Consider the following 72,089-nt stretch of genomic DNA (forward strand, 5'->3'; position numbering starts at 1 on the left):
TACTATTTAGTTGTGTTGCAGTTGTATAACATACTTAAATATAAGCAAATTTCATTAATTTCACTCAATTTAATTTCTTTTCAGATAAACGAACGTTGCTTGGACATGCAGAAAAACAAAAGCACTTGTTAGTTTTGTCACATGTACTAATAAAGTTTTTTTTTACGAAAATAGTTGTATTAAAATTCAGTTAAAATAGAAATATATTCAAAAACAGTGCTTTACCTTAATTTTTTTAACAAAACTTAAACAATTTAAATAAAAAAATAAAAAGCTTGGACATGGGTTTGCAATGAACAATAGTTTATAATTAAAAAAATGAACTCCTAACGCAAACAAAACAGCCAAAACCACCAACCCTGCTAAGAAGAGGAAATTGTCCACTGCGGGTTGCCCGTACATGAAAAATGCGGGCGGTAAGGCGAAACTGGTCGGTGATATTTTGTCGAAAGCCACCGATATCGAGGAGCTCGCTAAAATTGGCGGCGAGCAACAAGCATGCCCTTACTATGCTGCCAGGTTATTTTATACAATGTCTCGTGTAAAATAAGATTTTGACAAAAATTTCGTAAACTTAAGATGTTTTTTTTTTTAGAATTAGTTTAACTTGATTTTTTAAACTAAGTCAGGTAAAATATTGATTGTTTTAGTTGTATATAAACTGTTGCTACAAGTAGATTCGTTTTATTTATACTGCCCAAAAATATCTATCAAGAATATTTATTGAGTTCGAATTGGCTCAATAAGTGTTTGTATGTTTTGCAGAATAAAGTTTTATATCTTTTGTAATCTGTATGCTCATTTAGTTTGTGATTGTTTTTGAAACTAACCTTTTTTGTTTTTGTAAAATACTGTAAAAAGTTTACAAAGAAGTTTATTTTGCAACTCTTATTCACTGAAAAAGGCATTATCACGCAATAAGCTCTTCAATAAATTTCAATAGAATTACTTTGATATTCTATAGAGATACAACTTTAATATTACTTAGAGGTATAATTAAAATGATAAAAAACGAGATAGCAATTACTAAACCATTACACTAAATATATACAAAAACAACTTATGTTAAAAATTTCGTTTCGAAGAGTTTAGATTGGCAACTTTGTTTACCTTTCGAACAGGCTGAATTTTTTTTTTGAAATTTTCAAACCTTGAATCGACATCAATAAAGTTTGACTTTGATCTCAATATTCGCACAGAAAAGCGGCGGGCTACTCCCAGGTGGTGCTGCTCCCCTACCAAGCCATATTGCACGCGGATACCAGGCAGGCGTCCAATGTGAAGTTGAAGGACTCGGTGGTGATCATCGACGAAGCGCACAACTTGATAGAAGCCATCAACTCCATGCACTCGTGCCAGGTTTGCTTGACATTTGATTGAATGTTATAAAATGAAATAATCAGATTAAAGCGCAGAAGATTAAAAAAACTTGTTAAAGCTACTGACACTGCTTCAGTTGTATACTACTTAAAAATCAGTTTAAAGTAGTATTTAGATTTTTTTTTGAAATAACTTACAGTAACTGAAAAAAAACATTATTAAATGAAGTTGATAAGAAATAAAGAGAATTAATGAATAAATTAACATATGATTAACATTATTTCAATGTACTAACAAACAGTAAAACTAAATAGTGGACCAATAGTTTATCCGTACAACTTTATGCTTGAACACTTGATGTCAAAATATTAGAATAATCTTATTTGTAGAAAGTATCGTATAGGTACTTGAAACTTGTATTATAAGCCCAACCAGCCAAAAGTGCTTCGTATCATACATCACTTGTTTATAAAAAACTTTGCTATGTATGAATTTAAAATAAAGTAGTTCTTCTTAATTTAACTTCAACTAGCTAACAGTTTAATGTTTTTTTTTAACTTACAGAGTTTTATTATATTAAGTAAAGAATTTAAATACTTAAAAGTAGAATGGTTTTGTTTATATGTTTATACTTAGAAATATCTTTACAATTTTTTTAACTTACTTATTTTTTTAGTTTAGCTTTACTATTTAACTATTTCAAAGTATTAAAAAAAATTGTTGTTATTGTTTGATCTTATGTAATTGGTAATATGCTTCAATTGTTAAACCTTACTAAATTTAATTGTTAATTTAATTTATACAACTATAAAAAAAGAGTTGTTAAAGAAAGATTACAGATATCGTACAATTAAATGAAAATTTACAAAACAAATAAACAAAATAAATTTGTTGTTAGAGATTTCATTACAACTTTTTTAACTTATTTAGTTCTAGCTATTTATATAAAGTATTTAAATAAATTTTTGATATTACGAGACACATAGATTATTGTTAAATTTACAGATATCGTACAACCAAGTTAAAGTTGTGTTGGGTCAACTGGGAAGGTATTTGGAAAAATACAGGAAAATGTTGGCTGCCAAGAACCTGTTGTATGTGAAGCAGCTCATTCATGTGTTCAAAAAGTTTGCTATGCTCATGATACCGAGTAAAAGTGATCCGTGTATGTTGAATTTTTTTATAATATAGTAGTTTTAGGAAACTTATCAAAACAATACTGTTTTTTAAAGCAAAATTAAATTGACTCTCAACTTAATGTTTTTATATAGCTTCCTTTTTAAAACAGGTAAACTCTTTATATATATACCTAAAAATTTCGAATAATTAAAGCTAATTGTATTTGTTACAGTAATTTGTTATCTAATAGTTTTATATGTGTGTACAGTAGTACACTGTCAGGTCTTGCTTATTTTTAAACTAATTTTGTGCACCTACTTTAAATTAAATAAACAACTTATAGTCAAAGCATTTATATTTCCAAAACTTTATGTAGATTTAAATGTTCCTTTCATTAAACTTAAAACTAAGTAAAAATGCTTAGGTTTTCATTTAGCAGTTAATTACTTTATTTCACAATATATTTTGAAACGTTTTCAAGATCTAAATACAATTCACAGCTAGGAATGCAACAAAAGATGCATCAAAAGTTCCCGAATCTGAAGTTCAAACTGTAGTGGATTTTCTGATGAAAACAAAATTAGACATGATAGATTGGCATAAGGTTAGTTTGGTTGATAAAGTACTTTATTTTATCCTACTAATTTGATTATTTTCAGCTATGACCGTTGTACTTTAATTTAGTGTTTTTAGTTATTTGGAAATTATAGGGTATATAAAGTTTTATATAGGGTATATAAAGAAAATCTATTGAAATAATAATGTTTCTGAAAATTACTAACAGTAAAGCAAAAGTAAACAAAAGTAAACTGTCATGATAGTTTGTTATAGTATTGTCTTGATTAAAAACACTTTTTTTGAATAAATTAAAATAACGTTGATAAAAAAAAAATTATAGTAATACTATTAGGCAAGCAGAAGTAAACAGTAAATTAGTATTGTCAAAATAGTTTGTTATATTACTATCCTAATAAAAAAACATTAAAAAAAGTTAATTTAAACAATTATTTTAGTTACTTCGCTACTGCAAGGAAAGCAAGATATCAAGAAAGCTGAACGGTTTTGTCGAAAAATTCGAGCAGCCAAAAGGACAAGTTTCAATAAAAGTTAACAACAGCCCGACAGTTTCAAAGCTGACCAGCTTTTTGCAAAACATCGAAAACAAAGGTGGTTATTTGACATTATTTAAATAAATTGAAAATATAAACAACTGTTTTTTTTATACTTACAGAGTTGCAAAAAAACCTGGAATTTTAAACAGCTTTCACATGTACAGTAATAAAATTTCGTTTTGACACAAAAAATCTATCATATTGAATATAGATAACTTTATTGTTATCATTAATTTTATTTAAATTGAAGAATACATTTAAAGTAGCTTTACAATACCTTTTCAATGCTGTTATACTATTTATAACAGTTTTTTACCTTAAACTTAATTTATACTGTAAATAGACCCAAAAACTTGTACTTTTAGAAACCTGGAAGAAATTCAAAAAACTTTTGCAACCCTTTAACAACTTAATTATGTTATTTATTAGAGTTTTTTTTAAACAGATATGAAACGTTTAAAGCTTTTGTCATAAATCAACAAGAAAGATTGAAATTTATAAATATTTTGTTATTGTGTTATAAAAAATACATACCTAGCATATCATATCAAATTTTCGCTACTTCAAGTTTAGTTTATTAAATATTCAGCACATCTGACTTCAAGTCCATCAGTCATGATTAAATTTAAATTTGAATATTTTTTATTTATTGTTAATTACTGTAAGTAGTTAAAAGCTTAAAATTTGTCAGGAGTTCAACCCGAAGCTGAGCAGGAAACCCAACAAACCAAGGAAGTGACCACGAGGTGTCCCCTCGTCACCATGGAAACTTTCTTTGGTTGCCTGGCAACGGGGTGGGAGGACGGCAGGGTGCTAGTTAACAGGGTGAACAGGGGAAATCCCTCTTTCAAGTTCCTCATGCTCAACCCCGCCCAATACTTCAAACCTCTGCTCGATGTTGGTTTAATTGATATTTTAACTTCGTGATTTAGAAAAAATTGCCAAAAAAGTTTCAATATTTTTATTGTTTTATTAGTTTAAATTAACTTTGAAAGTAAATAAATTTTATTTTTTAAGATGTTGGTTGGCTTTAATTGCTTGGAAAATATGTGAAAAAAACAAATTAAACAATTTTATTTGTTTAACATAAATAAATAACATGTATGGTAAAATCAAAATAAAACAACTCACAGGAACAAAAACAAAATTTGTCGAATTATCTAAAAATGCATTAAGTTAACAAACTTTTACCAGGAATGCAGATCTGTTATAATAGCGGGCGGAACGATGAAACCTTCGACCACGCTGATCAACCAATTATTAGCCACCTCTTCCGCCAACAACCAATCGCAACACTGTAAAATGTCTACGGACCAACCAGAACACAGGAAGAGGTTTGTGGAGTTCAGCTGCGGTCACGTGGTGGACGCTTCAAAGCAATTGTTGCCGGTGACACTGGCTAACGGTCCTTCGGGGCAGTCGTTCGAGTTTTCATATGAGAGGCAGAAGGATGAGAAGCAAGTCAGTTGGTTCATCATTGTTATGTTTAACACAAATTTCAAAGTATTTTATGAGTTGTGTTTTGTTTATAAATACTTTTGAAAAGATTTCATTCTCAAAGCGATAAAACGCAAACTATTTGAATTTATCAAAATGGGTTTTCGGTAGATTGACACAAATCTAATTATTTTCATCAATTTTTTTTTTCTATCATGTTTACAGAGAGATGTGATTTTTTTTGTTGTTGAAACTGAGTTTGAAAATTTTGTGCTGTATATATGGTTTTAATAATTGTTTAGAGCTCGCAATAGTTGTTTGGTTTAGTGAGCTAAATTATCTGACGTGAATTTTAACTTTATTTAGTAATAAGCTTTCCGGCTAAATCGTTTTGTTTTTAAGCTTTGGAGCATATATATAACTTAATCTATCGAAAAAATAATTAAAGATACAATTTATAGTTTTACCAGAAAGTTAAAAGTTTTTATAATTTATTTCCTTTGACTGAAATTACAATTTTTTTTTTAAATTACTTATCAACTTTTTCCTGAGCAGATAGAACAGTTGGGAAGGCTCATTATAAACGTGAACCAGCTGATAAAAGGAGGAATTGTTTGTTTCTTCCCGTCCTATAAACTGAGCAAGTTCGTGTACGACAAGTGGAAGACATCTGGAATATTGGAAAGAATTGAAAAGAAGAAGAAAGTGAGTTGCTTAGATTTTTAGGTTTTTTTAAATTGTGTGATTTGAATAAAATTATGTCTAATTTGTTGGTTTTGTTTATATCAATTTCAAGTAAACTTTTAATTGTTTGAAAAGTTTTTGTAATTAAATTATATTGTTATACTGAGGTAATGAACAAAAATAGTTTAAAAATTATTATTTAACAATGGTTTTTTCAGTTTAAAAAAAATATATTTTATTTTCATTCTTAAGTAAAATTTAAGTCTAAACTTTTTACTATTTTTTAATACAGGCTATTCTGTTCTACAAATAAATACTCTATTTAAGTATAAAAAACATCTTATTAAAGTAGTAACTTTTAAGTTAGTTTAAGTAATAATATTTATTCTATAACTTTTTTATATCTGTTAAATCATTTTTTAAGGTATTCTGTGACACACAAAATGACGCTGGTGGTCAAACTGAGGGTGTTTTGTCCAAGTACAGCAAGTTTATTGAAAATTGCAAAAAATCAACATCACCCCACAATGGTTTTTATTTGCATTATATATCAACAATTGTAAAGTTTTTTAAGCTTATACATTGCTGTTCAGGTTTAAGTTTTTAAAGAGCAGATATTTTTATTGTTGTGTTTAAAACATTTCAAATAAACTGTTTTGTTAACACTTAAGCTTTTCATAATAGTTCGTTCCTCTTGTTTAAGCGTTTAGTTATAGATATTTTTTTACGTAAAACCAAGGGAGGAATAATTTAAATTGCTTTAATTTTTAAACTCAAATTTATACCTAATGAGGACTCCTGTTAAATGTCCAGTGTAAAAAAAAAATTGAATTAATAATTTCTCAATTAGGTTTATTAATTTTAAGTGTTTAATTACATTTGGTTATAAAAAAACTTTTCAATGTACGTTTTTGAATACGTAATGCTCATCGTCTTACTAATATTATTGCGTGGTGGTAGGCATTAATAGTATCCAAGTGTTTTATAAGAATATTAAATTTCTGGTTTAATTTATACACGAGAAATGTTTTTGTAAAACATACACGTTTTACACTAGTTTTGAAAATCAATTTAATCATAATCCGCTACAGTTGAGCCTAAATTGTGAAAAATAACTTAGCTTATTATCTATAACTGATTTTAATTTATTAAAAAGACTATTCAACGCAGTCGTTTGTTTTAAACGAAACCATGAAGCATCGCTGTTTATATTAAAATATAAAACATTTTTTTCTAAGTTAACAAAACCTCTAATGTTTTATGAAATTTTTTTTTGTATTTAGTTTCATTTAATACTATTGTTCTTCAAACTAAAACCAAGGAGAAACCTGTAAGAATATTTTTAAGTTAATGTTATTCAGGAGCACTGCTATTGAGCGTAGTGGGAGGTAGGATGTCGGAAGGGATCAACTTCAGCGACGATCTTGGAAGATGCGTGTTGATGATCGGTCTGCCCTACCCCAACATAAAATCTGTTGAACTGCAGCAGAAAATGAAATTCATGGACCAGAATCTCGTTAGAGTTTTTACTTATTTCATGTTTGATCAGTGTTCAAAAAACTTTAGGACCAAAAACTCATCAACTTGTACAATTAAAAAACAGCTGATCGTATTTTAATTTGTATTTGAACGAATCTAAGCAAAATTTGATTATTATATCATTTAAAGTATAAATAAAAACTCAGTCTTAACTCTCAATTTACATTTAAACAGCCCCACTTGAACGGAATGAAGCCTTCTGCGGTGTTTTACGAAGAACTTTGCATGAAGGCAGTCAACCAGTCCATTGGCAGGGCGATTAGACACAAGTAAGACAAATAACTGTTCCTATTTTTTAGAAACACATTTGTATAACATTAAACTGAATATTTTTTCATTTATGAACACACTACGTTGCAGTGAGGAGAATTTTCATTTTTTGGTATATCTATGTCAAAGACGTAAAGTTTACAAAAAAAAGTTTTTTTGAAATTTATCAGTTGATTCTTTAAATATTTTTACGAGTACACATACTATTGAAAGAATATTCGTGATTTTTGTGTACAAAACTAAAAACTTGTCAATAGAAACGATTACGCTTGTGTGCTGCTGGTTGACCGGAGGTATTTGAAACGATCAGTTCAAAGCAAACTTCCCGACTGGATTTCAGCTCATATCGACCACAGTAACGACAATTTTCCTGCTTGCTTCAGTTCTATCAGGAAGGTTAGTATGATAAGTTAATCCTAAAAGTGTAGCAAGATAGAAAATGTAATTTCAAAGTTACAAAATTGGTAGACAAACTAGTTTGTAGTCTTGAAGTGTTCTTCTATCAATTATCTTAAATTAATTTTTAAAACGATCTTGTTAACTTTATTTTAATTGAATGTTTTGGTTCTTTCTTCTGTTGTTTTATTTAAAAAAATGTCTCTTTTAACTGATACATTCTCTAACATGAATATATTTTTTTACAGTTTTTCAAGGATAAGGAAACATCAAAATAGAAAGACATAAATTCCCTTCTACAATAAATCATAGCTGTTATATAGTAAATATTTCGTTATTAGTACTTTTATAGCGTTTATTGCAACTTAATTAACAATGTTTATTTATTAAAAAGTTGTTTTTGATAGTTTTTTCTAATCTGTTTGAAACAACTATACTGTTTGCTGTAGAGAATTTTCGTTTACAGTATGCTTTTGTATAATCATGATGATATAATTAGGTATTTGAATATATTAATAAAACATTTTTAAGGGCTTTAAATTATTTAGACAAGTTTAATAAATAAAACATATAAAATAGTCTTCTAAGGTATAGCTTTTAGATGCTGTTCTTTTTAGCTTTTATTTATACAAATTTATTCAAAAATGCTTTTTATAGTAAAATGAAAACATTTGATTGTGTTTATTTATGTATTTAAAATTGAAGTTCTAATTTTATTTAAAATATTTGCTAAATAAATAGAAATTGTAAGACTAAAAAAAAATTGTTATATGGTTGAAGGTATTATGGAAATATATTTTAATCATAGTAGTTAATAAGGTAAGACATAACATAAATTAAGTAATAAAGCTAAAAGTGTTATATAGTATCTTAGTATTATTCTAAGTTTAAATTGAAAATAGTGTTAGAAAAATATTGTATATTACAACTTCAATAAATTTAACTAAATTGTTTTAAAAACTTAAGTGTCATAGTTTTTAAACCTTGATTGTTAAAAAGTGGGTGCACGATTATTCAAACTCTAACAATACCCAATTCGGCAGTCCTAATTCTTGATTATTTTGAATTACCTCTTTAATAAAAATTTTTTTGATTTTGTCAATTTATGGATTACACTCACATAGATTTTTTTTGATATAGTTGAAAGAAGTTTTAAGACTAACAAAATGATTGTTTCTTTAAATATTAAAAGTTTTTTCTTTTAATAAATATATTTTTACCATTACAACCTTATTACTTAGACATGAGCATTTTTTTACAAAATGTGAATTATTTATGGGATGTGGCTCTTTAAAATTGTTAATCAGTATTAATAGTGTTAAATTTGATTTGCCATAATTTGGATACTTATGTAACCCCAAAAAATATAATTTCAAACTCTAGTAAAGCTAACCATTACTATTCATTATAGAAAAATATCTATACTTTTAAGTGGTTTCCATAACCTTATGACTTTACTGATAGCTTTTAATTAGCTACGTCCAAACTTGATTAAAACCTTATTTTAGCGCATTTTTTTAGCTGTACTGCATCTTAAATTTCTTAAGAATAATTTATGAATCATGAATTATTGGATTTAAAATACTTATTTAAATTCAAATTAACACATACATTGTACTTATTAATTTGCTAAGTATAATAAGTTGTTATGAGTGTTTTTTATTGAACAACTGCTATAGCAAATTCGTACTAAAGTGATATTTTAGAAGCAAGTATTTTTTTAACTAACAATCTTCTTAAAGTTTTATTTAATTACATGCTTTTAAAAAATATGGCGGCAAAAACAGAAGATATATTTTCAAGAGAAAATAGAGTTGCTTAAAAGTGTTGTAGTTTTTCCTTATAAAGTTTTCAATGTGAGTCCTGTTTATTACTACTTTAACTTATTATTATTTTTTTTAGTCTATAGTACATACCTATAAAATTTTAAAGATTTAACATAAGTATTTAATTTTTACTTAGGTTTAGCATCAATAAGTTTTTTGTTGTTAAATTACAAGTTTTTAAACCATGTCTTGAATACTTTACTTTTCACTTTGTTTTATTTAGTATTTTTGCATAACTTCCATTTATTTTGTTCAAAAACTTTTTTCAGATTTGTTTATAAAAACTGATGATCTCCCAATCCTATTATAGGAGTGAAACATTGTTTTTTTGATGATAAACTGTAAAAAAATAGTAGTTAAAAATCTCCCTAAAGCTAATTAAGTCGAGAACTTTGAAATGTTTGATTTAAAGAAAATACAATATTATAAAGTTTTTATAAAATCAAAAATATGAGCAGTCGATATTGAAAAGCTTTCACAGATTTTTTCTTAATGTAATTTATTTAGATAATCTTCAACAAACGTACATATAAAGATTTCGCTTATCTTAAACAAAAACTACATATTAAAAAAAAAGAAAGGGCTATTCCTAAACTGGTAAAAAAACTGTGTTTGAGGCTTGATTTTGATTGTCTATAAATAAATTTTAATAATTTTTGATTTATTTCGGGCGATTAACTAACCTGTACCTATAACGAGATAACTAATATCTAAGTTTAAACTGTTATACAGAATAATCTTGATCTTATAAAGCTAAAAATTACTTGTCTTTTAAACAAAATGCGAGCAGTATTACAATATAAATACTTTAAAACTAAAAAGGCTCTAATCAATCAGAAGTTTAAATAAACCTTTTAAGTTACTTGTAGTAAAAATTACCTACCTAAATTTGATTGACAAGAGCAGTGGTTTTCAACGTGTGCACCAGTGCACAGTAGTGTACACGAATTTTATTTAGAGATGCACGAAATTTGTTTTGGGATGCATAAATCTTAACTTGAAAAATTACCCTAAATTTTGAAACTTACACTAGATATTCTAGAGTTGATGGTAGGTTTTCAACGGTAGGCTTGAAACTTATATTACTTATTATGAAAAAAAGAAAGAAAATTTAAACAAGATTTTTTTAACTTATTACTTGAGCCACTACTAGATTATTGTTAACGTTTTGTTGTCAGAGATTATTTTGAAGTTATTGAGCGAATTAGGAATATTAATCCGGAATACACATACTTATCTTCCTTTGATGTGAAAAAACGTTTTACAAATGTCCCATTGGATGGGGTTACACAAATTAGTTGAGAAGTATTGTATAAGTTAAGAAAACTAAGTATCAAGAAAACACGTTTTATAAAGTTAATGAAAATAGCTACAATTGACGTTCAGTTTAGCTTTAATAACTTGATATATTTATAATCAAATAGACGGAGTGGCCATGGATTCTCCTCTTAGGCCTACTCTCGCTTATATCTTTATGGGATATCTAGAATCGAAGTTGGTTGATGAGTTATCATCCAAAGTTCTTTACATAAGGTACATGGACTATTGACTATAAACAGAGAAAGTTAATGAAACTTTGTTTTGTAAGTTAAACATGTTACATGAAAAAATTCAATCACAAAGGAAATAGAAATCAATAAACAAACTCCTTGTTTGGATAGAATAATTACAAAGAGTAAAGCGAAATTTCTTACCAGTGTGTTTAGAAAATCTTCTTTTATAGGGAAGTATTTGCGTTTTCAATCTTTTTGTACCAAAAAAAAGATAAATAAACTTGATAAAAACCTTATACCATCGGACTTGTATGATTTATTCTCTTGAACTGCTTAATACTGAAACAGAGAAGATAAAGGAAATTTTAGTGGGAAATAGTTATCCATTAGAGCTGATAAAAAGAGTCATAAAATCACGCGATGACAACCGTAGGAAGCCTAAATTGTTTTGACAGGAAAAATTTCCTGCGTTTCTTAAACTACGATATTTGGGTAACGTATCAAGTTTAAAGTATCAAGAAGAAAGTGCAAAAACTACACAGTCGACTTATAACCAAGTTAAGCCTAGAGTAGTATTTGATTCTAAACCAGTTCTTAGATTAGAACTGAAAGACCCAATGTCCTACTTTGATAAAAGTTGTATTATTTACAAACTTATTTGCTTCTGTGAATAAAGCTATATTGGACAAACATCTAGACATCCGAAAACAGGAGTGAGTGAACATATATCTAAACGTGTATTAAACTTTGTAAAGAAGAGAGTAATAATAAGACAAAAGCCGTTATAAACGAGACAAAAAGATCTTCGATAGCAGAACACCTGACTAACTTCGTTGATTGTGCAAACAACTATGATTTATCGAGATTTAAGATTATTAACAATTGTACAAATTCCAATGAATTTGTTAGATTAGAAGCAATCTCAATATTTTTGAATAAACCTGAACTATGTAAGCAGAATGAGTTTGATTAAAAGGATTCTTTAATTATTTAAAAGTGTCTTTGGTTAATTTATTTAAAAATTTATTTGGTTATTTAGTTACTTAAAAGTGACTTTATTTGTTTTAAACATTTTGTTTTGTAATTTAAAATGTCTATTTTCCATTAATTACTATTTTACATTAATCTAGAAAATATTTAACATTTATTTTTGTTGATTGTTTTTTACAGCAATCTAATTCACCACTCAAATAGTTTTCGAAAGTTTATTGTTTTTACTTAAAAACTATTGTATCTGCAGTAAGTTGCTGATGAGTTGCAGTGAGAATATATTAAATGTGTTTATAGAAAAACATTGATTGTTATTTGTAAAAGTGAAAACAAATAACAAAACAACTCTCATTATGTTTTACATATTAAAAAAAAAAAATATTTATGTATTTTGTACAAAATTTTTTGAAATAACAAAAAATTAAATTTTCTGAAAATGGTAAGTTATTTTAGTTTACTTCGGAAAAGGATTGTATATTTTTTGACTATAGTATTTGTATTTCTATAACAGTTGTTTTTTTAGATTAACTGTAAAGCTTATTTTAGTTTTTAAAAAATAGTAAATTTTAAACACTTAATCTATAAAGTTCTACTTTTTTGGCTTTATCTAAAAAACTTTAAATTTACGTAAGATTTTTTACTAAACCTTTAGCTGTAATGTTAAAAGCAGTAAAAACCCACTAATTTTAACAGGAAATTCAAGCATAAAAGCTCAATTCATTAGTTAAAGACAAAATAAGATAAATACTTTAGAATATTGATTTAGCGTTCTATTATCTTGAATTGAAATTCTAAAATTACTAATTCTATAAAATGTTTGACATTGTAGAAATTCACTCAAAAATTAAAACTTAAGCAAAACATAGAAAAATTTTTGAAATTTGTCGATATTTCATCTCAAGTTGTAATAATAGTACATTTTAAATTCAAACGGTTGTAGAGCTTTGGTTAGTATTAGGCTGAAAAAACGTGTTTAGCTGGAATAATTCGTTTGAAGAAGTCACTACATGTAAACGAATGAAAGTTTGTATACCTACAAATGATAACCTAAACTAAAGTTTTACTTAGTTTCAAGTCGGTCTACTAAGTAACCCTTATATCAATACAAAAAACTCATTTATAAATTAAAAATTTCTTTTTTTTTGAAATTCAGAACTTTCTGCCCCCCCCCACCAAAAATACAACGCGTCACTATTGGATATGAGTGACAGTTTTAATACACCGCAAGGAAATTTCAATGGTGGAGAAATATGCGATTTAGTCGTGTTGCTTATACTGTATGAACATTAAACATATATTTGGGCAGAACAAATTAAAACTCTATTCAGACGCTGATGGCCTAGCGATTGTAAAAGTCAGATCAAATTATTTAGCGGCTTTCATGAAGATTCAAAAAGGTATTTAAAACACTTGACTTTAAAAGATACTTCACGACTCACGTCACCACTTTTTTGTCGGTGGAGACAAAAATCGGCAAACGTTTCTTAGAAGCTGTTAGCTGAAACTTTGGCCCAGCCCAACACAAAATTTTCAACATAAAACTAAAAACTTTATAATCATGCATGCCAAATACAGAAAAAAAAATTCTCCTATTTATATTTATTGAACGACAAAAAAAGACGCTAAAAATAGTTGGTCTTAGGACCTGGTGTTCGACAAATATTTTGATTGTTGTGTCGTACATCATTTGGATACAATTAAATGTTTTTTTCTATGATCGTAAATGTTAGAGGATAAGACAGAACAATTAAAACTATACAATTGCAAAGATAAATGCACTGTAAATGACAGTAGTTAACTAAGGAATCTCATTTATAAAGCAACAGTGGTAACATCGGAGAACAGTAAGAACTATATAGGGTCACCTGGTTTATAGCTTAAAATAAATATACAAAACAAAAATGTTTATTTTTCAGTAACAAATAAAAACTTCAAAAATCTTTTTCAAAACAGAATAGGGACTTGAAAGGTATAAATGAAGAATTTAAAACTAAATTGGAAGTATTACCATGAATAAAAAATAAATTTAGCTGAAAACAAAGTTGTACCGTCTCTTGAAACGAATCAAAATATTTTAGAAAAGTTACTCGAGTGTAGAAACTTAAGTCAAAAACATAGAAACGTTTATTAATGTTCTGTGTTCAGTTGGCATAGCAACATTTAGCATTCGAACAACACTGGGCTAAATTGTTCATTATATGGAAAAACATGAGAAATGGTATAAAAAAGGTTTAAATCAACGGTTTCAACAATTTTCTAGTTGTTATTTTTTAAAACTTTGAGCATTTGTGTTAATTTACTAAATATTTTACAACTGATTTATCTAATAACAAAACAATGATTAAAGTTTTAGCTTAATTTTTTACTTAGTTTAACCAATGTCTTATTTTATTTTCTGTTTGGTAAACTAATTAACTTACTATCATATTTATTAAGATAGATAAATGTTTGTATCAGAAGTAATCGTAGTATTTTACTAAAAATATATAATGGAATCTACATGTCTTTGTAGAGAGCTTCTCTGTTTTTATATTTGCTCAGCATTAAAAATACAATATTGAAGGTATGTTGAAAGAAAAAATCAAAAAAAAATTAATAATTTTTTTTTATGAAATTCAGTGGAAATTTTTTAATTAAAAGTGTTTGTTTATAGTCAACAAGATACCTTTTTTTTAAGTGTGTGTTCACTGTCAGTTTCGCTCGCCTGATAATTAAAGTAAAGTTTAATGTAAAAATAAACATTATATTAAAAATATCAAAGAAACTGATATATAATTTAAATTATATTACTTATTTAGCTGAAACTTTATTGTTAAGAAGATCTTTGACAACATAAGTAAATTAAAGTAAAAATAGACCTTTTAACAGTTTTGATTCTGTAAATTTTTAACAATATTTTGAACAGTGAATATTTTTTTGAAAAATCTCTAAAATTTGTTTAATGCAAGCTTTATAATAAAAATACTAATATAATGAAAATCTAAAATAAACTATTACTATCTGCACAGCTTTGAAAAAAAAAGGCATTTGATTCAACTTTTCCAAGAAATAATCTGTTGAGCTAAATATTCATATGGATTATAAGATGCAATGGAAAGCTTATATCTACCAAATATACATATAAATATACATATATGATACATTTTGGTCATCAAGACCACACCAATCCATTTACCATAGTTGTGACTTGTGAGCATTAACAGTATTCTTGTTTTATTACTTTAAAAAGAATTTGTTATATACTGCTGTTTAAACAAGATAGTATGATGTTGTATTAACTATTTTAAAAGTTGGTAAGTTAGTATTTATTTTTTTTTTCATGGTAGAAAAATATCAGAACTCAATCTTCTTTGCAAGTGAGTTTGAGCTCATCACATGTTATTCCATAATCTATCTTTAAATTTATCAAGAAATTTATTTAAAACAAAACTTTTACTAAAACTTGCATCAAGTATTTTTAAGTTTCAAAACTTAACTAACATTATAGTTTTAAGATTATAATTGAAAAAAAAAAACTTTTACAAACAATCAAAAGTTATTAATTCCTAAAAATTTTTTGTTATAAAGACAGGGTTGCTATTTCTCCTGGAATAACCCGGAATCTGAAAGATAAGGCAAAAATAACCTGAAGTTTAAAGTTGAATAAAACCTCAAAAAAATTGGAATTTGAACAAAAATCATTAAAAAACTTTGAATTTTTACATGTAAAGTTATGAAGTTTTGATCAGATAACATTAACTGTTATACATAAAAAAACTACATCTTATTTTTATATATTTTTTATTTTAAACATATTTAAAGTATTTTTTCAGTATTTTTGTAAAATAAAGTACAATTTGGAACCAGAAACTTAAATTCTTTAACAAAAAAAGAAAATTTATACTTTCAAAAATCTGAAAGAAAATTAGAATACCTAGAAAATTATAAAAAAAACAGTGATCACCTCTAAGATATCCAAGTTAAACATACTAATATGTATTTAGTTATTAATTTTATTTATTTATAGTTAATCTTTTTTGTTACTATAAAAACAATCAGCTAAAGATAATGTAAAAAAAGCTAGTGGTGTATAGTTTGATTAACTGAAGGTCTTTCTCAACACTAGTCCATTGACTGTAGTTGCTAGTATTCATTTTTTCATTTTTTTCCTTGAAAACTAAAAAAAGACAAAAGTGAACTATAAACAGAAAGTAATGGTTATTTTTAAATTTTGATAATATAACTACAACATACCAATACCATATTTATTCAAAGGTATTTATATAAAACAATATCACTTTATAAAAAGGCAATAAAAGGGTCCACTTTTTTTACAAGTTGATCTTATTTTAAAAAGTGTTATTTAAACAAAATCAAAAGTCTCTTTTAATTTGCAAGGGATTGAAGTTGGTGATTTCAATGAATTTCTTCCTTAGAAATGCCACAAATTATTAACAAAAAAATACTATTTTATTTAAAATCAATCTTCTTATTTATTTTTAATCTAAATACTTTTCCATTTTTCACAGTTAATTCATTACTAAGAGTTTTTAAAATTTTATAAAAAGTCTTCTTATATCAAAAGCTATTTTTTTTTAGTTTCTGTAATGTAAAGTTTAAATTTTTAATAAAAAATAAACTTGTCATTTCTTGTAAGTAGGTTCTTTTTTAATTGAGGTTTCCAGCTCAAAAAAAATTTTTACTGAGTATTATAAGTTGAGGTTAATGCTTTTGAACTGGATAGTTTTTTTAATAAGTGACTATATTTCAAAAACTCCTTAGTTAATTATTTTTAAACTAGCCTAGAGCTTATAATTAAAGCTCTCATATATTACTTTATGTAAGTTTGAAAAAAATTCCCTAAAGCCTTAATTTTTGAATTTTTTACCCCCTTATATTGTTTTATAACAAATATTTTTAATACCAAATGTTTTTTATTCTTTTTTATAAAAATAGTAAAACAAAAAACAATATCTTAGTGGTTATCTTATTATTATAACCTGTACACTAGGGTGATTATAAATACAGCAAACTTTTAGTTTTCAGCTATTTTTTTTTACATTTGGCAAATAACACCAAAACAACCTGTGCAAAATTTAAGTTGACGTGAAGAAACTTTCACCTTAGCACCATTTGATTTTCTGAAAACTACCCTAATGCAAACTGTATGGTACCCATAAAATACAACCTTGGATTTTTTAGCTGGAATTTTTTTTACATGTGACAAATATCATAAAAATGCATTGTGAACAATTTAAGGGCATATGGGGGGTAAACACTTTTTTTTTAAATTTGATCTTATTTTATATAGTTTTTACTAAGCTACAAGATCCTTTTTACAGATTTAAAAAAATCAAAATAATTTTTGAGATATAGCCGGTCAAAGTCAAAGTCAACAATAGGATCCTTATGTGAGGCGCAAACTAAAACGGCAAATAACTAGAAATCACTAAAAATCTATCTCCTACTACGTTTTTTGAGATAACTGCCTCAAGTTTTCAGAAAATGTTCCTTGCAGTATTTAGAAAATTCTGAAAGAAAGAATTTTAAAAAAATTAAAAAATAAAAATTTTATAAAAAAAAACTGTTTTAGTTTGCGCCTCCCATAAGGATCCTTTTGTTGCCTCCAACTTTGACCGGCTATATCTCAAAAATTATTTTGAATTTTTCAAATATGTAAAAAGAATTTTGTACCTTAGTAAAAACTGTATAAAATAAGATTAAGTTTATAAAAAAGTGTTTTACCCCCCCCCTCCCCTATGCCCTTCAGACAATTTAAATAAAGATTTTTGAAGGCACTTCTTGATTTTGTGAAAAAAAGACTGGAAATTTAGAAAACTTACAATAAGTGACATGAGTTACATAAAATGCTGTGCACAGTAAATAACTAAAGAAAAAGTCTTATGCACACCACGTTTTTAAGTAAATACATTTCACATAAAAAAATCTTAAATTATGTTTTTTTTTGTTTAACTATAAAATCTAGATACATTTATAAAACAGTCAAAGTACTGTATTAGATATATTTAAATAAAAAGTATGTTTATAAAAGTCAGGATATTCTAGTGGGTAGTTTTTTTCATAAATCAACACTGGTTTTCCAACAATAGTTTTTTTTAAGAAGTTTTCTTTGGAGCCTTCTAATAAGTCTTGTGTGAAACTTTCAAAATAGTATCAGTGAATAAGCAATGTTACTAACTTATATGCAATAAAGTTTCTTAAAAAGTTAATATCTATTAGATAATGTATCAAGTCTCCTTTGTAAATTTTGTCACATCAGTTAGCTTTGTAATATTTTTAATTTTTTTGTTGTTTGAAATTTTAGTAAAAGTTATCTGTTTCAATTATGTAAAACATTTCAATTTTATATACAATTGACAAGTTAAAATATATTTGAACATTTTGGGCTTAATTTCCATTTTTTCTATACTTGGCCTATTAATCATAATTCTGAACCTTAGCATTTACTTTACTTTTTCATATAAAAACAGTATTTTAACAGTCAAATATTTTTGTTTTATCATTGAAGTGTTATCATCATAAGTTCGGTATTTTTTCAAACTTAATACAAAGATGTTCTGTGAAGCAATTTAATTATTATATATTTAAGTTCAAAAAACTAGTTATACTTTACTTTCAATCTACTTGCTTAAAAAATAACAAATGAATAGCTTAGTACATAATAAACTTGATATTTAGAAAACTGACTTAGTTTTAGGAATTATTTACATTTTTTTAAAAATTTGAACATAATATTAAAAAAAAATTAGTTAATTAAGCTAATATTAAAATAGGTTAATTAACTTTTAATCTTTTTTTTATTAAAAAATGTATTATCGAAAAAATGAGTTGAAGAATGAAAATTTATTAGCGTAATTATATGCTAATAACTTTTAGACATAAGTATTAAATTACATATTAGTATAGTGCTGACTTATGATTAGATAAATAAAAAGTCAGTAATAATCAGTATATTTTAAGGGCATAGGGGGGTAAACACTTTTTTCGAAATTTATCTTATTCTATATAGTTTTTACTAAGCTAAAGATACTTTTACAGATTAGAAAAATTCAAAATAGTTTTTGAGATATAGCCGGTCAAAGTTGGATGCAACAATAGGATCCTTATGTGAGGCGCAAACTAAAACGGCAGATAACTAGAAATCACTAAAAATCTATCTCCTCATACGTTTTTTGAGGTAGTTATCTCAAAAAGCGTAGGAGAAGATAGCTTTTTAGAGAAATAGTTTATGTTTGCCATTTTAGTTTGCGCCTCCCATAAGAATCCTATTGTTGCTTCCGACTTTGATCAGCTATATTATTATTATTTTTTGAATTTTTATTTTTGAATATTTTGAATTTTTAAAATCTGTAAAAAGCATCTTGTAGCTTATTAAAAACTTTATAAAATAAGATTAAGTTTATAAAAAAAGTGTTAACCCCCACTATGCCCTGATAAAATTGCCTCAAGCATAAATTTTCATAACAAATTACGGCTGAAAGTAATTTCAGATATAGATATGTTTGTCAGATTCTGAAGTTAAACATTGTTGTAGTATTTGTATGTTCACTTTATTTAAATTTTATGAAATATTTATTTATTTATTTAGTGAAATCATAAAGTATTTAAAAGTGTTAAACAAATAAAAACATCTTCATACACAGATAAAATAAATTATAAGATGCAAAAAGGAAAACGAAAGGCCACTAAAGCACCAGAAGATTCAGAGAAAACTTTTGAACCTTTTGAAGAAAATGTATGTTTATGATTATAATGGTTTATTTAATATTTAGTTTTTATTAAGTTTATGCTAATTATGTTTTATCTATAAAGTTTTAAAGTTGTTTTGTTAATATAATGATTTGTTAAGTATTCAAACTTTATTTAGAGCAAAATTCTTCATTTTTTTGCTCCTAATTTCATTTTTGAAATACTACGGGGTGACTTTTTTGCTTCAAAAAGATGAAAACATGTAGAAAAGATATATAAACTCGTTGCCTAAACTAAATTTTATACAGATTAAAGCTATGTATATATTTTTAAATTAAAGCTTATAAGTTTTATGACTGTTTATTAGTAAAATTTGGTTTTGGCTGTAAATGTTTAGAAAACATATTTAAGTAAGTGTACTACTTAATTTTTATTTGTTAACTAAAAAAAACACTGCATTTGAAAAAGTTCAAAACCAGTTGTTTAATAAACTATTTGCTGTAACTTTGTAGTGCTATATTTTATATTTTTGAATTATTTATATAATGTGTACATAATGATCAATTTTTAATCTATGTCTTTAATTTAGACTGAAGTTTTTAATACATTACAGAAAATTAAAACAAAACTTGTTTATGGTATTCTGTTTTAATAAAATCCTAAACTTTTCAGGATAAACTGATAATAGAAAAAATAGACCAACAGGAAGAAAATGATAAAAGTGATAATGAAGAATCTGGTGAAAGTAAATATTTTTTAATTTTAAATGCTCATGATCAATTTTTTAAAACTTAAGAAAAACACATGATATGTTTGTTGAAGTAGATAGTTAACTTTTTACCATACTGAGTTTTTCAAGTTTAGTGTTATAATTTGTTTAACATAAATCAAAAAATCAGTGTACAACTAACTCCTAGAATTTAAATAAGAATTTTTTTTATATAATCATTTTTTTGTATGTTTAATTTCATTTTCTTGTTTTGTTTCTTTAAGTTCAAAATACCAAAGTTTTAAATGTTAGTTTCTACAAGTAATTTTAGTTATACATTTAATTTTATAATAATTTTATTCATGTGGATTAGAAATTGTTTTAAAACAAAAGTTGCTGCATATAATAAAAAATAATCTAAAAATTTCCAAAAATATACAATAAAATATTTTTGAGAGGCACAAAATACCATAAGTTTCTTATTGGTATGTGCTAGTCTCATATGCTTTATCTAATAGTAAACAAACTAATTTGCTGTATTTTTAGTGTGAAATGTATAATAAGTTTTGCACTGAATAATACTAAAAATTATAGACTTTTGTACTAAGAATGATACTCTATTCTATTTTCATTTACTCATAAAAAACAATAATATACTTTTACTTCTTCCAATATAATTTTTTGTTCTACAAAAAATATTAGATTTTAAATTAAAAACAGTACTATAATTATATTTATTAATTAAAAAAACTTTGAGATGCTTATGACTATATATGTGTTTTGCTTTTTTTTGTATACATTCGTTGTATGTAATAATTATAAAAAAATAGATAGCTCGTGTTTAAGTTTTAGTGTAAACTACATTTCAAAGGTCTATAAAAGCAAATATCTAAAAGTTTTTTAGTCTCGATTTATAAGTATTAAGTACAAGTAAAGACATAAATAATTTATTAGTAGCATTTTTTTATGATAATTTTATGTTTGTTAGTACATATATTATGTTATATTTATATAATGTTATTGTTATTTATAAAACTGTTATTGTTATCATAGTAAACTTGCATTACTATTTATTGCATTTAAATTCTTCATTGCACTTAATAAAAATTATCTACAATAATTTTTTTAAGGTGAAGTAGAAAGTTCTGACAATTCTGAAGGAATCCCATCTGACAGCGAATCAGAACTTGAATTTGAAGATGTTAGTTTTAATATTTGATTTTACCTACAAGTAATATTAAGGTATTAGGTAAATTATTAAAAAAAAAGAAGTTTCAACAAGTTGAAAGCATTTAATAATATTTTTTTTTCTTTTGAAACAGTTGGTTTTGATATTTTATAACAAACTAATTATATCAGACTATATTTGTAACAAGTGAAAATGTCTTTAAGACAGTGCAACAAAACAGCAACTATTTATAGTTTATGTTTAAGCTAAAAATTTTTGGTGCTTCTAAAAATACTACTTCTCTCAATCATATAAGTTTTTTTATAAAAAAATAACACTATTTATTACAGGACGACGGTGAGCCGATATCAGTGCCAAAGTTCGCATCAGAGATAAAAAGTGTCAATTACGCCGAGGAAAACGATTCTGAGGATGAGGAAGTAAGTATAAATTATTATTTAAAGAAATAAAATTAAAGCAAGATTTAAAGTTTATATTTTGAAGTTTGTGTATTCTTTTTACAATCACTATTTTTTATCAAAGTATGAGAAAGAGTTATAAAAAATCAAATGATTAAGACTTTTAATAATAATTGTAATAATTATGTTTGCCTACATATCTGAAAGCAAATTTAAGCTTCGGAAAGTTCTTTTTAAAGCTAATGTCAATAACTTCACTTTTTAGTAAAATTGTATTTAAGAGATGCTTTTAGTATATTTTAAAATGTGTTATCTGTAACAAATAGTTAAAGTTTTTCTAGATATGAGTATAAGTAATTGTACAATTTTTTGTTAAAATGTTACGGTTAAACTTTATAATGAAATTTTGTTACGTTGCTAACTATTTGATCATTGAGACTAAATTATTTAAATTATTATATCTATTAAATAAGGGACAAAAATTCAAATTCTAAACTTTTTAATGCAAAAAAATGTCTAAATCTTAGTTGCTAATAATTTATAACTAACAAATTTCTGTTATATAGTTTTGTTCAACATAAAATATGACCGTATGTGTATTTCAAAAATTCGTCCCTATTTTATTATGTAAGAATTACCAGAAAAGACTTTGCAATGTAAATGTTTTTAGTCTATATGTAGGTGTTTGAAAGTGTACACTAAAATACACCAAACTTGTATTATTATCTCTGTACTTTAGCATATTTTAATGAAAAACATTTAGAAAAATGTGCAGTTTAATGAAATGTTTAAACAGTATTGAATTTACTTTTTTTATTTTTTTTACAAAATATGCTAAAATTTGTTAATTGTTATCGAAAATCAGGTTTTAAAAACAAAATAATGACAATTTCTATGTTTGGTAGGTTTTTTTGACACTATTGTTTTTAGGTGCATACTTTGAAGCTACTGAATTATACAATTAAAATAGTTTTGATATCGGTTCAGAACTTAAAATTGTTATTATAAGTAAAAATAGACAGCAACATATCTTATGATCATACTTTGAAAAATTAATTGAATAAAAATTTTTGGAAACAAAAACAGGGCAAAGTATATTTGTACAAAGACTTAAAAATAAGAAGCGTACTTAATATTAAAACTATTAAGTTTTTGAAATATCTGATTTAATTAATGTTGTTATATAAAGATATAGAATAAACTTAAGTGCCTAAATAAACTTAAGTGATAAAGTAGTATGACGTGTAATCATGGATCAATGCTAACCTACTGTTACTAAAAGGTTGTTTGAAAGGAAACTATTGCTTGCAATATTTGTGTTATATAACAAAATTTAGTTTAATTACGACTGGAATGAAACTTATAAAGTTCAAACGCGCCTGAAATTAGATAGCATAAAAATAAATGTATTTCAGTCATAACAACAAATTTGAAAGTAAATATAAAAACGAGCCACATATGCTTGACATCAATCTATCAACAGTTGAAAATATCATGAAAAATTTTCTAACAATTTTATTTTTATCAAGGATCTGAAGAACACGGTAGGCAACATACCGCACGAGTGGTACCTCGAGTTCGCCCACAGAGGCTACGATTTGGACGGCAAGAAGCTGATGAAACCCAACTCGTTGAACAAGGACGAACTTGACAAGTTCCTGGAAAAAATGGACGACCCCAACTTCAAGTATGTTTTTATTAACAATTATATTTTTATGCTTATTGTAGGGTCAGTTACTAGCTTTTTTAAACTTTTTTAGTTATGTTTACTATCAAAAAATACTCTAGACAATATATTTATCAGTTTAATCCTTTCTAAATTTGTTTCAACATACTTTTTAAATATTTTATTTGGCCTATTTAAGGCAATGAAATTCTTAATATCCTAACTACTAGATATTAAAAATATTTTTTGCTTGTGTTGCTTTTTAAATTAAGTTATAGCTTAATTGTAAATTATAATTATATTTGTTTTCCTTCAATCAAGTAGATACATCTGATTGTTTTTAGAAAATCAAACCTGTAGTATGTCTTTTAAAGAAAAAAATAACAAGCGTTGTGCTGCTTTTAAAAATAAAACATTGAAAGAAAAAAATCTAAAAAGACAAGCGATCCAAAGACCACATTATAAAACATAAACAAATAAATAATCAAAACAGACAAACGTTTAAAAGACCACATTATAAAACATAAACAAATAAATAATCAAAACAGACAAACGTTTAAAAGACCACATTATAAAACATAAATAAATAAAATAATCAAAACAAGCAAACGTTTTAAAGTTTCAAACCAATTTTTAATTATTTGTCAAATTTTACCATTATTATTTTACTACAGATTTACAATTTGAATATCCGCTCTGCGGTGAAACTGAGTAGTTGTTTTCTTTTTCAAAAATAACAAATTATTAAACGTTTTAAAGACCGCATTAAAAAACACAAACAAAACAGGCGAACCATAGTGGACAAGATGACGAACGCGAAGCACGTTTTAACCGACGAGGAGCTGGAAATGATCGGCAGGCTGGAGAGCGGCAACGCGTACAGCAGCAGCGTGGGCATGTACGCCCCCATGCCCGACATGTACTCCCACCAGGTGGAAATTCACCCGCTCACCAACGCGCCCGCCCACAAGAGGAGCTTCGTTCCTTCCAAGGACGAGAGCAGGAAGGTTCGTTTTGAACTTTCAGCGAGGTTGGGGAGTTTAGGAATGAAGAATAAATAATGTTTGGGAAACTTGGATTTTTTTTTGAATTTGGAAATTTGCTTGCTGAGGTTTTATATACATTGGGAGATCACAGCGAAATTAAATATAATCGAGTTTACTTTTTTATCATATAAATAAAAGGAACTTTTTTTTCAAAAGTTGTTTTTGTAAAGTTTTTAATTTGTTATTTGTGGGGTTTTGAAAAAATATGTTGTATCCGGTTTAAAATCTTAGCTTATTTTTTTGATTTAGAAGCACACATATAGCTGTTCTCAGACGCATAAGCTTGTGCAATAAATATAAAAAAACAATTATTTGTTACAGGTAGGAAAACTGGTGCACGCTATCAAGATGGGATGGCTGAAAATAAAGAAGCCGAAGAAGCCTGAGGAGAGTCAAAGAAAATTCTATGATATTTGGGACACTGCTGCTAAACAAGCCGTTTGTTTTATCAGATTAAAATATATCTAATCTGCAAAAAGCTATTTTTTTTATAATAATTTCATTTTGTTTGTTTTATTATACTCTTTATAAACCATAAAGTTGACTGTCAAAAAACTTTGGTAATCTAACAAAAGAGAAATGAGATTTTTTATTCAGTTTATTTTTTATTACATACTGAACTGTATAAACTAAATATAACATTCAATCAAATTAAACCAAATATTTTCAGTCAAAGAGTGACAACGCTCGCACGCTGATGCACATAAAAGCCCCAAAACAGAAACTTCCGGGCCACGAGCTTTCTTACAACCCGCCACCGGAGTATCTGCCTACTAAAGAAGAGGTTTGCTATGAATATAATTTGTAATTTATAAGTAGAAAAGTTTTTAGAAATGGAAACAAGTTGTAGTTTCCATATATTGAACTAGTAAAAGTTTGAAATAATCAAGTTAATCCAAAACAACTCATTTTTATATTTTGTTTAAGTTTTTATGACACGAATATCAAAAACAAAACATTTTAAAATCTTTTTAATATATTTTATCATAACATTATTTATATAGTGAAAGTTACAATAGTCTCTATTTTTGATTAAATACTACCGTCAAAACAACACGTTTAGTCATTTTTGTAGCTTAAATATTACATACCAAAAACTTAAAAGAGTGAACCTGAGGTCATTTTTCAAGAACGCATAAAGCAAAACACGGTTCTTTTAAACATGTATTTTATTATATAAAGTCAGTAGTTAAATTCTTATTTTCGTGTCCAAAGTTGCGCCCCAACCGTAGTTTAAAAATATTAGAGTATGTCGCACAAATAAATCATTAGTCTTACTTAAAAGCAATTTAGGATTTTTAACACTTTAACGCATAACAAAAACAATACAGCTGAGAAGTTGCGACGCAGCTTAAAAAAAGCTACTTAAAAAATCGTGTCTTGAACATTTAAAACGTTTTACATTATGACGTCACAGAGGGAGGCGATGGAGAACCCGGCGGATTCGGACGAGGAAATGGAAATGAAGTACAAGCACATACCTACAGCGTACGACGCATTGAGGAAAGTTCCACAAAATCCAATGTTCATTCAGGTACTAATTGTTCAATATTGTTTGTTGGAACGTTGTGAAATTGTTTGTCGTTATTTGTAACACTGGTTAGTTTCCAAAATTATACCTTGTTTTTTTAAGCTGGTGGTTTGTTATCGAGAAGATTTAAGAACTTCTGTTTGCTGAAAAAATATAAGCACATTAACAGGGTTGCCAAAAAACTTGGGGTCCTGGAAAAACCTGGAATTTGAGAAATCACGAAAAAACCTGGAATTTTGAACAACATATAAATCTTAAGTAGTAAAATTTCGATTTGACACAATAAATCTATCGTATATTAAGTTTTTTTTTTCCTCATCAATTTTTTTTTACTAAAAAGCACATTTAAAGAAGCTTTAAGATATCTTTTTAATTTTGTTATACTATTAAACACAGTTTTTTACCTTAAAGTTAAATTTAATCTAAAAACAGACTCTAAAATTTGTAATTTTAAAACCTGGAAGAAATTTGAAAACCTGGAGAACCTGGCAACCCTGCATTGAAAATAGTATTAACTCATTGACTACATTTTTACTGTAAACCTAGCAAAATGTAATCTGTTGTATTATCATTGCACATTTTTCATAGACACGCTTTAAGTTTTTAGTTTTTGGCAATTATACTCTGTCTCAAAAAAATACCTGTTCACAGAAACTTTAGAAACTTGCAAAGCCAAATGATTGTGTTTTACAATTTATACATTTTATTCTCGCAGGAAATCCAGAACAGATGCCTGTTGTAATATTAATTACCATTTTTCATTAAGTTTATACATTAAACATTTCGCAGGAAATCCAGAACAGGTGCCTGGACCTCCTGCTGTGTCCCCGCCAGCGCAAGATGCGGGTCAACGTGAACCCGGAAGACCTCATACCGGAAGTTCCCAAGAGGTCGGAGCTCAAACCCTTCCCCGAGTTCCAGAACACACTGTACAAGGGTTCGTCGTTGTTTGAAATGTTTGTTGATGTTGCGATGCGAAAATAAAACCTGGTGTTAGACTTTCAAGTTAAATGCTGTTGTTTTTAATGATGTTTGATTTTAAAAATGACTGGTTATTTTGTGAAAACGTTTATTTTTAAACTGCAAAATAATACTTTGAACAAAGTTAGTTGTCGTTTGAAATATTTGTAGATCTTGCTATGCAAAAGTGAAGTTTTATTTTGATTCATGTTAAGTTTTTTATGTTAAAAACTTTTTTTAAAATGACTTTTGATTTGACTAATTAAATTGCGAAAACGCTTATTTAAAAGTTTCAAAAAACTACTTGTTAGTTCGCTCAAATTTTATAAATATTCTTTTTAAAAATTAGCCATTCACAAACAGCGCATAAATATTTTGGTGACTTACTAGCAAGATAGTTTTAACGCTAACCGTTTATAAATCTTCAAAGCGTGACAATGTTTTTATTTCGACAGATAAAAATGTTTATTTCTTCCTCAAAATGACTTCAAACAAGGTTTATCCACAAGTTTAAATAATCTATTGATATCTTTCAATTCTTATATTATTAATTTTTAAATAACAGCACTCCATTTCACAACAGGGCTCAATGATAACACATGTATTCAAACAAAGTTTACCCAGAGATTAATATCATCCTCATAGTTCACTTATTTTTTATAAAATAAGATAAAAATTATTTATTTAAACTCTTTCAAGACACACGGGAAATACCAGAAGCATCAGCGTGTAACATAATATTAAGTTGTATTAGTTAAACTGCATTTTAATGATGAAATCAATTAAAGTTCATTTGTTCCACGGACATGATTCACCGCAAACAAAACTATTTTGTTGAACCGGCTAAATATTAACTTAACATTACACAGTAATAAAATAACCAAATCTCTTTCAGGTCACACTGGCATGGTCAGAAGCATCAGCGTTTCGCCGGACGGTTGCTGGCTGGCGTCGGGTGGCGACGACCACACGCTGAAGGTGTGGGAGTGTTTGGAGGGAAGGTGAGTGGAAACATTAAAATAAAACTCTGTTTACAACAAAATTACATGAACGACTGACAGGTGCGTGAAAACATACAAGTTCGACGACAAGGTGAAGGTTGTCAGCTGGTGCCCCACTAAGAGACTCATACTGCTCGCAGTTGTCGTGTTAGTATTTATAAATTGTTTGGTGAATGTTTATTGTATTTGACAAATGTTTGATTGAAACACAATTTGCAGCTGCAAAACTATTGTGTTGTTGCCTTGATTAGACTATTAGTTTTGGTGTTTATTTTATGTTCAAAACTTCGAGCTAGTCGTTTCTTAGTAAAGATCCTAGCGAAGCAAGATCGCTGGAATATGTAATAAAAAACAATTTGCGTAGTACTTCTCTTTATTAAACTGACTCATGTTTCTGTGAGTTGACGCACTTCAACGGAGCTCTGAGTATTGTATAAATGTTACAGTAGACTTGTACTAAATTTTGATTTGTTACTATCTGAAAAATGTATGTGGATACTAAAAAGGATATTGTTACTGAACTATTTACTTTTATACTGTATTTTAAAGGTATTTTAAAGTAAGTATAGAAAACTATCATCCATACATATTCAATATAATCTTATACGTTATCTTATAGTTAATGAAATATATTAAACTTTCCATACTATAAAATACTATATAATATAACTTATATTATTTATTATAAGTGGTCAGAACTTGTACCTGGTGAATCCTGATGTTGGCAACGAGAAAGTGAGAAATCAAACTGAAAAATACATCAAAAGTTTTGAAAGGGAAGAAGACGAAGACGAAAAAATTAATCAGATGCTTGTTAGTATTTTAATATTTGTGTTAGTTGTCTTATATGTTTAAATATTTTCATTTTATTAGAAATACCGTTATATTTATTTTTTATGTTTTTTTTTTATTTTAATATTTTTTTTTTAAGTGAAACTATATGCTAAGGGTTATAAATTTTGTATACCTGTCTTGTGAATGTGATAAAAATGTATTTGAATGTATCTTGTTTTTTTTTAAGTTTTTACTGAAGAATTTTTACAGACTTGAGTTATTAAATTTTTAATTAGATTTTCAACAACACATACTTTGTTGTAATATATTATTGATATTTGGTTAATTTTGTAACAGTGTTTATTCTCATTAGTTTCAAAGTTTTGTTTTATATTTTTAAACAAATAAGATAAGCTTTATAAAAAACGTAATGCATCTGGTTTAAAGTTAAAACTAAAAAAATATAACTTCAAAGAGTGAAGACTGGAAAGTATTTAGAAGCGAGCAATGCAAATACAACTGGATACAAATCAAACATCCTAGAGTTAGTTAAAAAAATTAGTTATACAGCTAGTTGCATTTTTAGATTTAAAGACAATGCAATTAGAAATTTAAAGAATAAAAAAACAAGTAAAGAATAAATAACAGATTAAGTTTTTCATCTAGTAAAATACTAAGAACTTAACGTAAAATTAATAAAATACTCTTATCAACAAATTTTATATAAATTTTACTATTTTTTTTATTTTTCAAAGACTAATTTGTCATTGTAATTTAGTTTTTTAACAGAATAAAGTGTTTATGTTTATAAACAGAAACATATATTATTAAAAATATAGTATCATTAATTTAACTTTTCCATTAAAAGCCAATAGCTAGATAAAGCCATAAGATTAAAATGTGTTTAATTTAATAATGTGATAAAATATTAAAATTAGTTTATGATGAGAACAAATCGTATCACTATTTTTTATAATTAACTTTAATCAAAGTATTAGTATTTTATATTCTATACATATTTCTACAGCCAGAATTGAGGATTTTTTAATAAAAAAAATAAAAATAATATTTTTCACACTACAGCCGGTAGCGAAGATAGTGTGGCAGTCGCTGGGAGACTACTTCGCAACCGTCATGTCCAAGGTTCACGGCATGGCAACCAACCAGGTCCTCATCCACAGGCTGTCCACGAGGATCACCATGGCCCCTTTCACCAGGATGAAGGGCACCGTGCAAGCGGTCCAGTTTCACCCCAAGTCCAACTGCGCCAGATTCTTCGTTGCTGTCAGTTGCTTTTGTTTGATTGAAACAGTTGATGTTTAAGATGTTCTTTAAAATTTTTTTTCAAAGTTTAAAATGACTATGAAGTTTAACAGAAATTATTAAAAGTGCTGTTTTTTTGCAGTTATTCCTAGTTTCAGTTTGTTTTTTATTTATTTTTAATACTGTATAAAATTAAAATTTTATCCTTTTTTGTCTATTAGTGTTAATACTACTAACAGTTTAATTGCAGTAGTTACACTGTTAAAGTAGTTTTTTTGCTCTTTTTTATTTTGTCATTTTTGTTTACATTTTTAAGTTGGCAATGTTTTAAGATTTTATTAGTACAATTAAAAATAAAAACACGTACATGTGTGATTCTTAAAAGTTTTGATATAATTTGCGTATGACAAAGAGTGCTCGATATATATTATTTAATTTCTTCATTCAAGTGTTCCATCTACTAGCACAAAACACTGAGCCGTTTAAAGTTTACAAATAAATTGTTACTTTCAAACAGACACAACTTCACGTTTACATATACGACCTTCAAAAGCAGAAGAAGTTGAAGAAGCTGATGTGCAACACGAAATACATTTCTGATCTCTCCATTCATCCCGATGGTATATTTTGTTTTCACTAATTTACTATACTAAGCAATGTTATGAATTTTGTAGTTATAAGCTTTTTTGATGTTGTAAAACAAAACATTAGCATTTTAAAATTGCGTTACCACTAATTTGCAACGACTACAAACAAGTAAAAAAATGTCCATTCATGAAATCTCTAACCGCCCAGAGGGTTTTTTAAAATTTTATTTTGCTTCTTGGCAATTATGTGATGTATTAAACTAATTCTAAACATAAAATAAGCAGTTGAAATCTGACTCGAGTGTGAAAATGATGTTTTTCACGTGTTCACGATTAGCACAAGCTGTATAAACCATTAGCTACAAATTGAAGTTGTAATTTTTAATGTTTTTAAAACAGGCGACAATTTGCTGGTGGGAACTTACGACAAGCGACTTTCTTACTTCGACCTGCAACTGTCAACTAAGCCCTACAAACAGTTCAGGTTTTTAACTTTGGTGTTTTTTCAGAAGTGTCTTGCAAATCAGTTGTGTTTTAATTAGTTTTATGTCAACAGCAACCTCTGTTTTTTGAGTTTAATATCAAAGAGTAGCTGTTAGTAAGTCTTACCTCTTATTTTATTTATTTCAAATAGAACAAACTTTCATAAAAAAGTCGTTCAATATTTAGCTAAACATAAAAAAAAAGTAGTATCTATTTGTATACCACTTTATGCAAAAACAATATTGTTATTGACTCAATACTGATCACCACATTCATAAAAAACTTTTTTTCAAACTGTGCTGACTATGACGTAACAGGTACCACGACAAGGCGGTGAGGTCGGTTGATTTCCACAAGAAGTACCCGCTGTTCGCGTCGAGCGGCGACGATTGCAACGTGCTCATCTTCCACAACCGCGTATACGAGTTTGTTTCATGAAAAATACGTTTTTTATTAAAAGTTGTATATTGAATTTAGTTTCAATTTCTTGTTACAATTGAAAACTTAATCTTTTTGATAAATTTTATGTTTGCGTTGAAAGTTTTCAGGTGTTTTTGATTAAATTACCGGTTGAATTTACAGCTACATTTAGATATAAGTTAAATTTTTTAGTTAAATTAAAGTTAATTAATTGAAATTTTAAATATTCTTCAATTTTACAAATAGTTGGGAATAAAAACTATTAAACCTTATTGATTAGTTTTTGAAAAATTCTGCGCAACTTAACCTACCAAACAAACAATCTATGCCGAGTAATTTTTCGACTGAAACAACAATTACTTGCACAGCGATTTGGACAAGTCGGCTTCCATCAACCTCGTGAAGCAGCTGAGAGGAATGAAGGTTTCCGACCAATCGCAATCGAGAACGGGCGTCACGTGCGTGCAGTGGCACCCCAACCAGCCGTGGGTTTACACGGCCGGTTCCGACTGCAACATCAGAATGTTCACTTGAGTATCACGCAAAGTAAAAGTATTTGTATAAAATAACAACTCTTCTACCATTTAGTATAATTTTATTTAACCACAAACAATTTTTAGTTGAAGTATTGATTTTTGCTTAAAGTTAGAATTGAGAGCTTTTAGACTAAATGTTTGAGTTTTAAATTAGTTGAACACTTTTTAATAAATGAGACGTGTAGGTTATTTTATCGTGTAGTAAATTTTGCGTTAAATAAATTTTAAATAGCTATTGAAACGATGACATTATATCAATGTATTGGTGGCGTTTTTTGTTGTTGTAAGGTAATGTAATGATTTCAATACCTTAAAGTTTACATAATACAAGCATGATAGATATAACATTTAAAATATTCTCCTTAAAATAAATTGATATACACTCAGATAATAAAAATCTCTATAAAGTAACAACTAAAAAATATCTGTAAAATTACCTACATCAGTGGTTCCTATTGAAAATAAATAACTATAGTCTTATAGCCTCAAATATTATAAAACTTATTATAATTAAAAGTTAAAATATGATTTTAGTTATCAACCTTTTGTCACAAAAAAAAAACTGTTATTTTTGCACACAATATTATAAAAAATTGAAACAAAGTTTTGGAGTGAAGTTTTTTTGATAAAATGAAAAAAATCTAACTTTTTGTGCTTTCATGCACAATAATAATATTTTGTGCACATTTTGTAAGAACTAAATCATCGTCGTATTTACTTTTAATATCTTATGTTAGACCACTTGTTCTGTTTACTTGTTAGTTAATGAAAATAAGTAAATATCTTTCTTGACTTATTTTTTTTAATGAGATTGATCTCTACTTTTGAAATAAGTGCCATAAAAATAAATTTATTTTATGTTTATCAGTCGAGCTTGTGCTGTTTTTACATTAATAGAATTATAAATTTTAACGAAAAGCCAAGTTAACAACTAAAATTTATATGTAAACTATATTCTTTGTGCCTTAATTAGTAATAATACTTCAACGTCTTAAAATAAAGTTGTCGATGACAAGTTGAAAAACTAAAAATATTTCGGGTTATATAGTACACTTTTAATTTTTAATTAAAGCTCTAAAGTTGCGTCAAACTAGAAGAATTACATAGTTTAGTGCAGTGGTCGTCAAGCTAATCAAATCTGTGTACACCAAAATGCAAAAAATAAAATCGGTGCACCCCAACATCTATTTTTAATAAGTGCCGCTAGTGGTGTCACTACGTAAACACTTTTACTAATGCATTTCTCCTTTAAAGTAATAACTCAGTTCATATTTACATACAAACCTTTTAAGAACGAAAACGGAATTTATCATTTGATTCTGTTTTTAACAAAGCTTTCTACTTGGTTTACCTTGTTTGCACAATGATATTTTATCTATATGGCTTTGTCTTACATATTAATTGAACACATCTCCGCAATCACTGCAAAATTACCAGTACAGTACTCTTGAGATGTTTTATTTAATGTTTTTATGTCGCTTAAACTAGATAAATATTATATTAAAAACGAGATTTTTTTTGTAGTCTAAAAATTTTATGCACCCCTAAATGAGTTTTGTATACCCTAAAAGTTTCGTGCACTCCAAAATAAATTTCGTGCACCAGTGTACACCTTGACAACCACTTGTTTACTGGACCATTGTTAAATAAATAATTTTACACATCAGTAAGTTTGTAGTTATAACTTTTTTAAAATCGTAAATTTTACACGGCTTCATAATACAAAATATAGTTTGAAGAGTGAAAATAATAAATTGTTTATATATTCTTAACTTTTCTACACCAGTTCCACCCAAAGTTAGACACAATATTGGGTTAGGTATAAATTAGTTATGTAATTTTGTACCACTTACGTGTGGTTAGCTTAGTTTGAAATTTACTTTTTTCGTGAACTTATTAAAATTAAAGATATAGTATAAGTGTTACACTAAAATTATTTATTTTAATCAAATTAGGTGTTTACAAAAAAAAAAAAAACTCGTTTAATTTTTTGAGAACCTACAGCAACAAACTTACAATTAAGATTTAAAGATATTCTTAAGACTCTGTATATACATGAACAAACTAAAAAGAAACTACCTATATAACACTTTTAATTAATTGAAGACTGCTAAGCCAAGTTTAATCCAGCAGTTCTTAAAGATTTTAAAACATTTGCACAAGTATATCACTAAAAATAAATTCTGGCCAAAACAAAGTAACCCTGTAAAATATTTTATACAAAACACTAGAATTATGCATTTTTGTAACACAACATACTAGAACTAGTTAAGCTGTTATAAAGAAAGCTTTAATAAATAAATGAAATAATTACTTAATTTTGAAATACCTAATCATAACTAAACTGCGTAAACTGTTAAGAATTTATTTTTACCATTAGAACGTTGTACGATTCAAGTTTTTTAACTGACCGTTTGACTTTAAAAACGTCCATTTAATGTTGAGTGTAAAAGTTTATACAAGCATTGTAACTTGCCATACTTCTATTGTAAATGAAGTTTAATTTAACAATAAAAACTTAAAAATCTTTCAATTATTTTTACTTCTCTATTTACACTCCTTAATAAAAAATGTAGAATAAAAAAATATTGAGTTTTAAGGTAAAAAACTAATTTTAGAGACTTATAAATTGAAAAAAGGTAATATTACTACTAATTATGACCATTAAAATAATATTTTTTAACCTCATATTTAGTATTAAACAAAAATAAAGTTAATTTATTTAGTACTAACGACACTGTGAGAATAATTTTGTACAATTTGTAAACTAATGTAAAACTTTGAATCATTTAAAGTTATAACACTTAAATAACTCTCTGTTTAAGTTTTAATGCTTCGTTTTTATGATAGTGGTAGCTTGGATATAGACAAACTTTGAAAATATGATAAGTCGCAATACCACCTTAAGAAGTTAAATTAGGAAAATTTTTGAATGTTCATCAAATGTGTTCTGTAGTCTTAGTGTGATAGTAGAGTGATTAAAATAAGAGTACAGAAAACAGCTATTTTTAACCATAATGTATAAACTTTATATATACATGGATTTTTCGTATCATTAATGTTTTTGAGGCTTAATGAAGTGATTGTACACGAAAAATATATATTTGAAAAAATTTAACTTTTTTAACAAAACAATAGTAAAAGAAGTTAAGTGTTCTTTCTTGAATTAAACTTATGTATTAAGTTTAAAAAGTATTGTTTTATTAGTTTTTGAAAACAACTAACGGGTCTAACTTTTTTATTAACCTCAAACTTCTGTTACACAGCTTTTAAGAAAATTTGTAAGTGTTGTTATAAGGTTTTAAGAGTAAATAAATTGTTATCACTAAAGACTAGTGGTTTGATAAAAAAAAATAACTACAATTTTTTATTGTAAACATGGCCCTGTAAAAAAAATATAAGACCTTGTTTTTATAAAAAAGTAAAAACGGTTATTCAGCATAAAGCATATTTCAAATGGCTATAACTTTTTTGGTAAATACAAGACCAAACAAAGTTTTACGCTTAGTCGGACAATACTGGGCTTCAAAACTGTTTTTGTTTCTTTTCTACTTCGAATTTTTTGAAGTTATATAAGTTTTAATTTAGCTATTTGTTGCAACTTTTTTAGTTCAAAAATTACACAAAGTTCTTCATAAACTTTTTCTAAAAAAGACTCGCAAAAACAACATAAAAAAACTTAAGTATTTCTTTTAAGGTTAGTGATCTACCAAATCCAGAAGTTAGGATATGGCTGAATGCTGAACAGTTTTTCAAAATAAGATTTGGTTGGAATCAAAAAAAAACCTGCCGGATTTATTTATGTTAAAATTAATCAACTAACTTATTTACATTCAAAACGTTGTGAATAATGAGATTTAGTAAATACTTACACATAACTAAATATTTTACTAAACTTGTATAAAAACCCAGAAGAAAATCTTTAAAAAGTATTTAGTTAATTCTAAATTTTTAACCAGCTTCAGTTTTATACAAACTCAAAAATCTCAAATATTTTGACTAGCAAGCATGAGGACAAAACAAAAGCCAAGAACTTATGTAAAAAATAATTAACTATTTTTGGTTTTAAATTTATAGTTTAGAAAGTATTATCTAGTAATCAAATAACGGATGTACTTTAGTATGCATTTATAACAAAATTATTTCTCCGACTTAAATCCAAACAATTCCAAAAAACGTTGTACCTAGTTTTACTTATATTTAGTATTTGAACCAATTCTGATTTACAACAGTTAATCATATATATTTGAGTAAGAAAACATTACAAATGTTCAAAAATGATAAGCGAATTCCTAAAATTATAAGAAAAGTATTTTTGAAAACTAAGAAAATAAATAGGAAATATTTGTTAAAAAAATTTCATTAAGTCTTTGAAGTTTTGAAATTATTTTTCAAGTATAAAAAAAGTGAAATATTTAGAACGCTTTTCAGTAATACTGTTCAACTCTAACCTTAGTTATCGTAAGATTTAAAGCCAAAAGTCAAACTAATTTATATTATAAAATACACCTATTTATATATGTAACATTCTACCAAAATACTTTAGAAAGAAACTAATTTAATTTTTTTCCGACTTTGTCTGTAAAAATCTTTTTACTCAGATAATTCGTCAATTCTTTGTAAACGCTATTAAGGCTAATGCGTGTTATCTATAAGGCTTTACAATATAAAACTGCGTCTTTTGAGTTAGTAAGTAGCAGACTTTGCTAAAATAGTAATAATGTTTTTACAAACTAAATATAAAAGCTAAGCATTACTTGTTTTTTAGTTGATAAGTTTTACTACTGCTGTAATTTTAATAATTTTCTAGCTCATCTTGTTTTAAAAACATTATTTCATACCAGTTTTACATACGTTTATTTTTTTTTAAGTTTTGAAAGCTTTGTTTTTTAAAACTTTTAAATATCTTTAAATATTTTCATCTTGTTTTTACTATTCCACAAACTTATTCTATCTTAAAAAAATTATTAAATAGAAGAACAAAAGTTTTTTGTTTAAACGTTTAGATAACAGTATGGCAAGTAGCATTTTACAGTTAAACAAAAAACCAAACAAAAAAATTTAGCATAATATATAAAAAAAAAGTTTATTTTAGGTAAAAAACTTTTTTTGAGTTAATTTCAGTATAAACACAATAAAACTTTATTAGTGGTTACAAAAAAAAGTTATTATAGTATATATCGTCTATAAACGGACAAAACCTTTGTTTTAAATAGAAATTTTTGACAGTCTTTCTGCTTTCAATATAAGTAACTTAAATAATTGTTCAAACTTTTTATAAAAAAAAAGTATAATTAAAAAATTTAAATAACTTTTCAGAATGAAGTCTTGTAAAATGGTAACACTACAGTTTTTTATTCTTCTGTACTTTTTCACACTTGAAATAAATGCAATTAGCAGAAATAAAACTTTAGGTAAGATGTAAACAAAGTTTGTAGTAAAACGAAATTTACAATACTTAGACCTAAAGTAAAAAAAAAGTTTTATTTAGGTACAAATATATACTGTACAACTTAAAACTTATAATGCTGCCAAAGTTTAAACATTCATTGTAAGGATTTAAATTATGTTTTTCAAATAGAACAGCCTAATTGAAATTTTTCATATTTTATTAATCATTGAAAGATTTCTTGTCTTGAAAAAAAGCTTTTATATGGTGGGTTGTATAAGTATATAATACTTATGTTTGCAAAAATGATTAATAGTATTTTTTTATTCAAGTGTAATTAAAATTTTAAGTGTAAGCTAATACAACTAACGTAAAAAATTAAACTTTTGCTTCAAAGTAAAAAAAAAGTTTTTATGTCAATATATAACAGGAACCAATGATGAACTAACGAAGAGCGCAATTTCTGGTGGTATTATCCAGTTACCAGGGGTACATAAAAAAGTTCCAAAAAACCCTAACTTGGTGAATTTGTACAAAATGGGTAAATTTAATTTTATTGTTTAGTAAATTAAACACCGTTTAGTTGTACAAAACTTAAACATTAAGTTGTACTTAAATATTTCCGTTAAGAAATCTATCAAGTTTTATGTGACTAAATGAAAATATATTTTTGGTCATTTTTTATGTATACGTTTGTGAAATTTTGAATGAGTTGTATTCTAAAGTTTATATATTGAAACAAATTGCATGTTATAAAAGTTTTACATCAGTTGTTTTGTGACAATCTAAAAATAAACTAAACTTCATGAAGTTGTCGTTTTAAATACAACAATCACTACTTGTCTTAATAAATCACAGCTTGAGTTTGAAACTTTAATAGCATTTGTACATTTTGGTACTTTAAAATTAAAATAACAACATTAAGTACAATTTTAAATATAGACAATGCCGACATTTGCCGTACCAGTAATTTTCGGGAAACAAACGGCTTTCTAGTTTCACCCAACTATCCAGGAAACTACAACAACAATTTAAACTGCCAAACATACATCAACCCCGCAGCCGGTCAGGTAAAAATAAACTTGTTAGTATTTAAAAGCTAGTTTTTGTTGTTAACTCCTTCGTTTACTAAACACCTACAAAAGTATGAACAACTAAAGAGCAATTTACTGTACACCTATCATGAAACCTTTATAACTGTTATCAACGAATCGCAGTTTTTATTAAACGTGAGTCAGTAAAATTTAACTTTGAACAAAAAAAATATTTTCAAAGTTTTGTACTGAAATATGGTTGCAAGAATCAAAACAAGCTTTAGCGGATTAAGTTAACAAGGTAAACTTAGTTAATCTATACAAACAAGAAAAAAATTAAAAATCCTTTTATTGTATTGGTATCATGATATTTGATGATACCTTAAACAGTAACTCCTTTTTGTTTTTTTAAGCTATGAATATAGATTTAAAAGTTTTTATTTTAACAGTCAATAGAAATCAGATTCATTTCTTTCTACCTTGAATATCAAAGTAACTGTGGCTATGACGCACTTGTATTGTACGTAAATGGTAACACGGTTAGTTATTTTAAATACTAAACCTGCTTATAATATCGTTTTTCTCTAAAAAATTACCTCAGTTGGATTAAAAAATAACATATAATAGTACAAAACCGAATCATAAAAGATCATAAAAAGTGTTTGTTATTTTTTTTCATTGTTTACATACTCTGTAGCTAGCAATTTAAACTTTAGAACACGTACTGTGGAAGTTCATTACCTTCCGACGTTTTTGTTACGTCACAACAAGTGAGAGTCCAGTTCAGGACCGACTACTCGGTCGTGTATTCCGGTTTCAGGCTGCAAATTCGAACAAACACAATAGGTTTGTTACGTCACAGTTGATTTTTATTTACTTTTCCGCAAATACGTCATGATACAAAGCATTTTAAGAAACTTGTATATAAGTAGTTTCTTAACTTAATTCATGTAGCTTAAAAACTTTCTTCTAAAAGTAGGTTACAAAAATGTGTTGTGTGTGTTATAAGCTTTGGTAGTTTTATTCACACTTAAACCGATTTACTAAATGAAAAGGTATCAATTAATCATTATTAAATTTTATTTTATTTAATTAAAACCATTTTAAACTCAAAACATTATAAAGTAAAGGATCAAAATATTTGAGAGTACATCAAGATATATCCTACAGTTTTCTATGTACTTATAATAATAAAATTGAATTTTTTTCGTACAATGTAATTGATTTGTTAAATAAGCAGTAAAAATTTGTTAAATAAAATATTATTGTCATTTTTTAAACAATTAGTATACTTAAGTATAAAGCTTACCAAATAAGTTGACCGAAAGTATAAAAGAAAAATTCTCTGTAATCATTTTTTTTTGAAAAAATTACTTAAATAAAGAAAACAATCACTACCATTTAAATTTTTATCTAATAGATGTCAACGAATGTTTAACAAATAATGGAAATTGTGGAAACATAACCTCCTCACTTTGTACAAATACAATTGGAAGTTATAGTTGTAGCTGTAGAACTGGTTTTCGTGGAACATCTCCTAACTGTGCTGGTGTGTTACGAAATTTTTAAAATAACTTTTAAAACTAAATATAAGTTTCAAATTGTTTGTTTGTGTTTTAGTTTAATACAACAAACTAAAATTTAAAGTTACCTCACAAATTAAAAAAAGGTTTGTAATAAAACACTTTAGAATTTAAAGTTCGTACAGAGATCACCATAACTTTTAGCCTTATAATTTCATTTTTGTTCATTTCATTAAACTTTGCTTCTTAATTCTTTTAGTATTATAAAATTAGTTTGTTGTACAAAAGATGCGTACAAGTAAATTTTTTCTACAAAACTCATTTAATAATTTTTACGAATACAGCTTATATAATAATACGATGACATTTTTTTTACTAAGAGATTTTAGAATGATGCATACTTATTTTAATGCAAAAAGCTTCTTTCAAGTGAAAAACATGCATTTCATAATTCATATGCAAGTTTAAAGTGCTTAATAAAAATAAATTTAAATACAAGATGTTATAAAAAGAAAAGCATTTGTTAAAGTAAAGCACTTTAGTCTTTTTTGTAGTTTTTTATTCAAAAAAAAAAATTGCATGTAAAAAAAAATGTTTATTCTATGTAACCCGCTTGGTTGTTAGGTAATACTTTCAGAAAGCTTTTTGCTAACTTGAAAACTTCATGTATGCTTATGGGTATACTCACGATTCCCACCCGATTTTTTTCATTCTTTATTTATTAACCACTATTACTTCATTTGATTTTTTTTGTTTGTTTTTTGCTATCATTGTTACCTCTAACCCTCACCCTTGGTCGGTAAGCTTGTTTTCAGACTTGATCGGGTGGGAATTGTGCGAGGGTTGGAACTGAGCGGTTCCCATTTTTATTCTATTAAAAAAATTTAAGCTTTTTAAGTTTTTAAATTAAAAACAATGAAAAATAGTTGTAACTAAAATAAATAATAGATATAAACGAGTGTTCAACAAACAACGGGGGTTGTGGAAATCAAACAAGTTCAACTTGTACGAACACATATGGAAGTTTTTCTTGCAATTGTCGACCAGGTTACACTGGAAACCCTCCTAGCTGCACTGGTTTGTTTCATTTAAACAATATTTTTTGTGAAAAAATAATGATTTAGTCTATTCATTTTTAACAAACTTTTAAACATTTTAGATTTCAACGAGTGTTTGAACTCAACAACGAATGTTTGTCCTCAAGATTCAACTTGTGTGAATTCTGTTGGAAGTTTTACTTGTAACTGCAATGATAGTGGATACAGTTATAATGGAACTAGTTGTATAGGTGAAGTTTTGTGGCTCTTATTGTGGTTTTTTCTACGTAAAATATAAGATACACTAATTTTGCATCAATTACGTAACAGTTTTATAAGTTTTAATACTTAAGCCATGTTTATCACTAAAAACTAAGTTTATAAAAATTAATTTTTAGATAAATAAGTTTACGCAGTAAAAAATGAGGCTAAAAGGTTACTGTCAAACAAGTATATGCTTATTTATTTTAGATATCGACGAATGTTTGCAGTCAAACGCATGTCCATTAGATGCAAGTTGTGTGAATACTGTTGGAAGTTATAATTGTGTTTGTAATAATAACGGGTACAATTATAATAGGACTAGTTGCGTTGGTAAGTTTTCTTTTAATAATGTCTTTGTACTATATTTTACTATATATTTTATATGGGAACGGGTCAAAACTGTATGAAGAAAAAATTGCCCGAGATTACTTAATTGCACGAGGACAAAACTGCACGAGGGCACAAAATTGCACGAAGATACTTTTGCACTAAGACAAATTTCCACAAGAGGACAAAGTTTCACGAAGACAATTTTGCACGGAGGGTCATTTTTGCACGAGAGTAAAAAAAATTTAAAAAATAGCAGAAAAAAAACTAAAAGATAAATTAATAAACAAACTAAAAGAAAAAAGTAACTGACCGAGGGAAAGGGATAGGGGTAACAGTGATAGTAAAAATAAATATGAAAAAATAAATAATAAAAAATAGAAAAAAAAAAGAATAAATAAAAAATTAATAATAAAAAAAAACCCACCGAGGGTAAGGGTAAGGGATAAAAATGAAAAAAAAAAATAAATAAAATTAAGTTACTTACTGAGGGTTTGGATTGGGGGTAACAATGATACTATAAAAAAAAATAAATTAAAAAAAAAAATCAGCCCGTGCAAAAATGTCTCCGTGCAAAAGTGTCTTTGTGAAAAAGTGACCTTTCGTGCAATTTTGTCCCCTAGTGCAATTTTGTACGTTCGTGCAAATTTGACAGCTATCCATTTTATATCGTATGAGCTAAAACATTGCTTGACAAAACTAAAGACAAAATCATGAACATTTAAATTGTTTTGTTTAAATTTTTAAAACAGACTTTGTTGGTTTTTTTATTTTTAAATTGTAACCAATACAGTTATGTATAAGTACCCTTGTATCTTATATAAGGGTACGAAAGGTTCTTCGTGCACCAAGTTCTCGAACTACACTTTTTGAGCGCTTATTGTCATTCAATAAAGTATATTATATATAAAAGTTCAAAAGTTTTAGTCGTTTGAACAAATCAAGCGTTGAACTAAATAACCTACTGCATTAGTAATCAAAATAAGTTTGTAATTTATTATACTGAATTAAAAACCTGCTGAGCATTACCGACATTTTACTAAAATAACTTGCAAGAGAGATATTGTTAACTATAAAGTAAAACTTTTCAAATTTCTTCTAAACTTTATACAAAGATAAATAAGCGCTAATTTGTTGCTAATCTATCAAACTCAAACATAACAATTTCGTTTTTTTTTGCTTTATTACTTATATTTTTAACGGCATATTAAAGTATAAACTGTTTCAGTAAAATTTGTCACTAACATTGGTTTGGAACTATAAAATAATATACTTAATATACTAATACATATAAAACTGACAAATGTTTATAATTTAAGTTGTTATGTATGTAGAAGTGCTTATTAGATCTTTAGTACAATTAAATACAAAAAATTAGCAGCTTAATTAAAAAATATAATATTAATAGACGTAAATGAATGCTTGTCAAATCCATGTTCAGTTAATGCAGTATGTCAAAATAATATTGGAAGTTTTACTTGTACTTGTAACACTGGTTATAATGGATCTGGTTCAGTCTGTAATGGTTAGAAACATAAATTTGATATCTGAAAGAACTTTATTTTTATACGTTTTTTGTTTAATTTCATTTGTGTGTTTCGTAAGTATGCTGTCCAAAGCTATGATTATTTTAAGTAAACTATAATATTTAAAAAAACAAAATGTATAAAAAAACGATCGATAGTAAACATTAAATAAGTAGCTCTTTAACTAAAGCTGTACAAGTAAAAGTAACGCATACAAAAATTAAATTTTTGTTATTTTAAAAAATGTTTTATTATAACTTTTTTGAGATATTTATAGTTTGGAAAAAGAATTACTTTTTAAAGAATAATAAAAATTAATAGGTAATGAAAAATATCAAAAAGTTCTAATAGGTAAACTACATCGAATTTTTTGATACTGTTTTAGATATAAATGAATGTTTAACAAATAACGAAAATTGTGGAAACATAACCTCTTCACTTTGTATAAATACAATTGGAAGTTATAGTTGTTCTTGTAGAACTGGTTTTCGTGGAACAACACCTAATTGTTATGGTTTGTTATTTACTAAATTAAACTTTTTTTAGCATTTTATATCAAACCTTTACTTTGCTTGTATCGTTTAAAATTTAAATAAATACTTTTTAAATTTTACTAAATAAATTTCTTTTTTATTTATAAAATACTTGAATGTGCTTTTTTTAGTGAAAACAAATAAACTATGACTCATCCAAAGTGTAGTGAGTTTTAATGATTTTAAATTTAAAATCTTGCAATTAAGAAGTTCCAATTAACAATCAAATAAATAAATGCAGATGTAGATGAATGCTTGACAAACAATGGGGGATGTGGAGACCCGATGACTGCAAATTGTACAAACACATATGCAAGTTTTTATTGTCAATGTACAACTGGATACAATGGAACACCACCCCTGTGTACAGGTACGTATAAGTTTGTATGTGTTAGGTAAAACAGTTTGTTAAAAACTTAAATACAGTGTTATTAACAGTAGAAATAACTGTAAAAATTAATTTATTTTTCTTTTAATAATTAGTTTTAATTTAGTTTAGTATTCTAAGTAATTTTAAAAAAATGTTGTTGTTTATTCTATAATTTTGTGAAACCAATGTTAGTTCAAAGTTTTATACAGATGTGAATGAATGCTTGAATGTATCTTCATGTCCAGTAAACTCAACTTGTATTAATTCAAATGGAAGTTTCACTTGTAATTGTATTAATAGCGGTTACACATACAATGGAACTGATTGTATAGGTTAGTGTTAAGAACACCGTTTATCTATATAGAAGATAGATAAAACATTATTAAAGTTGCTGTTCAAAAACAAAATTCAAAATAAACTAATATATAAAGTAACTTTATTTTTTTACATGTTCATTAGCGTAATTAATATCTTTACAGCTATATAAAACTACAACAAAACAAAAAAGTCTATTTAATGTCAAACATAAAACTAATATAATGTACCATCACTATTTAGATATAAACGAATGCTTACAAGTAGGTTCTTGTCCATTTGATTCGACATGTGTAAATAATATGGGAAGTTATAATTGCATTTGCAATGATACTGGTTACAACTATAATGGTACTGCTTGTATTGGTAAGTTTTAATAAACATTTATGATTTATTTTGAATAAAGGTGTAACTAGATTTTGTTTTGCTATTAAAACTTCATTTGTTTCAGAAAACTGTTTTAATTAACATTTTTAAACGTTAACAGGCAAATTCAAGTATTTTACGTTTTTTTTATTTTTTTTATTTCTGTTCTAATTGTTTTGCCAACTCATAGAAATATATTGTTATTATGTGCTTAAAAAATCTCGAGCTTCTTAAATAATCAAAAAAAATTTAAAATGCAATTTATTGTGTTTAAAAACTTTGAAATAGACATCAATGAATGTGTGGAATCAAACCCGTGTTCTGTCAACGCACAATGTCAAAATTTTTTCGGTAATTTCAGTTGTACCTGCAATACTGGGTATAATGGAACCGGTGTTATTTGTAATGGTAAGATTTTTTTCAATTATGATTTATTACTTGAATTAAAATGACTTATTATATATATATATATATATTGAGGTTTTATATTTATCATTTTTAGTTTAAATGGTGTCAGCCTTAAAATTATTTAAAATTTTAGTTAGTATTTTAATTACAACACTTACTTTCGAAAAACCGTTTATATTATTTTATCTGTATAAATAGAGTTTTTTTATATGTTAAACTAAATTAAAAGTTCGTTTTTTATACTTCAAACACTTTTTGATTAACACATCAATCAAGATATTGACGAGTGCTTGATAAACAATGGAAATTGTGGGGATGGAAATGTAGAAAGAGCAACTTGTATTAACACAAACGGAAGTTTTTCATGTCTGTGTAACCAAGGTTATCAAAATGAACCTAATTGTACAGGTATGTAAATTTGTAATAACGAAATCTAAAAACAAAATTTAAACTCATTAGATTTTTTTTTTATATCTAAACACTACAGATATAAACGAATGTTCAACAAACAACGGAGGTTGTGGTGATATTTCGATTGCTGAATGTTCAAATAATGTGGGGAATTTTTCGTGCCAATGCAAACAGGGATACACAGGAATTGCACCTAATTGTACTGGTAATTAATTCTTGAATTATTAATCAAGAATACTTAAAATATATTTTTAAACTAGACTGCTTAAAATTTGTGCATATAATGCTCCTAAAAGATTGAAACTTCAAGAATACAAACCTTTAGAAAATCTTAAATCTAACAATATTAAGTACTCAAATATCTTGTTTCAAACCCAGATTTTTTTTTGAAAATTCATTAAATAAAAAAACACCAAAGCTTTGTAGGTGCTTGTGAATATTATACCTTAATAAGTAATAAATAAAATGATTATTTCTCTTGTAAACAACTAAATTCAATTTAAAGTGAAATCAACCTAATATTTTTTTCAGATTTTGACGAGTGTACAAATAATTCAACTTGTTCAACTGATGCGATTTGTCTTAATTATTACGGAGGATTTACTTGTACTTGCAGTGATGGCTACCAATATATTAGTAATCAGTGTACTGGTTTGTATACTTGTACTACTTCATAGAAAAAGTTAAAGTTAAACTTTTTTTTTAAACTAAAAGAATTAAATAACACTTATAGAATGTAAAAAAGTGAAGCATATTTTTATACTTAAAAGAAAAAAAATATTTATTTTAGATGTTGACGAGTGTTTACAGCCAGATACTTGTCCAAGTAATTCTGTTTGTACTAACTCAATTGGAAGTTTTAATTGTTCTTGTATCTATAATGGATTCGAATATAATGGAGTTAGCTGTGTTGGTAAGTTAAAGTTAAACAAAAATACTTATGTTAATATTATGTATCTTTTTTTGCAACATGTACAAATACAATACACTAAAGCTAGATTAAAATCACAAACAAAATTGACCTTTTAACCGTGAAAAAATACTTTTGATACAAAGCAGTTGTGTTAAATTGCTTCTCATAATGAATTCAAAAAGTTATATCAAAATATATAAAGCATAAAATTCGAAAATGAATTAAATACAGAATTAGAATTTTTAACCTGTTAAGCAAGAAATACGCCAAAACTTATACTTTCACTGAAAATAACTAGACTTTCTGTTAAAAAAGGGCTTTTTATAGATTCTTTTTAATTTTTTACATTGTGTATAAACAGATATAGACGAGTGTTTGGAATGTCCTTGTGATATTTATGCTGATTGTACAAATACAGTTGGAAGTTTTAATTGCAATTGTCGACAAGGATACAATGGAACTGGATTAACATGCAGTGGTAAGAATAAGTCCTATAAAAAACATAAACATTATAAAATAGTAACTTTGTAGTTAATACAATTTAATTTGACTGAGATGAAAATTGAACAGTTAGCTAGTTTAATTTTCGAAACACTTAAAACACTAAAAGTTGTAAGCTAACTAAAATCAATTTAAAAACTGAAGTAATAAGATGGTTAGTTTATATTTTAATTTTTTTATGAATCATTATCATAAAGTAACATGAAAAGTGCAATTTTTTTTTATTTGACTAATTATTTTAAAACGTTTTTTTTTTTAATATGATTTCCTATTGTGCTTAAGTTTACAAGTGTTCTAATAACGTAAAAACAGTATTTTTCACTACTACTTAATCTTTACAAAATCTAACATATTTCAGGTGAATTAAAGTTAAAAGCAGTTGTACGAACAAGAACTTTTTTTCACTTTAGATATAAACGAGTGTTCAACAAACAATGGGGGTTGTGGAAGTCAAACAAGTTCAACTTGTACGAACACATATGGAAGTTTTTCTTGCAATTGTCGACCAGGTTACACTGGAACTCCTCCTAGATGCACTGGTTTGTTTCATTTAAATAATATATTTTGTGAAAAAAAAGACTGAATTTGAAATTTAAACTTTTTTCTTTATCAATGCAAAGTAGATTTGAATTGGTATCTAGCCCTTGAATGGTTGTTTTTGGAAGAATACAATGTTGAATTTTTTTTAATATAAATGTTTTAGTCAACTTTAAACATTTTAGATTTTAAACAATAAGCTTTTATAAATAATAATCGAGTTAATTTTTTAAACAAATTTTAAAACATTTTAGAATTTAACGAGTGTTTAAATTCAATAACGAATGTTTGTCCTCGAGATTCAACTTGTATGAACTCTGTTGGAAGTTTTACTTGTAATTGCAATAATAGTGGATACAGTTATAACGGAACTAGTTGTATAGGTGAGTTAACTAAAAGTAGTTAACTTAGTTTCTAATAAAAACACACCAACAATTTATTAATTAAGACTTTATGACTGTTTTAAACTCATGTATGTCGTTACTTTTAAAAGTGTCTCGTAAATTTAAAACAGTGTTTAAAAAAAAACAACATTTTTACGTTTACTACAAATAAAATCTATAAAACGATTACGTAAAGTTTATTTTAACTATATTACAAAAGTAGACTAGACATTTTAAAAACAGATTGAGTACCTTTTACATGCTATATACTGCTACCTTTTAAAACAGCAATTAAATTTCGAAATTCTTTAGAAAAATTATATTTAAAACTTGTACAAGCTTAAAACCTGAAAATAGTTTGCAAATGTGAACATTTTTAAGAACAACTTTTTATAAACAGCCTAATGTTTATTTTAGACATAGACGAATGTTTGCAGTCAAACGCATGTCCATCAGATGCAAGTTGTGTGAATACAGTGGGTAGTTATAATTGTATTTGTAATGATAACGGGTACAATTATAATGGGACTAGTTGTATAGGTAAGAGCTATTATTTAAGCTTTTTTTAAAGTACAATATAGTTGATACGTAATAAAAAAAACAAAAAAAGTTTAAGTACGAAACATACTTTAGAATAATATCATAGGTAAGACATTTAAAGCTCGTAAAATAATAAGTAGCATCATGTTAAACAAGTTTGAAAACTTGAAAACATAAACAATATTTTGAGAAAACGGGCGGATTTTCACAAACTAAATTTAGCAACAACTGCAAGTTTTAAATGCTTAAAATTTTTTATTTAATAAAAAATATATACTTTTACAAAGCCACAGCTTAAAGTATTAGCAGCTAGAATTTGGTTGAAAAATTACAGTACAACTAACTTGATTTTTTTTATGTAAGTACTAGTTTAATAATACATATAAAATAAACTTTGTTTTAATTTAAAATTATAATAGATATAAACGAATGCTTGTTGAATCTATGTTCAGTTGATGCAGTATGTCAAAATAACATTGGAAGTTTTACTTGTACTTGTAATACGGGTTATAGTGGAACTGGTTTGGTCTGTAATGGTTAGTAAAAGAAATGTGATATATATTTCTGATGATGTATGAACTTATTTAAAAAACCTATTTCATCTATAGAATTAAAATTAATTTACTGGAAAATTTACTTAGCTGTTTTAGGTTATGTATATTACTTACTGTTCTTAAGTAAGGTATATCTACTAATTAAGCTCCTAAATAAAGCACTTAGTTGAAATAAAAAACTAACATAAAACTATAAAAATGATGTTTGTTTTTTTTTCTAAAATGCACCAAAATAGTAATGATAAAGTCTTAAGAAACTTGATAATAGTTTGATCTTTTTTATTTATATTTCTAGTATTAATAAGATTTAAACTTACTTTTGTAATTAATTAAAAACTCACGGACAAAACAAAAAACTAAACAAAATACCCGAATAAATACAAAGCTTTAATTTTGTTTTAGATATTAATGAATGCTCAACAAATAATGGAAATTGTGGAAACATAACCTCTTCACTTTGTATAAATACAATTGGAAATTATAGTTGTTCTTGTAGAACTGGATTTAATGGAACAACACCTAATTGTTATGGTTTATAGATTACTAAGTTATTTTTATTTTGATATTTAATGTATATGCTAATTTAATTGTGTTTTTTTGTACGTGAAAAATGCAAAGTATTTTCAGAAATTCACTTAAACATAAAACTTTACACAAAGAGTGTGCACTTTAAAAAAAAAAATGCAAATTTAATAATTATAAAAAGTGTTTTTCAATGAGATTTATAATTTATAATAAACGTCAAAAATTATTATTAACGATCAAACAAACACGTGTAGATATAGATGAGTGCTTGACAAACAATGGGGGATGTGGAGACCCGATAACTGCAAATTGTACAAACACATATGCTAGTTTTTATTGTCAATGTACAACTGGATACAATGGAACACCACCTTTGTGTACAGGTACATTTAAGTTTGTATGTGACAGTTGTTTCTTAGTTTTAAATACTGAAAAATAGGTACAAATACGTTAGCACAAACTTGTTTTAAAGAGTAAGTATAAACTTAGAAAAAATACTTATTAGCAATATGAGTTGCTGTAGAAGTTTTAAAGAAAAGTTTAAAGTTCATCTATCATAAAAGTTGTTTTATTTTTGCTAAGTTTTCAAAACAACTTACCAAAAAATAAACACTGTACTAGTCTTTGCATTTTTTTCGATGAAAAATAAATTTTATGTTTAAGTTAATCTTAATTTTTACACAGATGTAAATGAGTGTTTGAATGTATCTTCATGTCCAGTAAACTCAACTTGTATTAATTCAAATGGAAGTTTTACTTGTAATTGTACTAATACCGGTTACACATACAATGGAACTGATTGTATAGGTTATAGAAGTGTACAGAAATTGTTATTAGTACTTATATAGGAGACATATAAAATGGTATTGATAACTTTTGAAAACTTTAAAACAAACTACTTTTTACTCAATACTTTTTTGTACAGGTATATTAGTTTAATTAATATTCTTCCATCACACAAAACAAAAGTAAAATAAAAGAGTCTATTTAGTTTCAATCATAAATTTCATATATTTTAACATTTTACAAATTTAGACATAGACGAATGCTTACAAGTAGGTTCTTGTCCATATGATTCGACTTGTGTAAACAATATGGGAAGTTATAATTGTGTTTGTAATGATACTGGTTACAACTATAATGGTACTGCTTGTATTGGTCAGTATAATTAAATTTTAATTTTTACTATTATGTTTTAGCAAATTTTCTATTTTATCTCTTTTGATTAATTTATTTTAAACTAAGTTTACAGAATCAAACAACGAACTTGTTAATTTTTTAAATATTTGTTATACTATAATTTATTGCCAAATTTTATAATTCTTTTAAAAGTAAGTTTTAACTAGTTTTTGTTTTGGTAAACTATTTTTAATAAATTTTTTTTTAAGTAAACAGACAAACTTAACTTTTTTAAAGACTTTTTAAATACTGTGCTCCCTTTTTCTAAAAAGAAAAAACTTTTTGTAAAACGTATAATAAAAAATTTCGTAGGTTTTTGTTTAAACCAAACATTAAACAAGACTTGTACTGAAATTTTAATTCAGTATTTTAATTTTATAATAGACATCAATGAATGTGTTGAATCAAACCCGTGTTCTGTTAACGCACAATGTCAAAATTTTGTCGGTAATTTCAGTTGTACCTGCAATACTGGGTATAATGGAACTGGTGTTATTTGTAGTGGTAAGAATTTATTCAATTATGAATTATTACTTTAATTAAAATGACTTATCATGTTATATATTTAGCGTTTATATTTATCCTTTTAAGTTTAAATAGTGTCAGCCTTAAAACTGTTTTAAATTTTAATCAGTGTTCTAATACCAACACTTACTTTTTAAAACCGATTTATGTTGTTTTATCTATATAAGTAGAACTTTCAAAACATTGTTTTATTCAAAATTCTTTGGTTTTACTTTAAACACTTTTTAATCAAAACGATAACTAAGATATTAACGAGTGCTTGATGAACAATGGAAATTGTGGAGATGGAAATGTAGAAAGAGCAACTTGTATTAACACAAACGGAAGTTTTTCATGTCTGTGTAACCAAGGTTACCAAAATGAACCTAATTGTACAGGTATGTAAATTTGTTGTAACTAAATTTAAAAATAAAATTAATTTATGAAATGTTTTTATTCGTATTTAAACATTACAGATATAAATGAATGTTCAACAAACAACGGTGGTTGTGGTGATATTTCGATTGCTGAATGTTCAAATAATGTGGGGAATTTTTTGTGCCAATGCAAACAGGGATATACAGGAGTTGCACCTAATTGTACTGGTAATTAGTATTTGTTTACATAAGCAATAATTTAATACATCAACAAACTGCTTGTAATGTTATGTAATAAAAACTTTACACTTTATGGATTGTAAAAGTTACAGACATTTTAAAATTTACTTTTAAACTTGGCAAATTTAAAAAGACTTTTTATGCTTTTAAAACTTAGTTTTTTCAATCAACTAATTATAAACAAAAAAATTGAATTCTAAAAAAATACCGAAGCTTTCAAAATATTGTAAACTTTTATCAAACTTTTAGCTGAATTAGAATTATCTAAATTAAATAAAGTTTATTTTTTATGAATTATCTTCGATTAATTATTCAGATTTTGACGAGTGCACAAATAATTTAACTTGTTCAACTGATGCGATTTGTCTTAATTATTACGGAGGATTTACTTGTACTTGCAGTGATGGCTACCAATATATTAGTAATCAGTGTACTGGTTTGTTATCTTATAATCAATTTTAAGTATACACAGGTTTGTTTATTTTTTGATTATAATACTTTTTTTTATTTTTAACCATGTTTCTGACTTTTAAGAAAAAATTCTTTTTACTTGGCCACGTATTCAAAACATCCAGTAAAATATTAAAAGTTATGCGTAAATCATATATTTAACTTAACAAAAAGTTAATTGTTTTAGATGTTGACGAATGTTTACAGCCAGATACTTGTCCAAGTAATTCTGTTTGTACCAACTCAGTTGGAAGTTTTAATTGTTCTTGTATCGATAATGGATTCGAATATAATGGAGTTAGCTGTGTTGGTAGGTTAAATATTAAAACTAAACAAAAAGTGATTCGAAAATGTTTAATTTTAAGATTTTAAAGAGGTTTTCTTTATAAAAAATTGTCGGTAAAATAAACCGACTAGCAGACAAAACTTATGATCTTTTGTCACTATACAGCAAAATCGAGTCAGTATTTTGCAACTTGAAAGCTTTATTTATATTAAATACTTACAACATTAACTTAAATTTAAAAACTATAGAAAAAGAAAAATATAAGTTTTACATTAGAGCTTTGTACCATATAGAAAAAGAGGTCTACTACTAACATAACTACTACTATTAGAGAAGTAATTTCTCAGTGTTATTAAAAAAAATTTTTTTTAATTAAACCCATATAAACAGATATAGACGAATGTGTGGAATGTCCTTGTGATATTCATGCTGATTGTACAAATACAATTGGAAGTTTTAATTGCAATTGTCGACAAGGATACAATGGAACTGGATTAATATGCAGTGGTAAGATTTAATTGTATATTTAAATTTAAACTGAATAAACTTGAATTTTTTACATAATTTATACTCAAAACTAATAAAACTGAAGGAAAGTTTTGAAAAACAACTACTTAAATTTATAAAAAACTTAAAACTGTTTAAATATTAATCTAAAAAATAAACAATTTACTAAAAAAAAAGTACCCATGGTTTCAATAGTTCAAAAATTATTATCATTCACTAAAATTTTAAATTTGTAACCATTGTATCAGATATTGACGAGTGTATGGTAAATAATGGAGGATGTGGTAATGGGGATATCAATCGTGCAAATTGTATAAATATAAACAGCAGTTTCATATGTACTTGTAATTGTGGTTTCTCTGACCCACCTATGTGCTCTGGTTAGCATTAAATATTCAAATTGGCATAAAAATATTTATAAGACGTACCTCAGGCTAAGGTTGTCATAAATGAAGTTTCTTCTAATCTGGCAACTTTAATTATTTTCGACTTTACTTTTAGATTCACATTTGTGTAGTATGCAAAATATAAAGTGCTAAAAATGTATAAACTCAAAAAGCTTTATTTGTAACAACATTCGTTTTCTATAATTTAACTAGTTTTCTGTTTTATATTTGTATAATAGTATCATACCAGGCACAGTAAGTATAAACAGATATTTCATAAAATATCAAGTTTACTGGGAAATATTGTGTAATTTCAAAAAGATGTTTAATAAAAAAAAATTCAATTATACGTATGTTTGACCTAGTAAGCGAGTTTTTTTTTTTTAATATTTTTTTTAATTTACAAAGTTATATCAAGAAGTAATTATACTTTGTAAGAGAAAATACTCTTGTAACTTAACAATGTTTTTTTTTAGGTTCAACGACTGTACGAACAAGTTTCTTCATTTATTTCACTCTTTACATAGTAAACCGCATACTTTGATTTTTTATACTATATCTTTATTGATAAACTTAATACTTTGTAAATAATTATTTTCTAGAATTTGTTTATGATATATGATATTTTACTTTAATAGTTTGTGATTGAAAAAAAAAACTTCTTATATTTAATACATTTATAAAAATATACTAGCAACTGTCTTACAGTAATTAGTTTGTAGTTTTTATCCTATTTTCCTATTTTATTGTAGACTTCCATATAGTTTAGCTAGTTGTGCACTATTTTGTTTTACGCAAACTAATGTATGGTGATATTTATATTTAAGGAGTGACTAATAACGAAATAATATTAGGCATATAGTATATTAACTGAACAAATAAAAATATAAGCATTTATTAACAAATAAAAAAGTTTTCTGGACAAAGTTAAGTCTACTTAAACAGTTAGGCAAACAATATAAATTAAACTTGATGCTTTATTTCCTACTTTATTACTTATACCTTATTATAGTTTAAATCCCACTAATACTTGAGTTCAACTAATGGCTTCAAATAGTTTTAATTTACTTCTTCTAATCCACTTAAAAGTCACTTACATTATTGAAACATTTGTGTTTTTCCCCTACTTTAATTCGAGTACTCATATTAGTTTTAAAACTTCTTAATGTTAAATTTTGTAAATTTGAAACATGATCCCAATTAATACTTTTTATTGTTCAGTAATGCTTTAAAGCAAATACTTTAAAAACGAATGGTTAAAAAAAAAAATTAATAGTTAAAAAGCTTACATTACCTTAAGTTTCGTTTAACTGCCTGTAAACTTAAATAACTTCATTGTTGATCTAATAAATTAGGTTGGTTTAAAAAGTCCTGTTGTTAAACTCACTATTTTGTATCGAACTTTTTATATTCGTATATACGAACATGTTTATCGTTTAATAAAGTACTTTCATAGTACAGAGTGTTATTTGTTTTTTATACATTATTTTTTATAATGTTAGTTTAGTGTTGTATAATAGAATATTTTACAGTTCGCTCATGATGGCAGATGTTATAATTCTGTAGTGCTTAGTTAAATAATGTGTTTATAAACAAAATTTTACGGAATTTTCAAAACTATTTTATATTCCTTTTTATTTCTAGTCTTTTGTTCTTTTTAGAGTTTAATTTATGTAACTAAACTAGTTAGATTTTTTTTTGCTTCAATAAAAATATGCTTACTAATTGACTTCTTATTTTATTGTGTTAGAAAATTTTTTTTTATACAAAGTTAAGTTTAAAAATATAATGTAAGTCATTCTTTAACATAAAATAACTTATTTTGATTTCTTAAAAACAATTTTTAGATCAGTATTTTTAGGTTTATAAACTATTCTAAGAATTTTTTTTCGTCTTAAATCTGTTAGATTGCGAGTCTAATTAATGCTAGTAAAAAGTAATTACAGATTATAAACTTTGTATTTTATAACATCATCTGTTTTTTACCATTAATACTTATGCAGTAAACTAAACCAATTGTTTGACTAGTTAAAGCTCTTATTTACAATGAAATCTGTATTTACTACTTAAGTAAAACCTCATTACTTTTAAAGCCCACTAATACTAGCACTATTATTGACTTTTAAAAGTTTAAACATACCACATAAATAAACCATAAAAGTTCTTTTGTTGTGTGAACAATTCTTTTTTTATGTGTATAAGACACTCGTTTCATACAAACAAGGCCAGTAATTTGAAAACTTTAAAATAAATGTTATGTTATTGTTTCAGTTAAAACTTCTTAGACACTATATTTTCAGACTTGGATATAAAAAGTAATTTTACTTTTAAAACGGCCGACAAGCATTTTTACTTTAAAAAACGTTTCTTAAGCTATAGTTTAGTTTTAAAACTTGATCAACTATACGATAGTTACTGATCACTTAATAATTTATCTTGTTTAAACACCTAAAATTTTCAAATTTATTTAAATTTTTTGGTATTATTAAAAGATGAATTAGCAAAAACTAGGATAGTTTTAACGAAAAATAGCAAAGTTACAACATAAAATATATAAAAGCATTTGACGGTTTAACAATTAATTATGTATATAAACAAAAATACTGATATATATCACAAGTTTTGATAAACGTCATCAAAATAGGAATACAACGTAATATTTTTACAGAATAACCAAAGTTAAGCTAATATCTTTTAAAAACACACTTTAATTGTTTTTATAACTATAAAATTAAGTGTATATAATTCAACTGCATTTTTGTAGCAGTTTTTAAGTTTAATAAAGCAGTTTTGTTATCACCACAGCTATGATAATATGTCAATCGCTTAAAAAAATTTTATTATAAGAAGTCACTGAAAACGCAACTTATACGCACTAAATAAATAAACATGTAAACATTGGTAAATTAAATTTGTTTTACTTTTTTTTTTTATGTATACGTTTGGTTGAGTATAAATTAATGATGTTAAAGTAATTAAAAAACTAGCATGTACAATTTGATAAAATTTCTAAACACATAAAAAAAATTCTCGCGAATAAAAACTCATCCAACATGTTAAAACTATGTTCTTTTGGCATTTATTATTGATACTTGACTACAAGAGTTTTTTCATAAATGAAACAAAACTGCTGAAACTATAAAGTATTCAAATATAACGTAATATTTAGACTACCTATTTTTTTATAAAGTCATAGTTGTTTTTTTTTATATAATATCTTTTTATTTTTCAAACGGTCTTTAGTGCCAGTTGTCTTTAGTGTTCTTTAAACGGAGTTCAGAAGTAAAAATGAACACAAACTTTAGTAAGTTGTAAAAAATATAAATTTTATTAATTTATATACAAAGTTTTGTTTGAAAGCTGTAAAACAAAAAATAAAGTTAGTTGAACTAATAAAATTGAGTTGATCAAAAGTAAAATAGAATAGTATTTAATATTGTAAATTTGATATAAGTTTATTGGTAATTTTTCTAATTTTTTTTTGAAAAACTACTAGGATTCTGCTTTTTATTCTTTAAAACTTTTTACAAATCTAACGTTTAAGTTGACGCCTTATAATTATATACTTTTTAAAGTTATACATTTAATTCTTGATATTTAAAAACAAATTTTAACAAGCGTTTAGTTTTTTAAACAAAGCATGTAAAAATATTTTTTATAACAACAGCTTTTTCTTACTACCTGATTTAGTAATGACTGCCTGACAAGTAAAACATATTTTAAAAAATCAGGTATCTAAAGTTCATGACGAGCTTTTTAAATACTTGATTATTAAATAAAAGTTGAATACAACTGGTAGAACATAAACCTAACTGTAAATTTACTTTAATTAAAACTTCTGGTGTGTTGGTAGCTCACCTATGAGAACACTAGTAGAAAGTTTAAGTTTAAGTTTTACAGAAATCTGCTAGTTTTTAAATAGTCTACATACTTTTTTTTAGATGAAAGTTTAAACATTGTACTTAAGAGTATTTTATTAACAACTAAATTTGCTTTTAAAGTAATTGCGTTAGTATATTTTAAATATTATATTTCAGAATGTTTCTTTTTTTAAAGTATCTACGTCTAAAGTTTACATTGCTTCTTTGATAAACTAAGCATTAAACTCTAATTGTAAACTAATACATATTAAAAAAAATTAAGAACGGTGATTTTTTCCTAGAGTAAGAATGTAATAAAGTTGGTTACAATTTTTATTTATATAAAGAAATAAATTATAAATAATATTTTTGAATACATTCAGTATTAGTAAAAATTTTTGTATTATAACTGATACATTCCTCGTTCAATTTATACTACAAACAAAAACATAAAAGCATAGTAATATATTGGGTAAAACTGTTGTATTGAATACTTTGTTTTGATTAATTTAAATTAAAAAGTTTTGCTTTTTAACAGAAATTGTTATGCTTTGAAAAATTTCGTTAACAAAAAAACATGTTTTCCATTAGTGTTAAAGCCGTATGTGTAAAATATTAAGAAAATAAGACTGCTAAAAATATTGTATGCATAATACGTATAACTAGATATTTACATAAACGAAGTAAAAACAAATATTTTAATACTTAAAAGGATATTATACAAAAAAATATTAATTTAAAATGTTTGTTACAATTCCTCATAAGAGATAAAGTGAGATTAAGTTTTTAAACTTATTTCAATTATTTCACTAAACGCTCATAAAATAAACAAAAGCTACAACTCAGTAAGTTCCGTTTTAAATAACTTTACTTCAAAATTACACACCAGCACAGTTAGGAGATGTTCCACGAAAACCAGTTCTACAAGAACAACTATAACTTCCAATTGTATTCGTACAAAGTGAGGAGGTTATGTTTCCACAATTTCCATTGTTTGTTGAACATTCATTTGTATCTAATAGATAAGGTTTGAAATAAAAATAAGTTCTATTATTAGTAAAGTTAACTATTAGTAAAGTTTCTATAAAATTATGAGTTACAGACAACTAGGATTCACAAAGTAATAAATTTCTGGTTTATACCCAATTTGTTTGCTATAAAAATATTTAAACAAAGTTAAATCATAAATAGAAATAGATAAACTGATAAAGCTTTACTAACTTGTTATGTAGTTTCTTTTAACTGGAAAATGTTAAATAAAAAATGCTTTACTTTTACAAAAACTAATCACTTCTTTATAAAACAACTTTAATTCTAAATATTTAACGCTTTTTAATTTTTCAGCTTAGCATTTGTAATTGTAATTAGTTGTATAAAAAAAAAACAAATAGTTAAACCTCTACAAGGTCGACTCCCAGAATATCCGGTGTTACAGCGACAATAAAAACTTCCCCAAGTGTTATAACATCTGGCAATATTAGTGCTTCCACAACCTCCGTTGTTATAATTACATTCGTTTCTATCTATATATTAAACGTTAAGTGTTGTACCTTTGATGAAAAACCCTAGTTCAAGACAAATTAAGCGTTAGTTTGTTTTTAACGCTGTTAATGAAAGAGAATAAGTATTAAAAGACTTTACGCATTTATTAACCAATAAAAGTGCAAAAAATTGAGTTCGTAGATTTAAATAATTCATGCTGCATATTTTAGTTTATATACCATTACAGTTTGGTCTTGTGCACGGACTGCCACAGCTGAGACCAATTCCACAGTGGCTCGCTATGTAAGCATCGTCTGCTTCGTCGGCACTGTAGTAGTATTTTTCTGGTTCAACTGGTTCAGGTGGCATGTTTTCAGCAATTGATTCGTTTTGAAAAACTGCAATTTGTTACAAAATAATTTTTTTATTGAAAAGCTGTGTTAGAATTATGACAAGATTTTTTATATGGATTTTTATACTACATACACTTTAAAAAAATAGTTTTCAACAATTCAAAATGCTAAATTAAAATTTTTATTTCGCTAATGTAAAAAAAAGTCTTTCATTTATAGAACTTTTGTATCTGTTATTTAAAAAATTTTAATTATCTAGTGTTACTTAAAGTGAAGCGGAAAAAATCCATCTTACTTTCATTTTCTGTCTGCACATCAAAGTTCAGTCTTCTACTGCTAGCAAAAGAAGTTAAAGAAACAGTCAGTAACACTATAATCAATTTTGTACCCATAATTTATGTTTTACTTGTACAAAGTAAATGACTGGAAACTAACCTAAACATAATTTTTTTTTAGCTATTGAAATTTATAGACATTAACATAAACAAAATAAATGTTCTCAAATCTACAGACATCAGAATAAAAAAAAACTATTAAAAGTTTAAAAAACTTTTTATGTACTTCAACTTATGTTTTTTAAATACTACTTTTTTCGCTTTAACTAGTATCAGTTTAGAAAACTACAAACAAAAGCTTTTCTGAAAAATATTTTTTTTAGTTTTTATGTTAAAGAAGGTAAGAAAAGTAATGTTATCGTAGAAAAAAATCACAATCAAATTAAACATCTCAAATACACATTAAAGAGACTACTTAAATGTAAATACATTGTACATTTTATTGAAAAAATGTTTTGATCAGTTCAAAATAAAAAGATTAAGCTGATAAAAATTAAGCTTTAAAAAGTTTTATTTTCAGATTTAAAGTAAGCTGAGAGTTTATGTAATAAGTTGTACAAAATTAAGTAAACAACTGTTGGTTAAAGAAGAGAACTTAGTTTCAAGAACTTGGTTTCGCTAAAACTTATAAATACTTTTTAATGAAGAGGTAAATAAAGTTTTTTTTTTATTTATCCCAAGTCGATGTTTTTAAGTAAAGTAAAACTATGTTTGGCACAATAAACTTAAAACTAGAATTTGATTTTAATAATTGTAAGAATTTAAAACTTACGTTTCATTAAATAAATTAAGACCTTACGTGTTTGATTTTGGAATCAAATATAAACGTAAACTACAAACTTTATGGTTATGATTATTTTTTTAACTTTCTTAAAAAACTTATTACCATTATTGCTTTAAATATAACATCAAATTTTAAACGGTTTGTCTTTGACACTTACAAAATAGGCTTAAGTTACAATTTTTTGTTAAAAGAAATGACTAGTTTTTGTCTATATTTTTTTTTGATGTTTGAGACCAAATAAAAATGTTTCTTTAATTTTATCAATTTACTCTATTAACTTTTAATTAAACCTAAAGGTAAACGAAAAGTTGTTAGTTCATTTAAATTAATAAGTTTATATTAAGATTCGATTCAAAAATCTATCATTTATTATGGCACTTTTAACATACTACTTTATAATTTATACCAAATAAACTTTAGTTTTAGACTTTTAGACAGTGGAGACTGTTAATTTAAAAAAAGAAAATATCTTTTTAAATTTTTATGTACGTAATAAATATAGGTTTTCAGAAGACTTTAAATCAACATGCTAGTTAAAACATTATTAAAGTATAACTATATTCGTATAATTTTTTTAATTTTACTTTTGCGAAATTTTTTAGTTACTAGTATCTAGAAAAAGTTGAAAGCTTAGTAAAAACTGTCAAATAAAAAAGTATTTACACCTCACTTTAGAGAAAAAAAAACTTGAAGTTTTATTTTGTGAAAATATTTTCAAAATATTTTTAGCGAAAATAAAACTATAAAAGAAAACAGTTTTACTTAGTATGAAAATAAAAAAGCGCATTGTTTTATGGAAGCTAATTTTATCTTGTACATTTTTTTAGTGTTTTTTTTATAGAACAATTTCAAAGCGATTAACTACTGTACATGTTAATGAATACTTCGGATTTTTAAAATACTAAAACTTATATATATATATATATTACAACTTGAATAGTAATTGATATCTAACATGCCGATTAAAACTATATCTGTAAGCTTTAGAAACCTTATTTCATATAAATCAAACTTTTTTAGAAATTACGAAAAAAGTTTAGGTATGGTTATTTACAATTTGTTTTTAATTTCGAGTGTAAAAAAAGTCTATCACAAATTTCATCATGTAAATTTTGTTGTTTTACAATGTACCATACTTTAAAATGCATTTTGTTTTAGTTTTACTAACGTATAAATTAACAAAATAAAAATTGGTGAAAAGTTAAAGTTTTAAATAATTTAACAGTTTAAAGTAAAACTTATGAATTGTGAAAACTATAAGTTCAATACTTTATACTTTCCTACTGCTAAAAACTCATAAACTAAGACGTTTATTAATTTCATTAAACTTTTATCAATACTTAAAATAGCTCATATTCTAAAAAAATGTATTTTATATACTGATATTCCAGATGGCTTATAACTGTGATTTGTAATTTTAACTCAGAAAATATACAAAGAAACGCCATTTTCAGTTACTATCTTAGTTTTTTAAATAATACTGTTTATGTATTAATTTCTACTTTTTTCAAAGTTTTTTTTTTTTTTCATTTCATCATGTATGATATGCTCGTTTCATCCAAATTAAAATTTCAGAAAAATAGAGCCAAGTAGAAACATTTAGCTCTGACCCTTAAGTTAAAATGGCCCAAAAATATCAGCCGAATAAGACTTGGCAGTTAGTAGATTATAATACTTAGTTTCCAATAAACTGCATTATTTAAACGCACATCAGAGTTTAAGCACAAAACAGGGTTGCTGTTTTTTTTGGTGGAAACATCAAGTTTTAGTACTTTCGTTTTCATCACATAAAACTTCTACTGACTGTAGGAGCCAACCCTTTGAAGGCAGAAACATATGCAATCCATGTTCGTTTTGTTGAAATAACAAATAATACTTTTCCTTATAGAGCCTTCATCAGCAAGTTGTGCATTATGAGAGTCATTCTTCCGTCATTAGTGTTGTGAATAAATTTGTCACTATTCACTTTTTACGTTTTTTTTTCTTTGTCTGATTTCACTTTGTTTTTTGCTATCACTGCTAAAAGCTTTTACCTACTGAGGAAGGTAAACTGTGGCCGAAAAACACCTTTAAACTTAATTTACATTAAAGATAAAATTGATAGGTTCTAAGTTGTTTAAACTTTCGTTCTAACAAAAGTTATTAATTGAATTACCGTGTTTATATTAGTTTCGTACCGCATATAATTTTCCCTAACACTACATAAAATGTGATTCACATTTATTAAAAATTTACTTGTTTGTTTATTACAACAAGTAATGCAATATTGTTTTGATTAAACAAAGTATAGCGTTTAATATTTTGAATTATAATTTACGCTTTAAATAAATAAAAGCGTTACAGAAAATCCAATAACGTTTTCCAACTTTAACCATTAGTAAGTTTAATCATAATAAAAGTTTAGAATAAATTGATTGTCGTTTATAAATAATTTGTTTATAAAAAATAATAAATAGATATTGTTTATATCAAAAGCATGAAATAAGTTTATATTCTTAACTATTTAAATTCGGAAGCGTATAGCAATTAAACTTGTAGCAATACTTGTATTAAATGAGGGATTGAACACTGTAACATCAATAATGTAAAAACATTATAAGACTAAAGTAATCCATTTGACTTTGTAGAACAACAATAGAACTAGTATTAGTGGGCTTAAAATGACTAAAACGATGTTAGTAATGTAGGAAGTAAAGTATTTGTACTTAATATCCCTAGAAAAGCTTTAGTTGTCCACTAAAAGCCTTAATGAATTGAATAAACAAGGGATCATCAATGGTAATATTTATAACCCGTAATATCTATTGACTAGTATAAGTATTACAAATAGTGTAACATATGATGAAAATAAAATATTTTTGTTGTCAACAAATCAAAAGTGTTTGATTAAACAAGTGTTTTTGTGTAACTAAAATATATAGTTTTTCTTCTTAAAATAGATGTTCTGTGTTTTTGTTTTAAAGAAACTACTTATTTTTTTTTAGGATTTAAATTCCTTTTCTTTTATTTTATCAAAACCATACAAAATGAAATTATTTATTACGTAAAGTTTATTTAAAGCAAATAAGAGTGCAAATTAAAAAATCAGATACACAAAATAAGTTTTACATTGTAAAAAATAAAAAGCTTTAAGCATAACTATTAAGCAGTTGTAAACATCAAGTTTAGGAATGTTTTAAAAAAAATAATCGTAAAAGTATAACCGAAACAATAAGGTAACCCCATATAATTTTTAATACAAAATATAAAGTTTTATTAAGCATAGTTAATTTACAAAGCTAAAATTTTTATTTTTAAGAAATGAAATAATAGGTAAAACAGTTTCATAAAGACGTTAATAGTTTAGTTACAATATATTTAGTACAAAACAGTTGTTCTTAAAGTAGGGTTTATTTAATCGAGTTACATTTTTTGCTAACAAAATATAACTACTGTTTAAATCACTTTAAACTAATATAAAACATAATGCAAACTTTATAGTCAAAAATAAGTATTTTTAAAATATTCGTTAAAAAACAACTTAACATAAGTGTTTTAGTTAAAAGTATAAAATAAGCTTACTTTTTGAACAACTGATATTAAATACAGGATAGTTTTAAGACTAATATGAGTGTCAATGTTAAAGTACGGATAAAACCCATAAGTTTTATTAGAAAAAGTGATTTTTTAAATGAATAAAGGAGAGTAAAGTCGAGCTAATTAAAATCAACGATAAAGTTAGTGTGAGTGAGCTTAAGAAGAAACATCAATAAATTAGTAAATAAATAATTTACTTTTAATAATAGTGTTTACGTAAGTATTAAATAAAGCCTTAATTTGTACAGATTTATTAGTAAAATTTTTTTCATGTTTTGTTTCTGTACATCATTAAAGTAAAATACAGCTAATACTAATAGGTTTATACTATGTGCTTAATTAAAAGCTTCAGTGAGTTTTAATTTATGTAAATCGAAAAAGTGAACAACTAATTAAGTTATATGGAAGTTAACAAATTAGATAGAAAAATTACAAGCGCCACTGATGTTGTTAATATATTTGCATTTTAAGGATTTTTTTAATCATAAATTATAAAAGTATAAAATATAACAAAAAAATCAAAAATATTTCTTTGAAAAATTATTAACTTTAACCAGTAAATTATCAAAATCAAAGTATACGGTTTACTATGTAAGAAGTGAAATAAATGAAGAAACTTGTTTGTACAGTCGTTGAACCTAAAAATAAATATTGTCAATTTACAAGATATAACTACTTTCTTAACATAGCTTTCTAATTTTAGTTTGTATTTTTGAATTATAAAGTAATTTAAATGTAAGCCCTACTTAAAATTTGAACTTTTCCAATACAAAGTATAAATTAAAAAAAATATTTTACACTTACGTAAACTTACAAGTAACAAAACATTAAGTAAATTAGTACTTTTTGGTATTGTACGTTTTTTACAAACATAAACTAAACAAAAAACCAAGCCAAAAGCAAAGTTGTTACAAATAACGATTATCTATACCTAGCCGTTCTAGCTTTAGTTTACTTCTTTTCTTTATAAAATTGAATGCTAGACAATATTTAAAATGTAAATCATTTTAGAGTCGCTAGATTTAGGTAAACTTCATTTGTAACAACTTTGGCCCGAATAAGGTTAAAAAAAACAAAAAAACTGTTCTAACCAGAGCACATAGGTGGGCCAGAGAAACCACAATTACAAGTACATATGAAACTGCTGTTAATATTTATACAATTTGCACGATTAATATCCCCATTTCCGCATCCTCCATTATTTACCGTACATTCGTCGATATCTGATTTAAAATTGCAGTTAATATCAAGATTTACATTCTTGTATAATATTTAGTACATTTTAAAAGAAGTATACGACCAGTGTTTTCTTTGCCAAGTACTACTGGCCACAGAAAAACTTTAAAACCTCGTTAAACTAGTGGTTCACATATTTTAGACTTAGTTATTTATTTTCTAACCTAAAAGTATAAAAAAAATGTTTATAAACAAATTTTGTTTGTTTAAATTAATAACAAATATCTTAATTTTATATCGGTTATCACAACTCATTCTGAAAATTAAGTACATATCAATTTAGTCTCTTTTTGTTAATGTATGAATTAAAAAGATCTCTGAAGTTCGGACTATTTTCTTGTTGAATAATTCAAACAAGCTCATTATGACATAACAAAAGAAAACGATTAAAGTCGAAAAAATTAAATAACTTAATTACTAGCCCAATTTTTACTCAGTTAAATAGTTTCATGTCAAATTATTCTTACCACTGCATATTAATCCAGTTCCATTGTATCCTTGTCGACAATTGCAATTAAAACTTCCAATTGTGTTTGTACAATCAGCATGAATGTCACAAGGGCATTCCAAACACTCGTCTATATCTGTTTTTATAATGTTTAACACAAAATGTTTTTATATAATGTTTATTATAACTTTTTAAAAACAATTACTTACAAATTAGTAGAATTTTTTTTTAGATTTAAAGAAAACTGTTTTGAAAATATTAAGAGAATGTAAAACTGAACTATGTTTTAAATTATACCTTTGAATTTAATTTGGCATTTATTTAACCGTAACTTTGAAAGTATATACAACATGATAGCTTAATGCCAAGTATTTTTGTATAACTTTAACTTACCAACACAGCTAACTCCATTATATTCGAATCCATTATCGATACAAGAACAATTAAAACTTCCAACTGAGTTGGTACAAACAGAATTACTTGGACAAGTATCTGGCTGTAAACATTCGTCAACATCTAAAACAATTGACTTTTTGTTAAGTTTTATATATAAATTACGCCTAACTTTTCATATTTTACTGGGATGTTTTGTTTACGTGACCAAGTAAAAAGAATTATTTCTTAAAAGTCAGAAACATGGTTGAAATAAAAAAGAAGTATTATAATCAAAAAACAAACAAAGCTGTGTATACAAAATATGATTTATTACAAGATAACAAACCAGTACACTGATTACTAATATATTGGTAGCCATCACTGCAAGTACAAGTAAATCCTCCGTAATAATTAAGACAAATCGCATCAGTTGAACAAGTTGAATTATTTGTGCACTCGTCGAAATCTGAAAAAAATATTGATTAAAATATTAGTTTGAAAATAGTTGTTGATAGAAAGCATTTTTCACTTTAGCTAGTTATATTTCACAAAGAATATTGACATACATTAAAAATGCTTTTCAAGCTTAATTGACTCTTTATCAAAATCACTAGTTAGATAGATTGTTACTTAATACAAAAAAGAAGCTAAATTAAAAAAAAATGAATATTTTGCATATATTTGTCATCTGTTATAATAAACCTTGAAGGATTTTGTTTTCAGTTTTTGTAATTTTTTAGGTATATTTTCATCTTCTTGAACTTTTCAGTGCCAATTGAATATTTTGTTTTTTAATCAAACATTCAAACTGATGGTTTTGTAAACCATTTTTAGTTGTGTCAAATTAATAATGTTATTTTGAAATAATAATTACCAGTACAATTAGGTGCAATTCCTGTGTATCCCTGTTTGCATTGGCACGAAAAGCTCCCCACATTATTTGAACATTCAGCAATCGAAATATCACCACAACCACCGTTGTTTGTTAAACATTCGTTTATATCTGTAGTGTTTAAATACAAGTAAAAACATTTAATAAATTTATTTTTTTTAGATTTAGTTATTAAAAATTTACGCACCTGTACAATTAGGTTCATTTTGATAACCTTGGTTACACAGACATGAAAAACTTCCGTTTGTGTTAATACAAGTTGCTCTTTCTACATTTCCATCTCCACAATTTCCATTGTTTATCAAGCACTCGTCAATATCTTGATTGATGTATTGATCGAAAAGTGTTTAAAGTAAAAGAAACGAACTTTTAACTCAGTTTAATATATATAAAACTCTACTTAAAGAGCTAAAATTACATAAACCGGTTTTCAAAAGTAAGTTTTGCTTGTAAAAGACAAATAAAAGTTTAAATTATTTTAAGGCTAAAATCATTTTGAACAAAAATACATTATATATATTATATACTGATTTATTTTATTCAAAGTAACAAAGTACAAATTAAACAAAAACCTCACCATTACAAATAACACCAGTCCCATTATACCCAGTATTGCAGGTACAACTGAAATTACCGACAAAATTTTGACATTGTGCGTTAACAGAACACGGGTTTGATTCAACACATTCATTGATGTCTATTAGAAAGTTTTTAAAAACAAAAAATTGCATTTTAAGATTTTTTTAGATTATTAAAAAAGTACGAGATTTCTTTTTGCACATAATAATAATATTTTTCTGTTGGTGAGAAAAATAAATAGAATAAAAAAAAAAGTAAAACAATTTAGTATGCCTGTTTACCTTTAAAAAAGTTAATTTAAACAATTTACAGAAACAAATAAAAAGTTTAAAAAAAAAACAAAATCTAGTTTATTTAAAACAAATCATAAATGAGTATTAAAACTTACCAATACAAGCAGTACCATTATAGTTGTAACCAGTATCATTACAAACACAATTATAACTTCCCATATTATTTACACAAGTCGAATCAAATGGACAAGAACCTACTTGTAAGCATTCGTTTATATCTAAATAGAAAGGATACTTTATGTTAGTTTCATGACTGCCATTTAATATACTGTTTTGTTTAGTTTTAGTTTTATATAGTTGTAAATCTATTAATTATGCTAATGTTAGTTTATTTTGAGTTTATAAGAACAAAAACTTTAATAATGTTTTATCTATCTTCTATATAGATAAACGGTGTTCTTAACGCTAACCTATACAATCAGTTCCATTGTATGTGTAACCGCTATCAATACAATTACAAGTAAAACTTCCATTTGAATTAATACAAGTTGAGTTTACTGGACATGATGATACATTCAAACATTCATTCACATCTGTGAATGTTGTTTCTTGTTGTGAACTTTGAACTAATTTTTCATCGATAAAAAAAGTAGAGTTTAGAACAGTATTAATTTTTTATAAGTTGTTTTGAAAATTTAGCAAATATTAAAACTTTTTTTTGGAGATGAGTTTTAAAATTTTCTTTTAAACTTTTACAGCAACTCATATTGCTAATAAGTTTTTTTTTCTAATTTTATACTTACTCTTTAAAACAAGTTTATGCAAACTTGTTTGTAACTATTTTTATCTTTAAACTGTCAAGCTAACACATACAAACTTATATGTACCTGTACACAGGGGTGGTGTTCCATTGTATCCAGTTGTACATTGACAATAAAAACTAGCATATGTGTTTGTACAATTTGCAGTTATCGGGTCTCCACACCCCCCATTGTTTGTCAAGCACTCATCTACATCTGCATGTGTTTGTTTGTTAATTATAGTTTTTAATGTGTATGTATAAACTATTAAACTCATTTTAAACTTCAGTATTTTCAATAAACAGTAATGTACTTTTTTTGCACTAAAAATAGATTCAAATAACTTTTAAATAAATAACATCACTATCTCAATTTTTTTTAAACAAATTTAACTTTAAGTTTATAAAATACATAAACGGATAACTTAAATATAAAAAACTAAAAAACAAAAATAAGTTAACAGTTAACAAACCATAACAATTAGGTGTTGTTCCATTAAAACCAGTTCTACAAGAACAACTAAAACTTCCAATTGTATTTGAACAAAGTGAAGAGGTTATGTTTCCACAATTTCCGTTACTTGTTAAACATTCATTTATATCTAAAGTTAAAATAAAACTATGAACTTGTTTTGATAAAAATTTTAAAATCTTTCGTATGATTCTAAAGTTTTTGACCATTTGTTAGCTGAAATATAAACCGTATTATGACAAAAAATCAGTCACATACTTAAAAATTTCTTATGTTTTTCTTAATATTGTTTCGATGAACAAAATTCATTGACTATGTATTAAAAACAGAAATAAAAGACTTTAAAGTGTTTTTTTAAAGTATTTTAACTCGCTATTTTGTTTTAGAATTAAGTGAATAGCCATACTATAATTAAAATCAGTATGTACGAAACAAAAACCAAGATAGTTTTATATTTTCTTTTAACAAAACACTTATAATTTAGGAATCAATGAATAGTTTTAAAAATGTATTTAACTGATTAAATTAATGTTATACATTATAAGAAATATGTATCACATATCTTTCTCTAACCATTACAGACTAAACCAGTTCCATTATATCCCGTATTACAAGTACAAGTAAAACTTCCAATATTATTTTGACATGCTGCATTAACTGAACATGGATTCGACAAACATTCATCTATATCTATTAGAATTTTGTGTTAAACTATATTTATTTTAAAGTACAATACTTGGCTTTAATCTTAAATATTAATCAAAAACTAAAATAAACTTTTTTACACATAATATTTAGAGACCTTGTATTTAGCATAAAACAAGTGTTGATTTTATACAAAATACATTTTCTCAACTTTTTTTATGAAGTATTAAGCATTTTTAGCGAAATAGAACAAAATTGATTATAGTTTTAATCTAAATCATATAGTTTTTATAATATCTATCAACATTCTAGTACACACTTTTTAAGCAAGTTTAAGCAGAAAAATTTAAGCGATACATCTATAAAAAAATTTAATGTTCATTTGATGAAATGTTTCTGAATAAACTGATATTATATTGCAGCTGTTTGTTAGTATAACTTTAAAAAGTGACCCTTGTTATCAAACATTTCTACTAAGTTTCATAGGTACAACAGTATATTTTCTTTAAATTTAACAAACTTTGTTTTTTTACATATTATACTAATTTTTAATTAAGAAACTATTTAGTTAATTCTTTTATTCATTTAACGTAGTTTTTTGTTTAAAAAGCGTAATATATAGCAAATTGTTCAATAAACTACTTACCTATACAACTTGTACCCACATAATTGTACCCGTTATTATTACAAACACAATTATAACTTCCAACAGTATTCACACAACTTGCATCTAATGGACATGCGTTTGACTGCAAACATTCGTCGATATCTAAAGTAATAATATTCAGGCTGTTTATACAAATATCTTTCCTATATTAATTAATAACTGACAAACTATTTCAAGACTTAAGCTTAAGACTTATTTCAGTAGAACTTATAACTTTTGTAAAGAAGTTAGAAAACTAGTATAAACTATTTTTTACTAAATCATTATACAGTTTTATCTATGAAAACATACTAAAAACTATACTGTGTTTAAGAAACGCTTTTCAACTTTTAAAAGCAACAATTGAAAAGTTGTAAAAACAACTCGTTTGATGTTTAACAATAATGAGCTAGCTTCTATTCAAAGCAAAAAAGATTATTTAATCTAACCTATACAACTAGTTTCATTATAACTGTATCCACTATTATTGCAATTACAAGTAAAACTTCCAACAGAGTTCACACAAGTTGAATCTTGAGGACACACATTCGTTGTTGAGTTCAAACACTCGTTGAAATCTAAAATGTTTTAAGGTTTCTTAAAAATAACTAGACTGAGTCATTATTTTTTCACAAAAAATATTGTTTAAACGAAACAAACCAGTGCAATTAGGAGGGTTTCCAGTGTAACCTGGTCGACAATTGCAAGAAAAACTTCCATATGTGTTCGTACAAGTTGAACTTGTTTGACTTCCACAACCCCCATTGTTTGTTGAACACTCGTTTATATCTATTATTTAATTCTTAAAGAAACTTACCACTAAAATTTTAAATTTTGTTAACGTTGAGTACTAGTCAAAAATAAACTTTTCACTACAAAATACTTAAAAACTTAACCACTACAGAAAGCTGTCTCGAAGTACTAAAAAACTAAAATATTAAATAAAACACAGTTAAGTATTTAAACATTTTTAAACTAGAAAAGAACGATTATCAAAGGCAAATGTATTTAAAATAACAACTAGGTAGTTCTTGTTTAAGGTTAGAATTCGTCTTTAAGTTGTATATACTTTGTTAATGAAGTTTAGTTAATTATGAAAAAATAAAGACTTGTACTCAGCATAAAAACAATATATTTTGCTTGTTGTTTAAGCCATTTATGCAAAAAAAAAAAAGGATTTTTAAAATAATGAAATGTGTGCAAAAACACAAAATAAACTAAATAAATATAATTAGAAAATGAAAAACAAAGATTTAAATTATTCAAAAACAATGAAACTTAAATGCTAATTAAAGTAATGATTAAAACAATACCTGATAATAGAACTGTTAAATGAAAAAAACTTACTTTAAACTTTAGTTCATTCAATAAAAAGTTAGTGAATTATCGAAAGCTAAAAACTCCTAAACTTTGTTCTAATAATTTAAGTTTTATCTTTAAAAACATTAACAAACCATTACAGTTAGGTGTTGTTCCATTAAAACCAGTTCTACAGGAACAACTATAACTTCCAATTGTATTTGTACAAAGTGAGGAGGTTATGTTTCCACA

At 25.8% G+C, this 72,089-nt stretch overlaps 2 protein-coding genes across 3 annotated transcripts in view; both read left to right on the plus strand.

Annotated features, from left to right (window-relative positions):
* Positions 1-8,405, plus strand: part of LOC145836190 (ATP-dependent DNA helicase DDX11-like) — an 11,523-nt gene extending 3,118 nt beyond the window's left edge. For both annotated transcript variants that reach the window (XM_082944006.1, XM_082944007.1), the window contains 14 exons: positions 85-127; positions 345-519; positions 1,200-1,359; positions 2,326-2,485; positions 2,940-3,043; positions 3,453-3,606; positions 4,243-4,448; positions 4,746-5,012; positions 5,544-5,693; positions 6,097-6,202; positions 7,034-7,188; positions 7,386-7,480; positions 7,739-7,877; positions 8,126-8,405. In XM_082944006.1, the coding sequence (XP_082800132.1) occupies positions 85-127; positions 345-519; positions 1,200-1,359; positions 2,326-2,485; positions 2,940-3,043; positions 3,453-3,606; positions 4,243-4,448; positions 4,746-5,012; positions 5,544-5,693; positions 6,097-6,202; positions 7,034-7,188; positions 7,386-7,480; positions 7,739-7,877; positions 8,126-8,155 (1,944 nt within the window). In that variant the 3' untranslated portion in view covers positions 8,156-8,405. The remainder of the gene's footprint in view (positions 1-84; positions 128-344; positions 520-1,199; positions 1,360-2,325; positions 2,486-2,939; positions 3,044-3,452; positions 3,607-4,242; positions 4,449-4,745; positions 5,013-5,543; positions 5,694-6,096; positions 6,203-7,033; positions 7,189-7,385; positions 7,481-7,738; positions 7,878-8,125) is intronic.
* Positions 8,406-19,833: 11,428 nt separating this feature from the next.
* On the plus strand, positions 19,834-32,614 carry LOC145835462 (ribosome biogenesis protein bop1-like). The gene is made up of 19 exons (XM_082943057.1): positions 19,834-19,921; positions 20,548-20,620; positions 21,715-21,785; positions 22,103-22,192; positions 23,701-23,858; positions 24,625-24,844; positions 25,205-25,321; positions 25,554-25,667; positions 26,301-26,417; positions 27,204-27,351; positions 28,270-28,375; positions 28,436-28,522; positions 29,065-29,188; positions 29,625-29,693; positions 30,233-30,433; positions 30,930-31,032; positions 31,399-31,483; positions 31,800-31,907; positions 32,271-32,614. The coding sequence occupies exons 1-19, from the start codon at positions 19,847-19,849 to the stop codon at positions 32,434-32,436; spliced, it is 2,232 nt and encodes a 743-aa protein (XP_082799183.1). The 5' UTR covers positions 19,834-19,846; the 3' UTR covers positions 32,437-32,614.
* The last annotated feature ends 39,475 nt before the right edge of the window (positions 32,615-72,089 follow it).

Source organism: Thalia democratica, chromosome 5 (genome assembly GCF_965202585.1).
Source record: "Thalia democratica chromosome 5, ktThaDemo2.hap1.1, whole genome shotgun sequence".
In the NCBI taxonomy this organism is placed as follows: Eukaryota; Metazoa; Chordata; class Thaliacea; order Salpida; family Salpidae; genus Thalia; species Thalia democratica.

Bases quoted from the DNA above. Each gene is read 5' to 3' on its own strand.
- LOC145835462 (XM_082943057.1), top strand. From the start codon at position 19,847: ATGCAAAAAGGAAAACGAAAGGCCACTAAAGCACCAGAAGATTCAGAG. The intron at 28,376-28,435 runs GTGAGTGGAAAC...AACGACTGACAG, and splicing joins TGGGAGTGTTTGGAGGGAAG to GTGCGTGAAAACATACAAGT. The intron at 29,694-30,232 runs GTTAGTTAAAAA...TTCACACTACAG, and splicing joins TACAAATCAAACATCCTAGA to CCGGTAGCGAAGATAGTGTG.